Genomic DNA, 62,264 nt, shown 5'->3' on the forward strand with positions numbered 1-62,264 from the left:
ATAAGTTTAATATTAGCACATATATCCAATATTAGTCGATGAATTCCTCTTCAGACTCATGCAGAATATGCAATGATGCTGAATGCAGGAAGATCACAGGCCAGTGGGTGAAAAGGTCTGTGGACCCAATGGCACTGGTCGCATCTCCAGGGCTCTGGCTGCCATTAGTGTGACTCCATGTGGCTTGTCAACAGGAATGTGAAACAGCCAGAGAGCATTCCCAGACTGCTCATGAGAAGGTCACGCCCATATGGAGGAATGACCAGGCTGTGACCTCATTGACAGGCTAGACTCCTGAGATAGTTAAGGTGTATTGTGCCAATCTGGTCGATAAACACATGTGGGATTGACTGAAGGGCAGCGAGATAAATGCCTCAGTGAGCCTCACCTTTCTAGTTCTTGGGTTTCTTGCTTTCTGATGGTCAGATCAGGCTGCAGCTGCCTTAGCCAGTTCCTTGCTTCAGCTGGCAAGGCTCACTTCCTATAAGACATCCCTGAGGAGAAGCCACATGGGCCTACCCTGATGCAGCCCTGGGTGCTGGAGCAGTCGTGTGGAGACCCCTGCCAGCACTGAGATGCTTACACGTTCACTGATTCCGTTTTCCTCCTGCAATCAGTGTCATTCTGTGTGTTTTGTGAGATTGAGGAGGACTTTATAGATTGGTGTCGACATATGGGCTAATGTTGGACTTATGGGATTGGACAGCACTGGGTTGGGATGCTTTCTTAATGTACACTTATGCTTTATATAAAACTCTCTTATACATATAAGTTTCTGTGAATTTGTTTCTCTAATTTACCCAGACTAACACAACTCCTGTCAGAGTAACCAGCCACTGACAATATCGGGGTCCATAGGTGCAATTGTATGGGGATAATATATAAAGATTTTAGTAAAGTCATAGAAAATAGGAGAGATAGAAGAGAAGATTAAAATAAAGGAGTCAGACACATTTTATGGTAGCATGCTCACCTCTGGGATGGCCATGATCTTAGCAGCCAGGTCCACGCAGAGAGCGGGGAAAGAGTGGAGCAGAAAGCATCTTTACTTCTGACCAAGGCCTATATATAATTTGGGGTGTGCCAGCCCTCCCACCCATTACAGGTAACCACATATGTAACAAGAAAGGGTTGTACCATAGGCAATACAACAATGGGAGAGAGATGATCTAGTAGTATACACGCAATGGGAAGAGGAGAGATTAGGGGTACATGTGCCAAGATGGTGGATCCTAGATTCAAGATGGCAGCATAGCCTTAGTTGTCCTTGAATGAGCTTTACCTTTACTCTGGGCTCTCCAGGGAAACCATCACTATCCTTACCAGGAGGGTGTGAGCCCCATCTATGGTGGGATAAACACTAGTGTCTGATTGCTCTGGAGGGCTGATGCCTTCAGGGAGACTATCTCCAAGCATCTGACCTCCCACCAGGTGCTAGCAAGCAGCATCTTAGGCTGGGCATCTACTTGGGGGAGGCAGCCTGGGGATAAGCCTTTTGTATCCCGCAATTCCCCCTTTTGTGTGTTAAATTCAAACGAGCTACAGGGCAAGCAACACGGTTATTTTCTAAACATAGAAAACTGGCTGTCAAGGCATATTTGATGACAAATTTAATGTGGCCAAGCCAAAAATTCAGGGTTATGGCAAGCATTTTGAATCCAGGCTCAGGAAATAAGGCCCCATATGCCCATCTACTATTGGGGTTGGATGCCGCGGAGGGAAGAAATGGAACAAATACGAATGCTGCTTCTGTAGGGAGACAGAGTCAACCATGTGCTCACTTTAAGGCAGCATCGCTGTTAGGGGAGAATCTGTGGAAGTGATGATGAATGCAGGAACATACACTTGGACTTTATCTCTAACTTACCACAGTGGAGGCTTTCCTACCGTAGAATACTAGCTTTACAGATTCCATCTGCATAACTTAGGTAGTATGTCCCAGTCATATTTCCACGAGGGTTAGTTTCCCACACTCCACCCCTTCATTTTCTTATCAGGTTGACATGAAATTGTGTAACAACCACACACTCAGAGTCACCTGCCCTGTGCGAACAGGAAGATGATGGGCTGTTTGCTGACCAACATCCCGAAGCTAATTCCAGCCTCCTAGTGTTCCTGTCCCAGGCCACATCCTTTTATAGTCATATAAGACCCTTCCCTTCTCCATTCAGAGAGGCAGGTAGAGGCCTGCCACAGAGTTTTGTCTTAGCCGTGGCTGCAGGCAGAGGCCGGCCTCCTCAGAATTGACCTTGGGCTCATGGCGAGTCTGGTTCTCTCTCCCCCGTGAGAAATCAGAGGTCAGATGCCACCCCCACGCATTCTTCACAGCCTTTAGTTATCGAGTGCTGACACAACAGAAACACAAGTGGGTGGCTTGAACAGGCAGAAGTTTATTCCCAGAGTTTAGGAGGCTTGAAGCCTGAATTCAGGAGCCAGTTACGGAAGACCCCACCCTCTCTGTTGGCTCTGGGGTAGGTCCCTGTCACTAAGCTCCCCCAGGGTCTAGGAGTCTCTCAGTGCACGACCCGAGTCCAGAGGGTACGCCCCGCTCCCTGCGCCTCCCTCTGCTGTCTGAGGGTCCCTCCACCTTCACTTGCTTCTCTCAGGAGATATGAGGTGGTTCAGGCCACATTCCAGGGAAGCTCCTCACATTGGACCAGAGCTGTGACCTGAGTGAAGAGGTTGTCTCCCAGCCAATCCCCTTACAACAGATTGGCTGATCCTCTCAGATTACATCATGGGAGTGATTACATTATCACATTACTCCCAGGTGACATGACATAAGTGCTAAACCACTGAGAACCAGCTCGGCCAAGATGACACAGATCTGTCGGTCTAGGACACTAGCATCTGATTGTGGTGGTTGGGCTGGGGCATTCCACCCCATCCCAGGGTGAATTCCTTGGGGGACAAGAGGCACTGACAGGGCGAGTTGTTCGTCACAGGAGAGGAGCTGTACACTGTGCCCCACAGGCTACTGGAGGGTGCTGTTGAGGCCAGGAACAAAGCCACGCCCACACTGGTCTGAGGAAGCCATCATCAAAAGCACACATCTTATTTGATGGCTCTTGGGTAGGGAACTGGGACACAGCACTTTGATGGACTTCTGGCTGGCTTAGATTGCAACTTGGAAATAAGATCAACTGGGTGAACTCCCCAGTTTGCTGGTTCCAGAAGTCTTCTTACCTTCTTGTTTAAGGATGAACAAGTTGAAAATTCGGGGACAATTTATGAAAAGGGAGGGGGTACCCAGATTTGAACCGGGGACCTCTTGATCTGCAGTCAAATGCTCTACCCCTGAGCTATACCCCCTTCTGTAGTTAATAGGGCCTAAGTAATATCTTTCACCTGGTAGCCACACCCAACTTCCTATAAACTTTTGTGTTGCCCCATTAGGGTGAACCTCTTGGGTGCTTCCAGACCTGCTTTGTGAAAACCCATCAAACCACCATGACAAGGTTTGCCTCCTCAGAAGTCCTGTACCCTGTGGCCTACTGCTTCCAGGCAGCAGCCTAAAGAAGCATGGACCTTTGCTATCGAGGGGCTGTCAATCACATGCCTGTGTCCATCTTGGTGGGCACAGAAAAACAGACAGCTGAGTGATTGATGTGCCTGCCCAAACACATCTAACGATGGAGCCAGGCCTAGGAATAGAATTCTGAGTTAAGAATGTGTACACACTCCACTCCAACAGATCTCGCCAAACTGTTTTCCCAAGTGGTTATACCAGTTACACAGGCTCTGGCAGGGTTGAGAGTTACTATTGTGCACATGCTCAGTACACCGGTTTTCGCCGTCCTGGGGAGAATACAGTGCTACCTTAGTGTGGTTAGTCTTTAGCGCCCACGATCACTGAGGCCTGAGTGACTTTTCATGTGCTTCTTGGTAGTCTGGATGTCTGTGCTTATGAAGTCCATTCAACTGTCTTGCTCATTCTCCTATTGGATGATCTATTCTTAATTTTTTCACTCAAGGTCTTTATTTAGGTAAGAACTCTTCCTTGAATGTATAGTAGATGCTTGGTTCTGCTCTGGGGGTTGCCCTTTTACTCTCTTAATGATGTCTATTGATGAACAAAAGGTCTTATTTTAGATGTAGGTGATCTGTATTCACCTGGCACAACAGGAGAAGGGGAGTCAAGAAGAACAGGAAGAAATGGAAAGTGTGGCCAATGATCTCCATGAACATCTGCATCCTAAGTCATGAGACCTAAAGAACTAGATGGTGCCCATTACGATTACTGAGCCTTTTGATGAAAGGTTCTATAGAAGAATCCTAATCAAAATGGGGAAAAGTTGTGGACCAGAATTTCAAAATGTTATGGAATCCAGACGATAGCACTAAAAAGGCTGGAGGAATCCATGAAACTAGTGCCCAGAGATAATCTTTAAATCTTAAAGCAAAAGAATCCCCTAAGGTCTCCTTAAACCCAAACAATTGTTTAGCTTAATTAAGAATACCTGCCTGAAACATTATGCTATTTTAAATATGATCTATATGGGATCACTGGATCCCTGGTTGCACAGTAGGTAAAAGAGTCAGCTACTAACAAGAAAACAAATCAGATGTTTGGACCTACTAGCTGAAAAAACGTTGTGGCACTCTGATTCCATGAGGGTGACAGTCTTGGACTTGTCTTCAAATAAGCAGCCACCTGAGTGAGGAATCACTTAGCCCACACAGAACACCAGCTTCTGTGATGCAAGGATCGTACATAATGAAATCCAAATCCAAAGGAGGGAATGATCTCAGAGCTTGCATTGTGATCATCAGTTTGCAGAAGACTGTGGATGACGACAGAATCACAAAATCCATTTTCAGAATCCACACAGGTATTAAACCTCCAGTGAATCCCCTCTGCACGTAGTTGAGGAACGTGAATAACTGCTATCAGAAGCGCACTGTGCATTATGGCAGATGTCGGTACATTAAAACGTCACGTTATCATCTCCCTTTGCAACCATTCTAAAGTTGAAACAACTGAAACAGTTGTTAACATTTCCTGCTCTCTTTTCAGATGAGATTTTCCCAAGTTTTGTCTAGTTGTTGTTTTGGGTTCTTTTCTGATGGTGTTGCTGTGCCCTCCTCCCTCATTTGTGTTTTCTATGATTTTCTGTAAATGAAATCCAGGATAGGCAACTCTAACAGTAACTGGGTTCACAATCGCCTTTAGGTACAGAGGGAGGATAGGGAGGAATGGGGAGCTAACAACCGTGAGTACGAGAAGAAAATGTGTGAAACTGATTTTGGAGATGGTTGCACAGCTCTTCCTGATATGACGGAATCATTTTAATGATAATATGAAGTACATGCTAACAATACTAGTAAAAAAATCAGCCGAACCCAGACTCTGTGCCATTAGTGAGTTGGAAACCCTATGGAGATGTTCTGCCTGTCCTGCAGGGCTGCCCTGAGTCAGAATGGACTTGAAGCAGTGGGGTTTGACCAATTGGGACCCAGATGACAGCAGCAATTAGACAGCTGGGAGGGGAAACATGGGGCCACTTAGTGTCTGTTCATGGGGGAGGCACAGCTCAGAAAGGAGGGGAGAGGGGCTGCACAACCAAGGTCAAGGAGCCTCGGGAATCGTGCTGGGACACTGCTGCTCAGAGGTGGAAGTGGAAGGCCCGGGGGAGCTTTGTTGGCTGTCTTATGGTCTGAACAGTTTGTAGGAAATAGATGAAAAGATGATGGAAATGCCTATGAACTTTCTGAAGTCCCCTCACATGTGAAGACCTGGAGTCGCTCGTCTTCTGGGGACCCGTTGGGCATGCACGTCACAGATGTTCAAACGGTACCCCGGCTTCCTCATGTCCCAACCTCCTTACACCTACTGCTCCACGGTGGGCTCAGCCCTGTTACAACAACCCCAGAGGCCTTGGAAATTCACCTAGCTCATCACTCAGCACACAGCTCTGGACCAAAGCAAGAGCTAGTTCTCCTACTGGGAAGGTGGGGACTGGAGGACGTGGTGTGACAGGAAAGCACTATAGACATAGAGAGAGGTGGGAAGAGCCAGTCACTAGGTAGACTCTGGACAGAGCATGAGTGTCCCATGCTACACTCTGTGAAGGGAAGCTTACAAGCGGGGTGGCTGTCATGGATTGAATGATGACTCCGAGATGGTATGTTACAGTATGTTGGCTTGCGACTGTGAACTTGTTTGGTAATGGGGTCTTGAGCTCCCCAAACATTTATCCTATAGGATAAGTAGGCAGAAACAGATATGAACAGAGGGGAAAGGCAGCGGGACATGGAGGCGGACACCGAGATTGGAAGGAGCCACCGGGAGCCAGCAGAGAGGCACGGAGGATGTTCTCTCAGCTCCCTCAGAAGGAGTCAACATGGTGGACTTGTAGGCACAGCATTGTGAGACACAACCAAGCTCTGTTCTTTAAAGCCATTGCCGTTGAGGTATCTTATTTCAGCAGTCCCCACAAACCACGGGGTGGCCTCTGTGGACTCCGGTATGGCTGGGCAGGTGAGATCCACACTCATAAAAGACACAATCATGTGACTACACTTAAGCATCCATGCAGGCTCTCAAAATGACCCATAAATAAGGGGGCGCCTGGATTTGAACCAGGGACCTCTTGATCTGCAGTCAAATGCTCTACCCCTGAGCTACACCCCCTGGCATTCCAGGGTGGCCTAATTAATGCTCTTGAGTTTCAAGGCAGCACCCAGCTCTGTAATTGTAGCTGGTGCTTCCCTCTGGACTGGCTGACTCATGACTAGAGCCCTTCCCTCAGCTCCCTGACCTTCCAGGTCTCCTTCTGCCTGGACCATCAGCAGAGAGAGAGGAGAGCAGCTTTCTGCAGAGCCTCAGCCATTAGCTCTGCCTTTGTGGTTGAGGCTGAGAGCAGGCCAAGGTCTCTAGAGTGACCCACACTGACCCCTCTGGACCCAGGGCCCAGCCTGGGCCTTTTTCCTTCAGTGAAGACCAGAAGGAGCAGTGTGTGTGGTTCCTGTCTGCCATGACTAAGTGCCACAAAGGGGGTGGCTTCAAGTGAGAGATGCACTCATGTCCCCATTGAGACCGGCTGAGGGTCCAAGCTGAGGGTGCCAGCCATCTGAGACCAGTTGGCCCTCTGAGGACTCTGAGAGACTCTGCTCCTGGCCTCCCTCCTGGGTCTTGGCAGCCCCAGGGCACTTGGCACACAGCTCCAGCTCCATGACGCCCTTCCTCCGTGTCTAGGCTGCTCTCCTCTATATAAGCAAGCGCTCATATGAGATCAGGACAGACAGCACCCATGTCATTGAAGCCATGACATCATTGAGGACATACTTTTCAAACCAGGTCATGCTTATAGGAATCAGGGTTTAAGACTCTTACTTTGAGAGAGCCATTGGGACAAAAATACCTCCCGTGTGTGGCTTCGCAAACATGAATGTATTTTCATATAGCTTAGAAGGTGAGCAGTCTGAATTTAGGGCACCAGATCCCGGGGAAGTGAGTGCCCAGATGTGGGGGCCACATCTGACTTCCTTTGGCTGCATGATGAGGAGAATCCGTTTCCACACCAGCTTGTGGTCAGCTGCCACAAGGCAGAGATCTGACTTATTTGAACAAGGGACCTCTTGATCTGCAGTCAAATGCTCTACCCCTGAGCTACACCCCCTGGCACACCAATCTACCTTTTAGGAATAATCTCTTTGTCTGTTATATCATTACTAAATATCTTTTCCCAGTCTGTGTGCTCTTTTATTACTCTCCCGATGAAGTCTTTCGATGTGCACAATTGTTTTATGCTTAGTAGGTCCCACTCATCTATTTTACCTTCCTCTCGTGTGTCTCCTTCCTTGTTTCCGAAATCCCATGTATTCCCTGCATTAAGGTTCTTAACTTTATTCCATTTTTCTCATTGATGATCCTGATAGTTTTTGGATTTACTTTCTTGGTCCGTGATCCACCTTGAATTTGTTCCTGTGCATTATGTGGTAAGGGTTTTGTTTCATTCTTTTGCAGGCTGATCTCCAGTTTTTCCATTACCATTTGTTGCAAAGGCATCTGCTTCCCATTTGCTATTTTGGGGGCTCTTTTCGAAGATCAGGTATCTATATGCTGCTGTTTTTATTTTTGGATTTTCTGTTCTTATTCATTTCTCAGAGTGTCGATGGTTATACCAGTAGCATGCTGTGTTTACAACGGTGGCTGTATAATAAGTTTAAAGTCAGGTAGTGCAAGCCTGCCCACTTTGTTCTTCTTCTTGAGGAGTTATTTGACAATTCTTGGCTCCATCTCCTTCCTATGAAGTTGATAGTCAGTTTTTTCGTTTCTTTGTAAAATGGGTGCTGGAATTTTTATCAGGATTACATTGAATTTATTTAGTGCTTTAGGCAGGATTGTCATTTTTACAATATTGAATCTTCCAATTCATGAGCATGGGATATTCTTCCAATTGTGTGGGTCCCTTCTGGTTTATTGTAATAATGTTCTGTAGTTTTCCACGTATAGATATATATTTTTTAATTTTTGGTGGTGGGTGGGTGGTGGTGGTCAGGAATATCCCTAGATGTTTCAGTTGGTGCTTGGCTATTGTGAAAAGTAACATCTCCTTGATCTCTTTTTCTGTAATCCCATCAGGGGTATATAGCAATCCAATTAACTTCTGCTAGGTGATCTTATATCCTGCCACTCTACCATCTTCCTCTATCATTTCTGACAATCCTATTGTTGATCTTTTAGTGTTCTCAATATATGAAATCTTATCATCTCTAAAGAGTGATAATTTCATTTCTTCTTTGCCCAGTTGTATACCTTTCATATCCTGCCATTGTCTTATATTATTTGCTAGGATCTTAGGACAATGTGGAATAGGAGTGGGGACAATGGAATACCTTTTACTGTGGGAATGTTTTCACCTTTTCTCCATTGATTGTAACATTGACTGTTCATTTTTCATATATAGCTTTTATTATATTGAGGTAATCTTTTCTAATCCTGTCTTCTTGAATGTTTTAATTATAAATGGGTGTTGACTATTTCCAAATGTTTTATATATATATATGTATATATATATATATGTATATATATATATATGTATATATATATATATAATTTTATCGGGGGCATGTACAGTTCTTATCACAATCCTTACATACATCCATTGTGTCAAGTACATTTGTACATTTGTCGCCATCATCATTTTCAAAAATTGTCCTTTTACTTGAGCCCTTGGTATCAGCTCGTCTTTTTTCCCATCCATCCCCTATACTCTCTCCCTTGTAAACCCTTGATAATTTATAAATTATTATTTTTTCATGTCTTACACTGACCAATGTCTCCCTTCACTCACTTTTCTGTTGTCCATCTCCTGTGGGAAGGGGTTATATATAGATCATTGTGATTGGTTCCCCTTTTCTACCCTCACCTTACCCTTACGCTCCTGGTATTGCTACTCTCATGATTGGTTTTGAAGGGTTTATCGGTCCAGAATTGCCTGTGTTTCCAGCTCTTATCTGTACCCGTGTACATACTCTGGTCTAGCTGGATTTGTAAGGTAGAATTTAGGTCATGATAGTGGGGGGTGGTGCTAAGCTTTAAAGAACTAGAGGAAGGCTACTTGTTTCAATGGTGCTATACTGTACCCTGACTAGCTCATCTCTTCCCTGTGACCATTCTGTAAGGTGATGTCCAGTTGCCTACAGATGGGCTTTGGGACTCCACTCACACTCCTCCTCATTCACATTGATATGCTTTTTGTTTTGGGTCTTTGAAGCCTGATACCTGATCCCATTAATACCTCATGATCACACAGGCTGGTGTGCTTCTTCCATGTGGACTTAGTTGCTTCTAAGGTATATGGCTGCTTGTTTATCATCAAGCCTTTAAGAACTCAGATGCTATATCTTTTGATAGCTGGGAACCATCACCTTTTTTCATCACATTTGCTTATGCACCTGTTTTGTCTTCAGCGATTGTGTCGGGAAGGTGAGCATCACAGAATTCCAGGTTATTACAATAAAGTGTTCTTGTGTTGAGGGTACTTGAGTAGAGGCCCAATGTTCATGTGCTACCTTAATAGTAAACCTATAATTATATGTACATACATCTATTTCCTTATTGTTATATAAAAATATATTTACATATATATATGCCTGTATTTAGACCTCTATAAATGTCCTTTGCCTGCAGTTCTTTCCTCTATTTCATTTTACTTTCCTCTTGTCCCACTGTCATATTTGGCCTTAGGGTTTCAGTAATTCCTCTCAGTTACATTGCCCTAGATCAAACCCTACCAAGCATCCTATGCCTCCTCACCATCAATTTTAGTTCACTTGTTGTTCCCTTGTACCTAGGTTTGTTAACACCCACATCCTTTCCCCAGCTTCTCCCTCCCCAGTGTCCCCCCAGAATCGTCGGTCCCATTGTTTTCTCCTCCAGATTGTTTATTCCACTTATCTTATTTAGATAGACATGCAGAGACAATAATAAGCACAAAAACAAGACAAAGCCAAACAAAACGCAACAAATGAAAACGAGACAACAACAACCCCACCACCAACAAAAAAAAAAACACACACACACAAAAAAGAAAAATCTATAAATAGTTCCAGGTCTGTTTGTTGACTTTCAGGAGTGTTTTTCCACTCAAGTCTGATGGGGTGCCAAGTGCTGGCCCTAAAGTCTGTCTTTGGTACTCCCCAAGGACTTCATTGCTTTGCTCCCTTGCTGCTCCTTTGCACGCCCCTTAGCATTTTGCCCCAGTGTGGTGGGGTCAGATCGGGCACAATTCCCACACTGTGCCACCAGTGTTGTGCCTTGTAGTGCTGTGGGTCAGTAAGTGATGTGTCTCATGGTAGGGCTGGCCCTATAGTCCTCTCAGTGCATTGGCTGCTCTGAGCAGGAATAATGCCCTCGGGGGTTTGGTGGGGTGTCTATTATTATCATATGATTTTTGTCCTTTTTCTTTTTAATGTGTTGGATAATGTTGATGGCTCTTTGGAGGTTGAACCCATCCCTGCATCCCTGGTATGAATCCTGCTTTATCATGATGGATGTAATATATATGTATTTTTGTACTTTGTGTTCTATTGGCCAAGATTTTATTGAGGATTTCTGCATCTGTGTTCATTAGCGATATCAGCCTTAAGTTCACTATTCTTGTGGTTTTCTTGCCTGGCTGTGGCATCAATGTTATACCAGTTTCATAGAATGTGCTGGGAGTTTACTGTCCTTTTCTCTGTTCTGGAAGAGCTTGTGTAGAATTGGGATCAGCTCTTCTCTCAGTGCTTGGTAGCCCGGGCCTTGTTTTAATTGGGAGTTCCTTGATAACCTTACCTATTTCTTCTGGTTATGGGTCTGTTCAACTTCTTGATGCCAATATGAGGTAATTTAGGGAGGGGTTATTTTTCCACGTATTTATCCATTTCTTCCAAGCTGTTGAATCCTTTGGAATAAAGTTCTTCATAGTATTGTGTAATTAGTCTTTTAATTTCATTGGGGTCAGGTCGGTTGTAATTTCCCGTTTCATCCCTCATATCGGATATTGACTTGTGCTCCTTCCTATCTTTTGTTAGGTTTGCTAGTGGTTTGTCGATTCTGTTAGTCCTTTCAAAGAACCAGCTTTTTACGGCATTGAATTTTCCCATTGTCTTTTTGTTTTTACACTCATTTATCTCTTCTCTGATTTTTATAATTTCTTTTGTTTTGCTATTAGAAGGGTTATTCTGTTGACTTTGTTCCAATGCTGAAAGCTGTGTGATAAGGTACTGACCATAAGGCTCTCTTCCTTCTTCATGGGTGCATCTATTGCTATCAAGGGTCCTCTGATAACTGCCATTGTTGTATCCCAGAGGTTTGGGTATGTTAGATTTTCATTGGTTTCTAGGAAGTGCCTAATTTCATTTCTCATTTGAGCTAATACCCAGTCCTTTGAGAAGTAATTTCTTTAGTGCTCATGTGTTTGCCTTTGTTACTTTATTCTTTCTCTTGTTGATTTCCAGTTTTATGGCACAATGGTCAGAAAAGGAAGTCCGTGTGATCTCTATGTTTCATAATCCTCAATCTTGACACTGTATCCGAGCTTGTGTTTTATCGTCAAACATGTACTATGCGCAGTTGAAAAACTGCATATTTTTTGCAGTTGGGTGGAGAGTTTTATCTATCAGAGTTATATCTATCAGATTGAGTTGTGTGTAGCGTTTATGTCTACTACCATTGATTCTGTGATTTCTTTTTTTTATATTTTGAAGGATTTGGTTGACAAATCTGTGGGTCTCTCGTTGGACATGTATATGTTCATTATGCTCACAAGCTCTTTGTCTACTAATTCCTTAAGCATTATGTAGTGTCCATGTTTATCTCTTGTTAGGTCCTGCATCTTCAGATTGATTTTGTCAGAGATTAGAATTACAACTCTAGCTTTTTTTAGGTTGTCATTCGTTTGTTAAACTTTTGGCCACCTTTGACCCTCAACCTATTTTTGTTTGCGAATTTGAGATGTGCCCCTTGCAGACAACAGATTGATGGATTTTGTTTCTTAATCCAGTCTGCTACTCTTTGTCAATCAGTGGGTGAGTTCAGATGACATACAGAGTAATTACATCCATCTGTGGATTGTTTACTATCATCTCATACCCTCTGTAATAGATATTTTCCCACCTCTTTCCTTTATTGTATGTTAAGTATGTGTGGAAGATTCATTGTTGCCTTCGGTTCTCTATTGGGTCAAGGAAGTCTTGGGTGTTACTTTCAGCGCGATGCCTATGCAGTGGTTTCATGTTGTGTTCTGTGGATGTTGATTTGGAAGTGATCTTTTAAGCACTGTTTTGTTTTGTTTTTACATATTCTTTGAAGTTCTCATTATCCAAGAAAACTTTTATTTCACCTTCCATTTTTTATGGAGAATTTGGCAGGATAGAGGATTCTTGGGCTACAATTCTCTTCTCTTCATGGTTTCTTCTAAGACTGAGCAAATGCTTATAAGGTTACCCTTGTAGGTGACTGAAGTTTTTCTCTCGCTGCTCTTATGATTTTTATTTCCTTTTCCTCAAAGTTGGATATTTTCACTACTATATGCCTTAGTTGTTCTTCTTGGGATTCCATCTTATTGGTGTCCTCTCTGCTTCCTGGATGATTGTCTGATACTCCTTTATGATACTTGGTAAAGATTTTCCCCCCAGGAATTCCTTCGCGATTTTAACTGTTGGTTTCTTTGTTACACCTTGCTCCATTATCCCAATTATTCCGATGTTGTTTCTCTTCATAGTATCTCTCATTGTTCTCAGGTTTTTCTTCAGCTTCCTCACTTATCGTGTTTGAGTGTCTTTCACATTTGTTGTGTTCTGCGTGGATATCTTCATAGTCACTGATTTGGTTCTCCACTTCTTCCAACCCATCAGTGAGGTGTTTTACCATTTTCTTCATTTCTACTGCAATATACGTTAACTCTTGTATTTCCCTTCCGTATGTGGGCTTTATCCTCTCCATTTTTTTCATCCTTTTCCTGTACTGATCCCTTCATATCCTGTATGACTCTAAGAAGCATTCTGAGGATTTCTTTTTGTGGTAGCTCAAAGTATGCCTCTTTTATGTATGTTGCTAGGTTTAGGTTCAGACATTGAGATATGTTTCTCTTGCATTCTTTTAGTGACTGTTGATGTGGTTTGCTGAATGCTTGACATTTTGATGGTTCGTTGCATGTGTATGGCTCAGATCCATGTGTGGCAGGAACAGTGCAGCGGTGTGGACTGAGTTGACTGGGTCTGCGGGCAGCAGATTCTTGGGATTCCCACTTGGGAGTGGCAGGGTGGGCCATTTCTGCAAGTTGTTGGATGCACCGGCTATGTGATCAGTTTAGGCTACACTAGCTGGAGGTGTCTTCCATGAACTGTTCAGGTTTCACAGGCAGTGTTGGCAGAGATGTGGGACTAGCCATGGTCATGAGCTCTGGGCGACATCAGTGGCATGGGCTCTTTGGGCCGGGCTGGAAACTTGTCTGCGGGAAACTCAGGCTCAGCAGGCAGCATGGGTGGGGGGTGGCACAAGTATCACAGGTGGCACAGAGTGGGCCTGCTGGATCTGCAGGCCACTCAGGCTCTGCCAGGGGCGCAGGCTGGAGGCAGTCCACAGGCTGCATGGGCTGAACTACCTGCCTCCTCAGACCACTCACGCTTGTAGGCAGTGCAAGCTGGGGAGGTGGAGTACACTAAAGCCGTGCAATGTAGGCCGTGAGAGCAGTGCATGCTGGTGGCCAGGGTATCAGGTGCAACTCGAAGGTGTGCTTGGAGAGGCAGGGCAGACCAGAACCACAAGAAAGGTTGACCCATGGCCAGAGCAGAGTCCTGGAGTGCTGTAAGACCAGACCACATGTCCTAGGATCCCCCTACCCCCCACCCCCAACACACACTCAGCCTCCCAATCCCCAAACCCAGCAGTCACACATGGAGCTCCCAAAGTGATAGCACTTACCTCAGCACCATCTTCCTGGAAGTCCATTGTTGTTGTTTATAGTCACTCACTGTAGTATCTTGATCAGGAGCCCTGAGAACCAGGATGGTGGCCTTGGTGAGCACATGGTTGGGGAGATGAGGAGCACGTGCAGCTGGGACAGTCATTGTGGCTCCCCTTGTGCTCTCAGCCTGGAGCGGGAAGCTCTGTTGGACTTTTTCTTTAAAACCGCATCCTGGGAGGGGGGCAGCCTGTAAACCTTTGCTGAAGGTCCAGGTAGGGAGTATATGATATAACTCTCAAAATGGCACATAAAGAAGGGGGCACCCGGATTTGAACCAGGGACCTCTTGATCTGCAGTCAAATGCTCTACCCCTGAGCTACACCCCCTGGCATACTAATATCGTCTAATAAATGCCTTTCATTTGTGGGTAGCACTCAGTTCTGTGACATTAATTGTTGCTTCCCTCTGGACTGGCTGACTCACGACTAGAAACCTTCTCCCAGCTCTATGGTTTTCCAGGTCCCATGGTCATTTTAACCATCAACAGGGAGGAGGTCAAAGAAACTGCCTGGGAAGCACCAGTCCATTATCCATTACTTTTCCCAGTCTTCCATAACAAAATGAGCCAAAGTCGATGCCTATGAGTGATAGAAATGTATTTTCTGGACTGGAGGCTGATGGTCCAAGATCAGAGTGGCAGACATGTTGGCCATTTGTAAGCTTGAAAGAATGTTTTCTGGGCTTCCCTCTAGGTCTGAAAGCTTCAGCGCTCCTTGGCGGCACCTCGGCCACAGCCACACGTGGTCATATGACGTCCATCCTCTCTATCTGTTGTCTTTTATAAGGAGGGCAGTCAGTCATTTTTTGAACACCCTTATGTGGTATAAGCTCACTGTAATTTAACTGATGACACCTTCAAAACCCCTTTGAACAAAGAAGCACATGGTTAAAGTACCAGGTGTTCAGACTGCAAAGTAGTTATATTATTCTGACTCACCATATATATACACCGTAAGTGTGGTTTTCCAGATAGCAATTTCTCTGTTGCAGTTAAGAAGGCTAGGAAAGGAATTCAAATTCACACAGCTGCTTCTAAGGGAAGAGGTTGTGTTTTTTTTTTAATAAAATATTTTGTGTGTGTCTGCTCTGAGGGAAGGGCCTTGTTTTATTCTAACATATGTGGACCCAGAATTCTTTGGTGCTGTTCATGTGCCTTGGCACTAATGTTCCCTTGGGACTAGGAGGCTGTCACCACGAGGACCCTATGTCCAAAAGTAGCACTCTGGCCCCACACCCTTTTTCTTGTTATTCTCTCCTTCCCTGACCTCTTCTCTTTCTTTTTAGTGTTTGTACAATAAAAGGAGATTTGGGCCCTACCCCAGGGACTCTTCCTTTACTTTGGGTTAAGGCTCTGACCTGATTCAGAGTATGGCCTGCCATGCTGGTCCTATTACAGCTAGTTGATTGCTTGCATCAGATCACATCATGGGAAATGATCACACCATTACATAACTGCCAGTCACTTCATTTTAGCTGTCATGAATGAACTGTGGTCCACCCAAGTTGGCATATAGTTTGGAAGGAGACAGTTCTTCTTTTAAAAAAAAATCTTTTTATTGGGGTCTCTTACAGCTCTTATCACAATCCATCCATTGTGTCAAGAACATTTGTACATATTTTGCAATCATCATTATCAAAACATTTTATTTCTACTTGAGCCCTTGGTATCATCAGCTCATCCCCCACCCCTTCCCTCATGAACCCTCGATGATTTATAAATTATTGGGGTTTTTCCATGTCTTACACCAACCACTGTCTCCCTTCACCGCCTTTTCTGTTGTCTGTCCCCCAGGGAAGGGGTAATATGTAGATCATTGTAATCAGTCCACCCACCCCCACCCCACATTCCCCTTCCCTTCATGGTATCGCTGCTCCCGTGATTAGTCCTGAGGGATTTATCTGTCGTGGATTCCCTGTGCTTCCAACTCTTATCTCTACCAATGTACATGGTCTGGTCTAGCCAGATTTGTAAGGTTGAATTGGGGTCATGATAGTGGGAGGTGGGTATTAAAAACTAGAGCAAAGTTGTATGTTTCATTGGTGCTATACTGCACCCTGGCTGGCTTGTCTCTTCCTTGTGATCCCTTCTTCTGTAAGGGGTTGTCCAATTGCCTACACATGGGATTTGGGTCTCCACTCCACACACACACCCCATTCACATTGGTAGGATTTTTTGATCTGGGTCTTTGATGCCTGATACCTGATCCCATCGGCACCTGATGATCACACAGGGTGGTGTGCTTCTTTATTTGGATTTCGTTGCTTCTGACCTTGATGGCTGCTTGTTTATCTTCAAGCCTTTAAGACCCAAGATGTTATATCTTTTGATAATTGGGCACCATCAGCTTTTTTACACCACATTTGCTTACACACCCATTTTGTTTTTAGTGATAGTATCAGGGAAGGTGAGTATCACAGAATGTCAAGTTATTAGAATAAATTGTTCAAAGTAGTTGAGTAGAGGCCCAATGTCCGTCTGCTGCCTTAATCCTTAACATATAAATATATGTACATAGATCTATTTCCCTATAGTTACATTTAAATGTATTTACATATACACATGCCTCTATTTAGACCCCTATATATGTCCTTTGCCTCCTAGTTCTCTCCTCTATTTCCTTTTATTTCCCTCTTGTCCCACTATCATATTTGGCCTTCATGCGGGTTTCAGTCATTTCTCTTGGCTATATTGCCCTTGATCAAGCCCCACCAGGTATCATACGCCCTCCTTGGAAAGTTCAATTCTTGACACTCTACTCTTAGCCATTCCTAATTCATGCCGTTGCCACATGCAGAACACATTCACTTCTCCACATTATCTCAGAAGTCTTAAGTCCCCTCCAAATTCAGGTTCTTCTTCCCTCAGACTTGGTCTGAGGGAACATTCCCTCAGACTTGGTCTTCATCTTTATCTTTCTGGAATGGTGGGGCCTCCCAGTGCAGTTAGCAATGGAATGTTTTAAGATGGTGTAGAGTGAGTCTTCTTGTCAAGAAAGTGAAGTGTAATGAATTACAGGAATTGATAGGGATGTAGATAGAAGAGGGAAGATGATATGACCTCAGAAGCAGTGATTGGCAGGAGCCCTGAAAAAGGACCTCATGCTAAGTAGAGTGGGGCAGGGCAGTGAAAAAGATGGGCCCCCAACAAGATGGAGACACAGTGCTTGCAACATTGGATTCAAGCACAGGGACAATTGGGAGCTTAGTGAAGGGCTGGGCAGTGTTGCATTCTGTTGTACGTAGGTTCTCTATGGGTTGGAACCAACTGGATGGCACCTAACACCACCAACAACCAGAAGCTATCAAAACTGTGTGGAACAATTTTCTGTCAGAGCCTTCAGAAGGAATCGATAGGGCTGACCCCTTAAATTTAGATTTCTAGGACACAATTCAGTCCATTTTATTCCAGCTCAAGATGTGTGTACTTGCCACATGTAAAACACGTTCACATTTTCATATGATCCCAAAAGTCTTAAGTTAACTCCAGATGCAAATTTCAGCCTGGAGATTAATTCTGCTTCTTCTGTGAGTCTAGAGCACGAGCCATCTGCTGTCAAAAGTACAGTGGTGGACAGGCACATGCAAGCATTTCCATTTCAAACAGGAGGGACTGACTTGTCACCTTACACTCCATGACTACAGCAGGGCCTTTCAGGAGTTTCACATAGCTCTCCAAAACTTGCCTGTCAGTTTGTCATACCGTGGTGTCTTTCATGTTGCTATGATGCTGGAAGTTATGCTACCAGTATTTCAAGTACCAGCAGGGTTACCTATGGTGGACAGATTTAAGCAGAACTTATACACTAAGACAGAAAAAAAAGTGCAATCTACTTCTGTTGATGGATTCTAGGACACCCCGTTGAACAATGCAGGAAGCATCCAAAGAAGATGGAAGGAATACACACCATCACTGTACCAAAAAGAACTGGTCAGCAGTCAACCATTTCAAGAGGCAGCATATGATGAAGAACTGATGGTATTGAAGGGACATGTCCAAGCTGCACTGAAAGTATTAGCAATAAACAAGGCTTTCGGAGTAGATGGAAGACCAATTGAAATATCTCAAATTGATGCAGTACTGGAAGCACTCACTGATCTATGCCAAGAAATTTGGAAGACAACTACTTGGTCAACCAACAGGAATAAATCCACATTTGCACCCGTTACTTTACATTAAAAGGAAACCCAATATAATTCAAACATTATTATTAATATGATATGCAAAAACAATTTTGCTGAGGATAATTTTAAGAATTTTCAGCAGTACCTTGACAGGGAGCTGGCAGAAATTTATATGAGGTTTAGAAGAGGTCCTAGCATGAAGAACATCTTTGCTGACATCAGGTAGATCTTAGGTGAAAGCAGAGAAGGCCAGAAAGATGTTTATTTGTGTTTCATTGACTATGCAATGGTAATTATGGATAGCATTTCAAAGTATGGAATTCTGGAACATTTCCTTGTGCTCATGGAGAATCTGTACATGGACCAAGAGGCAGTCATCCGACCAGAACAAGGGGATCCCGCATGGTTTGAAATCAGGAAAGGTGTGCTTCTCTCGTATCCTTTTGCCATACTAAGTGTGGATGCGTAGCAGATAATATGAAGAAGATTTGTTGACAACTTGTGACATGAAAATGACACAACCTTTCTTCCTGAAAGTCAAGCCAGGAGGAGTGGAAGCACTTACAGCTCAAGATCAAAGAATACAGCCTTCAATGTGGATAACAATTCAATATAAGAAATGCAAAATCCTCACAACCGGACCAATAGACAGCATTATGAAAAATGGGGGAAATATTAAAATTGTCAAAGATTTAGCTTTATTTGTATCTGTAAGCAATGTGCATGGAAGCTGCAGTTAGATAATCAAATGATGTATTGCATTGGGGAAACTGCTGCACACCCTCTTTAAAGTCTTAACAACCAAAGGCATTGGTGAAGAATGTTGACTATACCTTGGACTTCCAGAAGTCCAAGTCTCTGATGAACAAGTCTCTCTTGGAAGAAGTACAGCTGGAATGCTCCTTAGACGTAAAGGTGGTGAGATTTCATCTCATGTCCTTTGGAAATATTATCATGAAGGACAGTCCCTGGGTCAGAGAAAGAGAGGAAGAACCTTAGCAAGAAGAATGACCACAATGGCTGTAACAATTGGCTGAAACACACTACTTATGAGGAGGCCATAGGACTGGGTAGTGTTTTGTTCCCAGTGCTATGAGTCAAAACCAGATGGATGACGCGCAATGACAACAAAACTCGCCTGTCTCCTCTCTTCCTCAAACACCTTAAACTTGGGTTCTTCTTTGCCCAAGCACTGAGCAGGCAGCCTCCTGGCTGAAGACACCAAGGCTGGATGTGAGGCAGAGTTTTGCTATAAGAAGAACGTTGCATCTAGATGAACTCTTCCCCCAGGAGCCCATCTCCCAGCTTCTTCTTCTTCTTTTCTTTCAGGTACGTAACTGGGGTTCACATGACTTAATTCATTGGCTGAAATTCCCATTTAAATTCAATAGAACTGGCAGGTGAATCTGTGGATTCTGACCACAGGCTCAGGGTCTTTCCTTTCTAGCACACCGTGACTCAAGGCCTGAGACCCCACTCTGTCTTGCTTTGCATGAGACCTGCTAACCCTTTAAGGGCAGGCCAGAGCAGTGCTTATGAGGGCAGCTCTTCTTTGGGGCAGACACGCAGGCTTTGTGAGAAGAGTAGAACACTGGTTCACTCAGCTGGGTAATGCATCAGCATCTTTCTTCCTGTGCCTTAGGTGCCACCAGGAGGCAGCCTGTGTAATGTGGCGCATCTGAGACCTGGCAGTAAAGTGACTGCTGGACATGTTTGTGTCTGTTCAGAGCCTGTAAGGAGTCACCACAGGGTCAGTGTGTCCTGGAAGCAGCCTTCTGATCTGGCAGGATTAAGCACACAGGCTTCCTGAATGGTGAGCGGAGTTTATGAGAGAGTTAGCTAGTTAGTGTCACGTGGATGCGTTCAGGAGTAGAGCATCTGACAGCAGAACAAGAAGCCCCTGCTTCAAAAATGTCCCTTGAGGTTGTAAAACGAGTCAGAGTTCAGCAGACTAGTAAGGCCTGTCTGCTCCTTCAAGGCCTGTTTCGATGGTGGTAGATTGACAACAGTAACTGGGAGGGTTCCATGGGAACCTTAGGGGCAGTGATGGGGGAGGAGCAACTCAGACAGGGAGGGTGCGAATGGCAGCAGAACTCAAAGCCTGGACCGGGTCAGTGAACTCGCTGTGTGTGCAGACACTGTTAAACCGGTGCATGTTTTGCGGGGTATGTTCTCAACAGCAATAAGATTTAAAAAAAAATTTTGTTTGGATGCAAATCCTTAAGACCCCAAACTCACTGCCAAAGTCCATTCCAGCTCATCAGGATATGTCTGCAGGTGAGGGTAGAGCTGCCCCTTTGGGTTCCCAAGGTTATAGAGCTTTAGAGGAGCAAAACGCCTCCTCCTTCTCCTGCATGCAAATCCAGAGAGGCAGAAAATGCGACATGGCTGCCTAGGGCCGGGGACTGGGGCAGGGGGAGGGACAGCTCTTGGGAATGGTGCGTCTTGTGAGAGTAACAAAGAAAATTGTGAAGATGTGGTAAATTAAAAAATATATTTAGTGTGTTTTTATACTGTACCATCGAATAGTGGGTAGGGGAAAGGACAATTGGAGCGATGGCAGAGAAATTAAAGCCCTCTGCATTGCTGGTAGAAATGAAAGCTGGGGGACCACTTTGGAAAACAGTTTGACAGTTCCTCAAAGAGCTTCCAAAGGAGCCATAAATCCCACTGCTCTGTAATCAGGATAGATTCCAATACATGTCCACATAACAACACTCACGTAAATGTTTCAGCAGGGTTATTCATGATACTCCAGAAGTGGAAGCAAGCAAATGTCCAGCTGATGACAAGATGGATAAAATGTGGCGTAGCCCCAGAACGAGACACTTGTAAGCCATGAAAAGGAGGAAGTGCTGATGCTCACTACAGCATGATGACCCTCGAAAAACGATGAAACGGAGGAAGTACTGATGCACACTACAGCATGATGACCTTCGAAAAGCGATGAAAAGGAGGAAATACTGATGCACACTTCAGCATGATGATCCTCGAAAAGTGAAGAAAATGAGGAAGTACTGATGCTCACTACAGCATGATGACCCTCGAAAAGCGATGAAAAGGAGGAAGTACTGATGCACACTACAGCATGATGACCTTCGAAAAGCGATGAAACGGAGGAAGTACTGATGCACACTTCAACATGATGACCCTCGAAAAGTGAAGAAAAGGAGGAAGTACTGATGCTCACTACAGCATGATGACCTTCGAAAAACGATGAAACGGAGGAAGTACTGATGCACACTTCAGCATGATGATCCTCAAAAAGTGAAGAAAATGAGGAAGTACTGATGCTCACTACAGCATGATGACCCTCGAAAAACGATGAAAAGGAGGAAGTACTGATGCACACTACAACATGATAACCCTCAAAGAGCGATGAAAAGGAGGAAATACTGATGCACACTACAGCATGATGACCCTTGAAAACGATGAAAAGGAGGAAGTACTGATGCACACTACAACATGATGACCCTCAAAGAGCGATGAAAAGGAAATACTGATGCACACTACAGCATGATGACCCTCGAAAAACGATGAAACGGAGGAAGTACTGATGCTCACTACAGCATGATGACCCTTGAAAACGATGAAAAGGAGGAAGTACTGATGCACACTACAACATGATGACCCTCAAAGAGCGATGAAAAGGAAATACTGATGCACACTACAGCATGATGACCCTCGAAAAACGATGAAAAGGAGGAAGTACTGATGCACACTTCAGCATGATGACCCTCGAAAAGCGATGAAAAGGAGGAAGTACTGATGAACACTACAGCATGATGACCCTTGAAAAGCAATGAAAAGGAGGAAGTATAGTACAGCATGATTACCCTCCAAAAGCGATGAAAAGGCTGTGTACAAAAGCCCACGTCTTGTATGTATGAAATGTTGCGACAAAAGAGACAGAAAGCAGATTAGCACTTGGCAGGAAGTGAGGTGAGGAGGGCCTGGGTCGTGGCACTTGATGGTTCCAGCGTTTCTCTGCAGAGATGAAGGCGGGGCATAGCCATGCTTGTTTGAATGTACTGAGAAAACACTGACTGGTCCACTTCAAGTGGGTGTTTTATAGACTATGTGAATTTTATCTCGATTAAACTGATGTTCCCCTGTGGATTTGTGCTCTTACCCACTACACTTAGTGTTGAAGTTCCACCTTGTCTTCTCTTGCAGGTTTGGGACCCAGTCTCCTCCTGGTGGGAGGCCAGAGAGGACTCAGGTCTGGTTGGGTTTACTAACTTTAGCCCAAGCTCTGGAAGCTACATTCACAAAGGCACACAGTGGGGAGACTTGGCAAATCCCTAAGCCTCACCATTACAAAGGGAGATTAAATCAAAACATCTGGCTGTATCTGATTTAAGCAGTGGCCTCAGGATACACATGGCACTCGAGGGTAGCGATTGGGTTTGGGAGCTGATGCGCTTACATCTCCAGGTGAGATGTGCAAGCCTGTGTGGGTCACAGGTCAGAGGTGGAATGGAAGGAAATTGACTTAGAAGATAGTTTGAAACAATCCCAGGCAGTATAGTGACATCTTTAGAGTGTGGAGGGTGGGGTAGGGTGGGGAATGTCAACCAAAAGTTCTAAATTCATCAAAATTGTCCTTCAAAAGTGAAAGTAAAATAGCAACATTCCCAGATAAATATGAGTCAAAGGAGCTTATTGCTTCATCAAAGTTAAAAGCTTTTGTGTTTGAAGGACAACATCAAGAAACTGAAAAGACATCTCACAGAACAGGAGCAAATGATTTGTAAATCACATACTCACTGCTATTGAGCTGACTGAGACTTCTAGAAACCCGATAGGAAAAGGCAGAACTGTCCCTCTGGGTTTCTGAGACTGTAATTCTCACGGGAGTAGCAAGCCTCATCTTTCTCCTGAACATCATGCTGTATCCAGAACAGAGAGAGAACTCTTACAACTCAATAATAAAAGGATAAACAACCAAATATTAAAATAGGCAATGTGTATGAATACACACTTCTTAAAAGAAGATATATAAATGGCAACAAGCACATGACACGATGCTCAATGTCATTAGTCATTAAGGAATTCTAAATCAAAGCCAAAATGACATATCACGTAACATTCACTAGGATGGATATAATCATCATCATAAAAGGAAAATAGCAAGTGTCGGTGATGATGTGGAGAAACTGGAATGCGTGTATATTGCCAGTTCTGCTGGTATTGAAAAATAATTCCTTACAATAAGTTACATACAGATTACTATATGACCCAGAATTCTACTGGATATTTCCCCGAAGACTTCAAAGTAGGTGTTCAAAGAGATACCTGTACACCAGTGTCCATTGAATTACTATTCATAACCAAAAGATGGAAGCAACCTAAAAATTCAACAAGTGATGAATGGATAAGCTAAATGTGATACAGACACCCAATGGATTATTACTCAACCATAATAAGCAATGAAATGTTGATGAAGCTACAACATGGATGAGCCTTCGAAACATTACACTAAATTTGGGAAACCAGAAGCAAATGGCCCACATTTTTTATTATTCATGTGCATGCGATATCCAGAATAGGAGTGTGTTAGACAGGGTTCTTTGCTAATTCACACCCCAAAGCATGGATGAGTCTGCTACTCCTACTAATCCATGGTGTGAACTAGCAAAGATAATACCTAAAGTAGCACCACCGATAGACGAGGTGCTGGTTGAAGTAGAGGCTCTGAGTGATCGTATGTTTGATATTTTCCAGGAGTTTTGTAAGGATGACAAGTATAGGGAAGCTGGTTAACTGGTCCTTCGTACAATGGAAAGTGTGATTAAGGAGAGGGATGATCGCAGAGTCTCAAAAGCGCACCTCAGGTGCAGACTAACAGGTTAGAAAACTTCCATCTGTGCTACAAAGGAGAGCCCTCTCTCCTCTAGTAAAAGAGCTGACATTGCTGAGAACCAGGTCCAGAATCTCATTATATGAGTGACTGAATTACAATGGCAGGTGAATTGCAAACCTAGAGTAGTGTCTGAAACCAAAGTAAGGGCATTAATTGGGAAAAGTTGGGACCCTGAAACATGGGATGGGAACATATGGGCTGATGATCCAGAAGACTAGGATCTTGAGCCCTTAGAAACACCTGAGCATATTAGCCAAACTATTCAAGTTGATATGCCAGGTGGGGCTGCACCAGTAGCATTGCCTGAGGGAGATACCTTACAAGTTATTGCTGAGAGCGCCCAGGAAACACCCTCACTATCCATTATTTCCGCTAGACCTGTCACTAAAATTAAGTCTCAGAAAGCTCCTAAAGGTGAGGTTGAGATGATTATCATGAAGACCTGCTCAAGTTTTCAAATACGTACAAGCAGAAGCCTGGGGAATATCCCTGGGAATGGTTACTAAGGGTGTTGGATACTGGTGCACGAAATGTGTTAGACAGGGTTCTCTGGAGAGACAAAACCAGATTGCTAGTAATGATATATATGTATATATTTATAAAGATAGATATATAACATAAGAAATGAACTGTTAAATTATATACAGATAGATATATAATACAAGAAATGAACAGTTAAATTACATACAGATAGATAGATATATAATACAAGAAATGAACAGTTAAATTATAAAGCAGTGAGGCACTAGCAGTCCTTTAAGTCTTAAGGGCCGCCAGTTGCTCCTCTGTAGAGAGAACGGGGCTATATATACCCAGGCAGTAAGCAGCAAGGTAGGTCACCAGCTGTCACCAACTGTCGGTCCCCAGCTCCAGAGATGTACTTTCCAATTGTGGGGGCTTAAAAGGACCTCAACTTACAGTGACACAGTCCACAGGCTAGGCATCCCACAGGTAGTGTACCCTTTAAATTGAGGCACAGAACAAGCACGGCAGCCGCACGCTGGTCCAATGATTAAAGAGAGAGAGAGACAAGACAGGTGAGGCTCACCAAGCCATTTATCTCCCCGCCCTTCAATTAATCCCACTTTTGTTTATTGGCCAGGCTGGCACAATAAACTATCGCAAGGAGTGGAGTCAGAAAGGTGGTCAATGATTTCTAGGGCCTGTGGGCAGGGAAGGTGGGTGGGAAGTAAGTGCCTAACCGGAGCCGGGTCGTCTTCTGGTGAGATGAAAACGTTCTGGAATGAGAGAGTTGCCTAGCACTGTGAATGTGCTAAACGTCAATGGTAAGCTTCGTGTTCATTATACATTACCATGATGAAAAAATGAAATTGGCTTTAAGATCATTTAAGGATAAAGTGGGATAAGGTATACAAATTGACTGCTAGATTCAGCAATTTAGGGGTTATTGGTAACCTTGGCAAGAGGCGCTCCAGCAGCGTGAAGTGGGGTAAAGACAGAGGGGGAGGGGAGGAATTAGAGGCTGCCAGGTAGAGATGGCTGCTGCTGTCTCCACAGATGAGACAGAGGAGGGGGGACGTGCAGACCTGTGAGTGTAAAGTGGTGGGGGAGCCTGGGGCTGGGCTCGGAGAAGGACCCGGTGGATGAGTCTGGAGAGGGATGGGTGCTGGTTTTATCAACTCTCTAGGGGAAAAAAAGGTGGAAACTTCCAGTGTGTTGCCGGAATTCCTAGTATAACATTTAGGGTGAAAAGGTGCACATTAGACCTGTATAGAGGAAGGGAGTATAGCCCAGTGACTGCAGATCAAGAGGGCCGTGGTTCAAATCTGGGTGCCCCTTAACATCATGTTGTTTGTGTTTGGTTCCTCCTCATCCAGCTGCCTTTCACGGGTGATGGTTATGGTCCTCCTGAAACTGGAAGCTGAAGGTCAGCAACCACATCCTGGTGGATAACTTCCCCCCTCTTCGCCACACTGGTACCTTGGGTATCTCTTCTCTTGGCATCTGGCCATTTCCCTTGTGTATCTCTTCTCTTCAGTACCCCTGGGACCTTAAAGATGGTGCCACCTGGCTTCATTTGGGCAGACCAGAGAGTTGCACATGTTAGCGCAGACAGTAAGTTAGTGTTGGTTCTCATCCTCACACCCTCCTTCCAAATGAGACAGTCTGGAACCAGGGATGGATGTCAGACCCTCGTGACATCCACTCATTCATTCATTCACACAGTTGCTTCAGCCCTGAAGGCCCACACCCTGGTTTATCTGCTCTAAGAAGGGAAGCAATGATCTTTCATACTTCCCAACTATTAGAACTCAGTCAAGCCATTTGCATTACAACCTGTTATGAATTAAGTATGCCATCCAAGAAAGACATGTTGGAGTCGGCTATGGATTTGATGGTAGCCCCCCCAAAAGATGTGTCAGCTTGGATGGACCATGCGGCTTCACCGCTATACAGTGTTGTACTGGTCAGCCATGTCGTGAGGGAACCCCTCCCATGGTGTGATCTAGTTGATAGGTCAATTAGTTGTAAGGATGAGCGTTGGATGCAAGAGCCTTTAGTCAGGACACAGTCTGCTCCTCTGTAAGGGAGCTGCTTCCCCGAGGTGTGACCTGCGTCACCTTGTACCTTGCAACACACAGAAGGAGGTAGACGTGAGTAGAGAATGAGCGACTTACCAAAAAGGATCCGGAGAGGGATGTACCACATGAAGCCAGCATCCCTACCCAAGGAACCCCTAGACCTAGGGGAAAAGTCATACCAACACCCGTGCACACACGCACCCACACATGCACACATGCCCACGCCTGTGGAAAGGAGACAGGATCTTCCCTTAGAGTCGAGAGAGAGAGACTTCCCCCAGGGCTGGCTTCATAAACGTGAACTCCCAGCATCCTAAACGTGGGAAGAATAGGTTCATGTTTGCTAAGCTACCAGTTTAGGAGCCTTGCTTGTTGAGTGGCTGTGGGTCAGTCTGCTAACAGCAAGGTCAGCAGTTTGAGAGCCTCAGCCATTCCAGGGGAGAAAGACGAGCTTCCTACTTCAGTAGAGTTACCTCTTTGGATTGTCGCAGGGGCAGTTCTACCCTGTCCTGTAGGGTTGCTCACTGGGACTCAGCTCTGGCTCAGTGGCAGTGAGTTGGAGAGAAGTCACCAAGTTATGGCATTGATATCCTCGCGGCATTCAGTAACAAAGACAGAGGCTAAAACCGGGCACCTGTGACCGTAACCTGTTTGCAAGTACTTTTTGATGTTGTCATCAGTTCAGTAAACTCGAGGCCACACAAGCTGGGATGTGTCCTAAGCCCACGTGAGCGTTGTCCTTGTAAAGAGGAGAGCAGCCACAGGCATACCAGCAGCAGTAGAGCGCCACGTGAGGGTCCCCTGTTGCAGCTGCGAGCTAAGGAGCAGGGGGGGAGGGCCTCAGCAGCAGAATCTAGGAGAGCGGCATGGTGCTGACTCCCATTCGTAGCTCCCAGAAGGACCACCATGGCTGACAGTCTGACCTTGGGCTCTCAGGCACTGGACGTACGAAACAAGACATCCGTGCCTCTGAAAGCCACTCACTCTGTGGTAGTTTGGTACGGCAGACCTAGGCAACTAAAAGATACCCTCTTTTCATCTTCACCAAAGGGAGGAAGACCTGGGATTTGGAGACCTTGCCCAGCTCTGGCCTAACCCAAAGGATGGCTAATGGACCAGTGGTCTGCAGGCGGCTCCTTTGCCCTCCTCCCACTGGGGGTCCCAGTGGCCAAGGGTTGTGGAAGGTCACAGAGCTGAGGGAAGGTATTGAGTCATGAGTCAGCCAGTCCCAATGGAAACACCAGTTAATATTAGACAGCTGAGTGCCTCTCACAAATGAAAGGCATTAATTAGGGTATGTTGGCAGGCCAGGGGGTGTAGCTCAGGGGTAGAGCATTTGACTGCAGATCAAGAGGTCCCTGGTTCAAATCCAGGCGCCCCCTAATTTATGTGCCATTTTGAGAGCCAGCCCTCCCACATTCTCCCTGCTTGGACTCTCAGTGAAGGTGTGGCAGTACCACCCGAGGTCACAGCCAGTGCCGCCTCCTCCAAAATACGGAAACCCACAAAAGCTGCCATCTTCGTTGCTCTGATGAGATCCCACAAAGGGGGTGGTCATACAGAATGGAAATGACTGTCTCCCAGGTCTCTGGCTACCAGTCTGAACCCCAGCCATGCTGATCCCTTCAGAGGGCTCTGAGCAAGGAAGCTCTCTGGGGCCAGTGTGCTGGTTCCTGGTAATACGAAGGCTTACCATGTGTCCCCTTGTGTCTGCGTGTCTGAGTTGAGTATGTGTCAACTTGGTTAGGCCCTGATTCTCAGGATTATGTCATTATCCCTCCATCTTGTGATTTATTGAAGTTACCCGCTGTTGCAAGATACGCATAAAGCCGGATTAGAGCTAGCATGAGGTTAGAGTCTCTAGAGCAGGCGTCCTCAAACTACGGCCCGTGGGCCACCTGCGGCCCACCGAGGACATTTATCCAGCCTGCTGGGTGTTTTTGCCACATTTATTTTTGTACTTGAAAATAAGATATGTACAGTGTGCATAGGAATTTGTTCTTAGTTTTTTTAAACTATAATCTGGCCCTCCAACAGGTCTGAGCAACAGTGAACTGGCCCCCTGTTTAAAAAGTTTGAGAACCCCTGCTCTAGAGAATCAAAACCAGGACACTGGGCTATCAAGAGAGAATCTAGCCTGAGGGAAGACAGTGGTATCAGCAGTGTCACCTACGAAGCCATTGAGGCGAACCCAGTACAGCCCACTCTGTGGGTCAAATGCCGGGCCAAAGGTCCATGCTCCCATGCAGTTGCTAGGCAAACGAGCAAGAAGCAGGCAGCAGACGATGAGGCCTGGCAGTGGCTGTGGCGGCTGTGGCTGTAGCAGCAGCTCTTGTGGTGATGGCAGCAGTGACTCTGGTGGCAGCAGCTGTGGCAGGCCACAGGCAGGAGTAGGTGGTAGAGGAAGTCCTAGCAATGACAGATGCCAGGACCACACTAGCAGGAAGAAAACGCTGGCATGCCTCACAACATTCACTTAAGCCACATCAAGTCTGCCATTCCGCCAAGAAGGCATCATTCAGCTGAGACACTGCACCAGGTCTCGTGGGGACCTGGGAAGGGAGACCCCGCTACCAAGCTACAGCACCACGCCAAGTGAACACTCACCGATCACACACAGTCCGCCCCTTGTCAACTTGGCACCTGCACACATTTCCTTGACCATACGCAAGCTCCACACAAAGCTCGCATCTAACAGGATCCCGCTAACATCCACACAACTGAAAATGCACCAGCCCTATTTACAGTTTATATTTTATAAATGAACAAGACAAAATATTTGGTGCATGTGTACTAGAAGAAATACTAACAATTTCAATCCTGGTCTCTGCAACTGCTCACTTGGCCACAGCCGGTGCTTAGACCTACCTTTCTCCACCCCCCATTCTGTATTCCCTCCAACCTTAGCCGGTGTCTCTACTGGTCATGGGCCTTTCCTTGGTGGGATGGCACAAACCTGCATTCCTGAAGGGTCAGGATCATTAGCAGTTACTTCAGAATTGGGGGGCTATACCTTACCATTTGCTTTAATCACAGGACATGGTGGGACTGAAAGACAACCTAAAACATCCCTTGGATTCCAGATATATTCTTATTTCCCTCCATTATGTAATTTCCTCTGGATGATTAGGCTCACTCACCACTCAGCGCAGTGACACCCTGCTTTACCTGCTGCTCCAGAGGCCATAGAAGCGCAGAATGGCAGGAGACATTCGAACCGCCAGGCCAATGGAATTAGCGCTGCAGCTCCAGGTGGGGGATTCTGCCCTTTGGAACTAGGACATGCAGACCTGAAGAGCATAGGTGTATCACCACAGGAAACAAAAACTTACAAATAGATCAGTAGGAATACTAGAGGGACCACCCCCATTTCCAACCCTGGGCTCCTGGACTCGAGGATCCTGGCTAGGGAGTGTGTAATGATGCATAAAAAGGGGCACCTGGATTTGAACCAGGGACCTCTTGATCTGCAATCAAATGCTCTACCCCTGAGTTACACCCCCCCACCGCCCCCGGCATGCTAATATAATGTAATTAATGCCTTTCATTTGTGAGGTAGCTCCCAGCTCTGTAGTAGTGACTGGTGGTTCCTTTTGAGACTGGTTGACTCATGCTGGACACCTTCCCTCAGCTCTGTGATCTTGCAGGCCTCAGACCCATGGGATTGTCCCTGAGGAGGAGGGCACAGAAGTGGCCTCACAACACTAGTCCATTATCCATTACTGTTTTGACTGAGGCTGAGAGCAGACCAAGGTCTTCCAAACAATTGGCACATGTCTTTACCCAGCCCCAAACCCGGGCCTTCTTCCTTTCAGTGAAGACAGGACTGGGCTGTGCCTGTGTTTCCTGGGTCTTCCATGACCAAATGTTCCCATGTGGGTGGTGCGGGTGTCTCACAATCCTGGAGGCCGAGAGTTCAAGGTCTGCATGGCAGCCATGTTGATCCTCCTGAGAGCTCTGAGACAGCGTCTGCCCCATGTCTCAGAAAGAGTTTGCAGGTAGCATGGTGGTTCATGTACTGAGTTGCTAACCACAAGGACAGCAATTTGGACTGACTAGGGCTATTGACTTTTTGGGGGTCCATGACCCCTCCTTTTCCTCTGATATCTCCCATTTGCATTCAGAATATTTTCTTTGTACCCGACCAGCCATTGTACTTTGGAAGTGCCATCATGGAGCTTGGGGAAAAGATAAGGTTAGTTATAGTCAGGCTTTGTGTCAACTTGGCTGGGCCGCAACTCTCAGTGGTCTGGCAGTTGAAGCCTACTAATGCCCCAGGATGTGACCGAACATACTGGACTCAACCTGATAGTGGGCGCCGCTGTGAGCAGCTAAGCAGTTGTAAAGAGTAGGAGGTGGTGCAGCCACTTAACTCAGGTCACAGCCCAGATGCAATTGAAGTAAGTTCCCCAGGGGGGTGGGTGTCTACTTGTTATATACGTGGACACTATGGGAAAGGGCATTGCTGTATTTAATGGTGTTTAGTTCTGTTGTACATAAGGTTGCTATGAGTCGGAACTGACTCAACAGCATCTAACAACAACAATGAGAAAGGTTATTTGCTTCTCTCTGAGCTTGGATTCTCCATCTGGTTTATTGACTTCTGTTTTATGGACTTGACCCAATGGTCTGCCATATTGCTTGCCATATTGTCTTTGTTGGCCTCTGACCTTAGGTTCATTTGCCTGTGCCGTCATCAGTCTGGCCATGAGTTCATCCATCCCCCCAACCCAGGTCTTCAGCCTAACATACCACCCATGAACTTGGGACCTGCCTGGGTTTGGACTTGACTAGTTCCTCAACCATGTGAGCCATTGTATTGCTATCCATTCCTTTGTATCTATACATATAGAAGTGAAAATGGTTTTTCTTCTCTAGGGAATCACATGTATTCTTGATTCACAGACAAAAGGGAAATCTTCAACAGGGTAGAATTTGAACTTGGAGCCAATGTAGGACTTTTAGGATGAAACGGAGGCATGAATGTGTTTTACATGGGGCAAAGAAATAAATTTGGAGTGGTTGAAAAGAAGGATGCCTTGAATTCAATTACATCTCCCCAAACTAGTGTCAGCTTGGCTGAGCCATGATTCTCGGGTTTGGCAGTTTTGTAATGATGCGATATCTCCCATGATGTCATCTGATGCCACATCCACAATCAGGTGACGGCCCTGTTTCACTATAAGGAGCATTTCCCTAAGGTGCAGCCTAACTCATCTCTTCTCCTACAAGACGTTAAAAGGAAGAGAAGCGGGCACAGAAAAAGAGAGCTCAGTGTACCAAGAATGAAAAGTCAGTGGTGGAACGGACCTTTGTATAGAGTGTCCCTGCACTGAGAATCTCCTACACCCAGGGGAAGACGAATGCCAAGACACGTGCTTGTCTCCAAGGAACATCAGGACAGCAGATGTTGAGACAAAGAGCTTCCTGCAGAGCTGACAGAGAGAGACAGTCTTCCAAAGAGCTGGAACCCTAAATTTGGATTTCTAACCTCCAAACTGTGAGAGAATGCGTTTCTGTTTTCCCAGAGCCCTGGTGGGAGGCCTGGTGTTGCAGTCGTTACCGCGAGGTCACTGGGAGTTGGAATCCACTCGATGGCAGTGGGCTGAGTCTGGGGGTTGACTACAATGGGAGCCATCGTATTGCTATCCATTCCTCTGTATCTATACGTATAGAAGTGAAATGGTTTTTCTCTCTAGGAAGAGCGTTGGTGGTGGAGTGGTTTTGCGCTGGACTGCTTAAGTAGAAAGTCATTGGTTTGAAACCACCAGCCATTCTGCAGAAGGAAGAGGAGGCGTTCTACTCATGTGAAGCATTACAGTCTCAGAAACTCACAAAGGCTGCTCTGCCCTGTCTGTCCTGTATGGCCACTATGAGTTGGAAAGGAGTTTCCCATTCACAGTATTTCTGCCATGGCAGTATGATATAGTCCCTACTCTGGAGGTTAAACATATCATTCTGTTTGACTTGTGTCAAGGACACAGATTTGGGGGAACCCTACAAGGTTGAATGTTATGGATTGAATTGTGCCCTCCTCCCCAGAACTATGTGTCCGGTGGACTGGGTCATGATTCTCAGACTTAGGTATTTAATGCTCATCTTGTGTTCTGGGTTTTAGATACTGCTTTACAATGTGTTCATGCGGCAGGACCAGAGATTGTTTGATTACTGAGGAAGGATACAGTCTCCAAGATTATTCCTTATCTTGAGTCCATTTCTTTTGTGATGTCAAGGAGGATAAACAAATGGTCAGGGATCAGAGGAATCTCATTACCAAGGGAGTAAAATCAGGACCAGAGTGTGTCCTTGAGTCCAGGGTCTCTGCACAGAGAACCTCCCAGGCCCGAGGAAGATGGATCCCGAGACACACGGAGCTCTCCCAGGAGCCCGGGCCCACACTGTGGGAAGGAGTCGAGGATACTTTGCTGCGGCATCAGAGAGAGGAATCCTCGCCCTAGAGCTGACACCCTACCTTCCAGCGTCCTAACCTGTAAGTCAATACATGCCTGTTTCTTAACGTGATCCACTTGTGTTACTTCTGTTACAGCAGTACTAAATAACTGAAGTAGAATTTGGCACCCGGAGTGGGTCCTGCACTCACACAGGCCTGAAGTGTGGAAGTGGTTTTGGAACGGGGTAAGCGGGGAAGGCTGGGAGAGTGTGCAGGTGGGTTATGGGATACGCATTGGGTAGCTAACCATGGGGTCAGCAGCTGGAGCGCCCTAACTGCTCTGAGAGAAAGATGCTGCTGTTTATTCCTGGAAAAATTTCTAGTCTCACATGGAGATGAGAACTTATGCATGATTCATAGAGGAAGGAGGGGGTGAGGGTTGGAAGGTGGGGAGGGTGTGGGGGTTGGGGGAGCAAACACACACTATGGTGATTGAATGGGGGGAGTGGAATCTGGTCTAAATTGACTGTGGTAATGATTGTACAATGCTTCTTGATGTGATTGAACCATTGAATTGTGCGATATGTGGATCACGTGCCAGTAAAACTTGAAACAAAGAAAGAAAAAAGATGTATAGCCTCAGAATCCCAAGGGGGCCGTCTGCACCACCCTATAGGGTGGCTCTGAATTGGAACCAACTCAGTGGCAGTGGGTTTGGCTTTGGGTTTGGGAAGGGCGAAACCTGGCGTGTCTGGAAGGAAGAGCCTGCTGGCCGGAGTACGGACGTCAGAGACAGAGGTGGGGAGTGCGTGGCATCGCCACAACACCGAGGGCGAGAGACCGTGAGAGAGAGGTGGTGAAAGAGGCAGGAGGTGGGCAAGACAATCCAGGAGCTGACTTCCAGAGAGACGGTGTATGCACTTGACCAGGAGGCTTCCTGAGGAGTGAAGTGCCTCCCACCACTTGTCGTGAGAGCTAAGCGTGCCAATCCTTGAGGCAAGCAAGCTCAACGGCTGGAGACTGAGGCCTACTGGGAGAGCCGGGTGCTCCAGGCACTTCACAGTAGACCTGAAGGACGCTGTAACGGTTGTCTGAGCGAGAGAGAGGCCAGTGTAGCCCAAGCAGCCTGCGGGGCTGAGGAACCAAGACGTGCCGTGAAGCTGCAGAGAGAAGGTTCATGAAAAGCAGAGCCGTTTCAGGCTGAAAGGTTGGAGCCATGGACTCGTGAGGATCAAGGGTGGGATCATCACCTACTGGATCTCAAAGGTTGGCCTGTGGTCTTCTAGGCTTCAGAGTTGGAGCCTCACTGCTTCATTGCCGGAGCGTGGGGGACAGAAGAAGGGGGCCTGCCGGGGTCAATGGTTGGAGCACTCCTCAGTTGTACTAGGAGAATGGGACCACCCAAGCCATGGAGGAGCTTTGCAGTCCTAATAGGCGTGGAAAGTGAGGCTGACGTGCCAGGTTAAGAGACCACCGTCATGTGTTCAGGGGCTGGAGGACAGGACCACTGCCCACATGGTCCCAGAGCACATGCCTTGAGAGCTTCTGTAAATTGTTCTGCTGGACTTTGGGTTTGTTTAGTGTGCATCGTCCCTTCTTCTTCTTCTCTAATTCTCCCATTTGTACTGGAATTGTCTCCCTCTTCCCTGTTCCACCATGGAGGGTTGGAGGCAGATAACCTAGGAATCCAAGATTCACAGACAAATAGGGATTTTACCCCGGGGTGGAATTTGAATGGGGAGTCAGTGTAAGACATTGGGATGATATGAAGGATCAATGTAAAGAAAAACAACAATAATAACTTCAGAACTGGACCAATAGGTAACATCATGATAAATGGAGAAAAGATGGAAGTCATCAAAGACTTTATGTTGCCAGGATCTACAATCAAAGCTCATAGAAGCAGCAGTCAAAAAATTAACGACACATTGCATTGGGTGAATCTATTGCATAAGACCTCTTTAAAAGTGTTGAAGAGCACGGATTTTACTTTGAAGATTAAGATGTGCTTGATTCAAGCCATGGTATTTTCAATTGCCTCATAGGCATGTGAAAGTTGGACACTGAAAGGAAGACAGAAGAATGATGCTTTTTAATTATGGTGCTGGTGAAGAATATTAAAAGTATTGTGAAATGCCAAAAGAACATACAAATTTGTCTTGGAAGAAGTACAGCCAGAATCCTCCTTAGAAGCAGGGGGGAAGAGACTTCATCTCACATTTTTGGTCATGTTATCAGGAGAGGCCTGTCCCTGAGAAGGACATCATGCTTGGGAAGATATCGTGGATGGGGAGTAGGAAGGAGTAGGATGCTTGACAAGATGGATGAACACAGTAGCTGCTACAGGGGGCTCAAGCTTAACAACCGTTGTGAGGAGGGTACAGGACTGGGTGCTGTTTCATTCTGTTGGATATAGGGTGGCTCTGAGTTCAGAATCGAGGGCATTGACAACAACAAGGACATGTCGGGGTGAATGAGCTTGGCATGTGGCAAAGACCTTGATTTTGGTGAGTCAAAAGAGCAATGTCAGATTTAAATGCATCCTCAAAAACTAAGTGTCAACTTGGCTGGGCATGAGTCTTAGGGGTTTGGCAGTTATGTAACGATGAGTTAGTCTCACATGATGTCGTCTGATGCCAGAGCCTTATATCAAGTTACAGCCTGTGTTTATTGTAAGGGGATTTTCCAAGGTGCACCAACATCACACCTTTTGTTTGACAAGAGAAAAAAAGGAAACAGAAATGGGCAAAAAGAGAAAACTGAATAGTGTTGTGTTAGACCAGGTTGACTAGAGAAACAAATTCATAGACACTCATGTGTGTATAAGAAAGAGCTTTATATACAAGAGCAATTGAATATTGAGAAAACATCCCCACCCAGTCAATATCAAGTTGATAAGTCCGATAGTAGCCCATATATCTGATACCAGTCTATAAAGTCCTCTTCAGACTCACAAAACACATGTAATGATGCTAAATGCAGGACTATCAAAGGCCAGTGGGTGGAAAGTCTTGTGGATCCAGTGGCGTTGCTAGCATCTCGGCACTGGCAGGAGTCTCCACGTGGCTCCTCCAGCTCCCAGGGCATGGGTTCAATCAGCACAGCGCCATGTGTCTTGTCAGAGCATCTCTTAGGGAGTGAGCAGAGAGTCTCCCACCTCCAAGGAGGAAATTATGGAGTTCCCAGAATCCTCCGGAGAAGGCCATGCCCACACAGAGGCCTCACTGGCTATGACCTGATTGATAGGCTAGACTCCACCCTTTTGCTATTAATCCTCTCAAATTGACAAACAATTATACAACTACCACAGACTCCTAAAAGGAAACGCCAGTGGTGGATGGGCCTTTGTATGTGGTTAGCTGTACTGAGAATCTCCTAGGCCCTAGTAGAAGACTAATGGCAAGACATGGGGTCATTTCCAAGGAGCATTGAGCCCAAAGATGTTGAAAGGCAACAAGGCCCTTCCTGCAGAGCTGACAAAACGAGAAAACCTTCCAAAGAAGCTGGTACACTAAATTTGAATTTCTAGCCTCGCAAACTGTGAGAGAATACATTTGTTTCCTCAGCAACCCATTTTTGGCATTTCTGCCATAGCAGCATGCTATAAGAGTCCTAATCCCTGTCATTGTCACTCTGTCTAGATGTAGAGTCCTTGAAGATACCTATAATTCTATAACTTGTGGTCATACCCAAGCAGGATGGGTCCTCATCCAGTCTGACTGCTGTCCTCATAGAGGTGGAGAGCAGAGAGAGGGACAGGCAGACAGAGGACGCGGCCGTTTGTGCCGTGGCTGCAGCCAAGGGACTCAAGGAACTTGGGGAGCTGCTGGAGCTCGGGAGGAACATGGAACAGAGCTCTCTCAGAGCTCTCCGGAGGGTCAACGTGGCTCCCACCCTGATCCTGGACTCTCAGTGTCCAATATTGTGAGACAATATGTTTGTGTCACTTAAAACCACTTTGTAAACACCTCTTGTCAAACAGAAGGTGATTTTGGCAGCACCTTAGGAAAATGGCCCTGAGAATGAGTATGGGCTGTAGCCTGATTAAGCATTTTGTTTTAGAAGATCCTAAACACACATACACAGCCCAGCTTTGTCTTTGCTGAAAAGAGAAAGGCTCAGGCCTGGGGGCCGGAGTAAGGGCTGTGTGGGGTTCTTTCGAAGACATTGCCTGCTCTTGACGGAAACCAAGAGGACCATGGGTCACGGGCTTGTGTTGTGCAGGCAGCCTCTTTGCCCTCCTCCCCACTGAAGGATCCAGGGGCCATGGGCCCTGGAAGGCCACAGAGCTGAGGGAAGGTGTCTAGCCCTGAGTCAGTCAGTCCCAGAGGGAAGCACCAGTTAATATTACAGAGCCGTGTACTATCTCACAAATGAAAGGCATTAGTTGGGTTATATTGGCATCCAGCAGGTGTAGCTCAGGGGTTGGGGGGGAGGGGTATTTGATAGCAGATCAAGAGTCTCTGATACCCAATGTACCATAAGTGGAACCATATGAATATCTCTTTTCTGCCCTATTATTTTTATTTTTGTTATTATTTTAAAGTTTTATTGACACATAATTCATATAGTATACAATTCAATAGTTCAATCATATTAAGAAGAGTTGTACAATCATTGCTACAATCAATTTCTGTGTTAGTCTCGGTTGACTAGAGAAACAAATTCATAGACACTCATGTGTGTATAAGAAAGAGCTTTATATACAAGAGCAATTGTATATTGAGAAAACATCCCAGCCCAGTCCAGATCAAGTCCATAAGTCTGATATTAGCCCATATGTCTGATACTAGTCCATAAATTCCTCTTTAGACTCATTCAACGTATGCAATGCCAAATGCAGGAAGATCAAAGGCCGTGGGTAGAAGATCTTGTAGATCCAGTGGCAGTGGAAGCATCTCAATGCTGGCGTGGGTCTCCACATGTCTCCTTCAGCTTTCTGAGTGTCTCAATGGCAGGAAAGGGAAGGCAAAGAGAGTGGGTCTGGCCTCCAGTGAGTTATTTATCACCATTGCACCTCCAAATGAGGTCATCAAGTTGATTGACAGACTACGCAGGACTTTATAGATTGGCATCAGACATATGGGCTAATATCGGACTTATGGACTTGATCTGGACTGGGATGGGATGTTTTCTCAATATTCAATTGCTCTTGTATATAAACCTCTTTCTTATACACATATGAGTGTCTATGAATTTGTTTCTCTAGTCTACCCAGACTAACACAGCCTGAATCATTAAGGGCTGGATAGGAACTAGGTCATTAAGACTGGAGTACCAGGCATATTCTCCCCTTGGGTTCTATATAAATCTTGCTAAGCACTTTTTCCCTGTGGGAGGTTGCTCCTCCCCATTTACCCACCAATAGAAACGGAATCGCCTTCCTCCATCTGGACTTGAATGTCCAGTGAGGTTTGTTTGCACTCTAGCAGGAATGTCTGTTGATTTGGGGTAACTTTAGCACAATTTAAGATGGCAGCAACTAGATGGTCTTTCCCCTCCCCCTGCATCGTGAAAGGCTGGCCCCAGCCGAGGGAAGGCCTCTTCTGTTGAAATGGTTTTTAAGAGGTACGTATAATGGGAGAGAGATATGGTTCGTGGAGACTAGCGGACCCTCTACCTTGCTGCTTGGGAGACTGGATCAGAAGATTACATGCCCTGGGAGCAGAAGCCTGTCTTCATCTTGATATTTATCTTATGGTAGTGGACTCATACAATATTTGTCCCTTTGTGATTGAATAACTTCACTCAGGGTGATGGGTAGCAGGTCCCTCCATGCCATGAAGTGTTTCATCACTTTTTCAGGGATGCATTGTGTTCCTTTGTGTGTGTGTACCAGACTTTCTTTATCCATTTTTCTACTGATGGGCGTGTGGACTGTTTCCAGCTTCTTGCTATTGTGACTTGAGCTGCAATAGACATGGGAGAGCATGTTCATATTCTGTCTCTTACTTCTTTGGGGTTTGTGCCCAGCTAAGGTATTTCTCGGGTGGATGGTATTTCTATTGCCAGCTGTTTTGGGCATCACCATATCATTTTCCACAAGGGTTGTCATATTTACAAGCCCAACAGCAGTGTGTAAGAGCTCCAATCGCTCTGCGGCCTCTGCAGCATTTGTGGTTCTTTGTTTTGTTTTAACTGGGTTATCATCTAGAACAGCGGTTCTCCACTTGTGGGTCGTGACCCCTTTGGGGGTCCAATGACCCTTTCACAGGTCATTATGAATTGCCCGATTCATAACAGTAACAAAATTATAGTTATGAAGTAGCAACAAAAATAATTTTATGGTTGGGAGGTCACCACAACAGGAGGAACTGTATGAAAGGGTCATGCATTAGGAAGGTCGAGAACCGCTGATCTAGAATATCTCTTTTATATGTGTTCTTCTCATGTCCTCAACCACATTGTAATCAGAGACCACCATCTTCATTTCCTAGGGTTATTCCAACAAGATACCACAAAAGAATAGAAATCCTGTGCTCTATGAGTCTACATTCAAGAACTCAGCCATACGGATTCACTCTGAGGGCTCAGAGAGAAACTCTTCCGTTGCTGTCTGCTGGTGTCTTCCGACAGTCCCTGGTGCCTGCTCCTGTTGTACATCGCTTTCCTCCTCTGTCTACATCTGTATCTGTTCCCTTTGTAAGACATCACTTGAATGCCAGGAAGTCCCCTCCCTATTGGGTGTTTAGAACTCCCTCTTATCACACAGTTCTCACAGTCCTCATGGGCCTTAAAGATGGAACTGAAGCCCAGGGCTGAGGGTCCTCTACATCGAGAGCAGCACCCAGAATCTGGAGAGAGGCCCTTGCCCAGATGTTGCTTGTTGTTTTTTCAGGCTTTATCGAGCCCCACCCATCCCCCCAGCAGAACGAGACATGCCTGCTCCCGTGCCAGCCTCACCATGTTTGTTATGTTTGCGCCTTTTGTTACAGTCACTGTGTCAGTAAGGTTTCCAGTGGCCCGTTCTTCACAAATAGACAGTCTATTCCAGCTTTGGGCAATAGATCTGACGATATTCCACTGCTAGTTATAAGGTTTTGGTGACTAATCTCGCTCAGAAGTGCACAGCCTATTCCTTCTTCAGAGTCTGCTCTAAATCTGGAAGCCCCACTGAAACCTGTTCACCTTGGGTGACCCTGCTGGGATTTAAAGTTGCTTCCGACATACAAGTCACCACAGAGGGACCAACTGACTGACAAGTGGTGCCTTGTCAAATGTGGTGAAGAAAGCTAATAGTACAAGCCTGGATGGCCTTGAAGAGACTGCGGGTGGAATTATGGGCATCAAAAACAATTCTGGTGAGGGCCTAAAGGAAATGGATATTTGTAGCACTGAATATCGCAGAGACACAGCAGCAGGGAGCAATGTTGGCAGAACTAGGAGAGTTGCACGAGAGAACATGGGAGCTGAGCCCATAGTGACTAGGCCAAGTTCCTTAGGGCAGGGAAATGTCTAGCAAAGTGTAGTGCCTCCAAGCATGTGTGAGTAGAGCTAGGTTAGGTGACCTGTGGAGTAAGAGAGCTGAGCTCCTGCAGGCTGAGGCTTACTGTTGCAGTGTGGTGTCTGTGTACTTCCTGTTGCAGGGTGGTGTCTCTGTGTACTTACTGTTGCAGTGTGGTGTCTCTGTGCACTTCCTGTTGCAGTGTGGTGTCCCTGTGTACTTCCTGTTGCAGTGTGGTGTCTCTGTGTACTTCCTGTTGCAGGGTGGTGTCTCTGTGTACTTCCTGTTGCAGGGTGGTGTCTCTGTGTACTTCCTGGTGCAGTGTAGTGTGTCTGTACTTCCTGGTGCAGTGTGGTGTCTCTGTGCACTTCCTGTTGCAGTGTGGTGTCCCTGTGTACTTCCTGTTGCAGTGTGGTGTCTCTGTGTACTTCTTGTTGCAGTGTGGTGTCTCTGTGTACTTACTTGTGCAGGATGGTGTCTCTGTGTAATTCCTGGTGCAGCGTGGTGTCTGTGTACTTAATGGTGCAGGGTGGTATCTCTGTGTACTTACTGGTGTAGTGTGGTGTCTGTGTACTTACTACTGCAGTGTGGTGTCTCTGTACTTACTGGTGTAGTGTGGTGTCTCTGTGTACTTCCTGGTGCAGTGTGGTGTCTCTGTGTACTTCCTGTTGCAGGGTGGTGTCTCTGTGTACTTACTGGTGTAGTGTGGTGATCTGTGTAATTACTGGTGCAGTGTGGTGTCTCCGTGTACTTCCTGGTGCAGTGTGGTGTCTCTGTGTACTTCCTGTTGCAGTGTGGTGTCTCTGTGTACTTACTAGTGCAGGGTGGTGTCTCTGTGTACTTCCTGTTTCAGGGTGGTGTCTCTGTGTACTTCCTGTTGCAGGGTGGTGTCTCTGTGTACTTCCTGTTGCAGGGTGATGTCTCTGTGTACTTCCTGTTGCAGGGTGGTGTCTCTGTGTGTTACTTGTGCAGTGTAGTGATCTGTGCACTTCCTGGCAGAGCTACACAGTTCTGTAACTCATGCCCAAGCAGACAAGAAGCCAGAAAACCAAGAGGCCCATGAGGCTTAGAGGCCAAGTGATGAGGAAGCAGAAGTGGAAGAAAAAGGAACCTAGGTAGGAAATCTGTCTACATTTCAGTGGACGGGGCCACATGTGTACATTGTAGAATGGTGGAACAACAACTTGCTGGATCTCAAGTGGTAGGGGCACAGCCCCCTAGGATTTGAGTCAGATTTTCATAACAGCATTCTGTAACTCAGAGATCTTGTTTGGAAATAGGATCTTTGAAGGTGTCATCAGTTAAATCAGTATGAGGTCATACTAGGTCATCTGGGTCCTAATTCCATCTGACTCCTGTCCTTCTGAAGAGAAAAGCAGACACAGAGAGATAGACAAAGGAGGGAGGCCATGTGTCCAAGGACCTCAAGGTCCCAAACACTCCAAAGATACCAGGAGCCAGCCGGACACTGGAGACAGAACATGGTCAAGTCTCCATCATCACTCTCAGGGGATCCGGGCGATGGACACTCGGAGGCAGGACTGCCAGCCGCCAGGACTGGGAGAAGGTTCATTTCTGAGTTCTAAGGGCACACACATTGGGGAGCTGCAGGTAAGTGATTCTCAGTCCGTGTTTATCTTCAGTGAGGAAAGGAAGGCACTTGTCTGGGAGCCCAGGTAAAGACTGTGGGGCTGCTTGGGGGATCCTGGCTAACCCTTTCCCTGGACCAAAAGTCAAGGGCTTCTCTCATTTCCTCCTCACAAATGGCCCAGAGGGGTGAGACCTGGGGGCCTTAGAGGTGAGGGACTGTGTCTGGTGGCATGTGAGCGAGTCCTAAGAGGAAGCACCAGTTGTGATTACAGAGCTGAGTGCTACCTCACAAGTAAAGGACATTAATGAAGCCACATTGTCATGCCAGGGAATGTAGCTCAGGGGTAGAGCATTTGACTGCAGATCAAGAGGCCCCTGGTTTAAATCCAGGCACTCCCTGTTTTATGTGCCATTTTGATAACTAATTCTACTATGTACTCCGTACCTGGGCCCTCAGTGAAGGGTTAGCAGTGTCCACCGCCACCCTCCCTGTGGTGGGTGTTTTAAAGAACATGCCCAGAGAGCTTCCCTCTCCAGGCTGAGTGCATAAAGGAGAGTGCCCAGTAAATACCTCTCCTGAGTGTGCCTCTCGTCTCCACCAGGTCCTCATCCACATCTTAGTTTCTCAGGGCTGCTGAGAACAAAATACCATCAAGTGGATGACTTTACAGTACAGAAATTGAGTGTCTCCCTGGTCTGTGCCTACCAGTCTGAATTCCAGGGCTCAGCCATGCTGACTCCCTCTGATGCCCCGTGCCGTTCCAGTGTCGTGTACGTGCTGCTCACGTGAGCACCTGAGGCCTCTGAGAGAGATGCACCCGTGATTCTCTGCTACCGTCTGGTGGCTGCTGGAAATCCTGGGGGTCTGCCTCGGGAGTGGCACTGCCTTCCGCTTTTGTCTGTATCTGACCCTCTACCTCTACCTTCTCTGACCCTGTGCACAATAGCACAAAACTTGCCTAGGCCTCCACCTCGTCATACTTGTTCTGTCGGTGAGCCCACGCTGGCAGCCACTGTGTCTTTCCACCTCACTGAAAGTCTTCCTCTTCTACCACCGGCTTTTTGACCAAGCATGAGGTCCCACCCGACGACCCACCCTGCTCCATCTTAAATGACCCTGTTGTCAAGTACAGTTTTCCACCCCAACAGTCCTCGGAGATGGAGCTGAAGTTCAGGCCCAAGGGGCTTCCACTCAGAATCTATAGATCAAGTTCAGTCACACCCAGAATCGTTTTTAAGATGGTGTCCAAGATACTGTTCTTCGGGGTTTTGTACTTCCTGGTGCCCGTTACTTCTCCCACTGGTGACAGTAGCATCTGCCCTTGGACATCAGAAACAGATAGCTTGTATTGTAGATTGCACAGTTCACAGAAGAAGAGAAATTTTGCCCATGGACATTTCAGATATGGAGTTGATTTAAGGCTTTGGATTGATATGATAGAGTGACTGAATTTTACATGTGGCAAGAGCATGATTGTAGGGGCGCCTTGGAATGGAATGTTATGGATTGAATTGTATCATTCCACAGTATATATGAATGTGGCTAGGTCATGATTCTCAATGTAATTATCTTCCATGTTGTGATCAAATATAATTATATTATGTGTCATAAATACTGACCTCTATGATATCGGGGAAGCAGAAATACAGGCACTTATGTTACTAATCAGAATACAATCTCTTTTGTTCATACCTTGAATCAGTATCTTTTGAGAGAGACAAGAGATTACTCCAGGAAGCCAAGATCAGCGGGACCTCAGCTCCGGCAAGAAAGGAGGGCAGGAGCAGAGCTTGTTCTTTGGATTTGGGTCCTTGTGCTGAGAACCTCCAAGGGTTGGGATGAGATTGATGCCAAGACACATGCACATCTCCAGAGAACCCTCCAGGCAGAGATGTTGAAAGAATCAGGGGTCTTCCAACAGGGTCCCCGAGCGAGAGAGGCTTCAACTAGAGCTGGCACCTGAACTGAGACATCAGACAACTTCACCTGTGATGGAAGACATGCATGTTTGTTAAAGGCATGCCTGCGGGTGACATTTCTGGTGGAGGAGCACTACATAACTAAGACACAGTGAGGGGCTGGGTGTGACGCGTTACTCTAATGCATATTAAAAATATACAAGTAGTGTTGGCATGGAGTAATAATAGGTCGAGGCTGGAAGAGCTTTAATGGGCGAGTAGTCTGACTGTAGATTGCCTTGAAAGAACTGTCGGTGGAAGTGTGGACACCCAAGACAGTTCTGATGAGGGCTGCAAGAAAGTGAAGAGCGAGATACAGCGCAGGTGGTGGGAATCCGCACCAGAGACGCGGACCAGGTGGCTTGGAAGCTGACTCATGGAGTGAGAGAGGTGAGACCCTTTGGGACCAGGCTTACTGATGGAGTTGGGTGCCTAAAGTCACCATCTGGCCCAAGATATCCAATAAGGCATGGGGCAAAGAGACCAATAAACCAGAAATCAGAAGCTGAAGAGAAAAGCAGCGTGGGAAGCAGAAATCTCAGTCTCCAAGGGAGATGTCCCAGAGGGGAACTCCAGGCCACTGGGCCTCCAAGGGAGGAGTCATATCCTCCCAGGGGTCAAGCAGGTATACCTTGACTAACTCAGATCCGGAGTGAGGGGCCGTCATTCTCAAGTGCCAGGGGATGGGGCTGGATCCACTGCTTAGAACAGAGATGAGGTTGCCATGCCAAAGGGGGAGGAAAACAGGTGGGGAGCTATCTAGTAATAAACCAGCCAATCCCAAAGGAGATCATCAGTTAATATGATAGAACTGAGAGCTACCTCACAAGTGAAAGATCCTAATTATGTTATGTTAGCATGCCAGGGGGTGTAGCTCAGGGGTAGAGCATTTGACTGCAGATCAAGAGGTCCCTGGTTCAAATCCGGGCGCCCCCTTCTTTATGTGCCATTTTGAGAGCTACCAATACCACATACTCTCTATTTGGGTCCCCATAGAGGTTTAGAAGCACCCCCTCCCAGGTTGGGGTTTTAAAGAACAAGCCCAACAGAGCCTCCCGCTCCAGGCTGAGAGCACAAGGGGAGCCACGATGACTATCCCTGCTGTGTGTGTTTCTCATCTCCCCAACATGTGCTCACCTCCTCCACAAAGGCCACATCCGGGTTCTCAGGGCGCCTGATCAAGATACTATAGTGACTGATCTAAACAATGGAAGTGACCATCTCTCAGGTCTGTGGCTACAAGTCTGAATTCCAGGGCTCAGCCATGCTGATTCCTTCTGAGGGCTCTGAGGGAGAAGCTCTTCCAGGCAAGTCTGCTGGCTTCTGGCAATCCCTGGGGTCAGCATCTGTTGTCACCCTGCCTTCCCTCCTCTGCTTATGGCAGTGTCTGCTCTCCTCTCTCTTAAGACATCACGTGGGTGAGTCTAGAACCAACCCTCTCCTCCATCTTAAAATGCAGGAAACAATCTCCAAGAATGATCCTAATCTAAAATCATATCATTGTGTGCTCACCTCCCTGAAAGATCGCTGAAGAAATATGGGTGCATAATCAAATGTGGTGAAGAAAGGTGATGGTGCCCAAGTATCAAAAGATATAGTGTCTGGGATCTTAAAGGTAGTAATCAAGTGGCCATCTAGCTCAGAAGCAACAAAACCCACATGGAAGAAGCACACCAACCTGTGCGATCATGAGGTGTCAAAGAGATCAGGTATCAGGCATCATCAGAACAAAAAATCGTATCATTGTGAATGAGGGGGAGTGCGGAGTGGAGACCCAAAATCCATCTGTAGGCAACTGGACATCCCCTTACGGAAGGGTCGCAGGGAGGAGACAAGCCAGTCAGGGTGCTATGTAGCAAGGATGAAGCATACAGCTTTCCTCTAGTTCCTAAATGCTTCCTCTCCTTCCCCCACTATCATGATTCCAATTCTACTTTAAAAAATCTGGCTAGACCAGAGGATATACACTGGGACAGATAGGAACTGGCAACACAGGAAATCCAGGACAGATGATCCTTCAGGACCAGTGATGAGAGTAGTGATACCAGGAGGGTGGAGGGAGGGTGGGGTGGAAAGGGGGAACTGATCACAAAGATGTACATATAACCTCCTCCCCCCTGGGGGATGGACAACAGAAACGTGGGTGAAGGGAGACGTTGGACAGGGCAAGATATGACAAAATAATAATTTATATATTATCAAGGGTTCATGAGGAAGGGGGGGGAATGATGAGCTGATACCAGGGGCTTAAGTGGAGAGCAAATATTTTGAGAATGATGAGGGCAATGAATGTACAAATATGCTTTACACAATTGATGTATGTATGGATTGTGATAATAGTTGTATGAACCCCTAAAATGATTTTTTTAAAGAATAATCCTTATCTTTAGTCAATTTACTTTGAGATGTAAAAGATGTTAAATGATCAGAGATCATGGGAAATTCATTAACATCAAGAGAGAAGAGTATTTCTCTGGATCCAGGTTTCCTGTATAGAGAACTGCCTGGACCAAGGGGATGACTGATACCAAGACACTTGGAGCTTTCCGAGGAGCTCTGGCCTCACAGATGTGGAACGAATCCAGGGAATTTTCCTAAAGCATCGGGGAGGGAGAGCCTCATCCTAGAGCAGACATCCTCACTTCTAGCTCTTAGCCTGTGGGTCACACGGGGGAGAATGTGGCACAAGGATTGGAGGAAGGCTGAACAACCTGCGATATGCAGAGGACACAAGGAGCTTGCGGAATGTGAGGAGGACTTGAATGAAGTACTTGCTGATAAAGATGAAGGAGAGTAGCTTTCAACTCGATGTAAAGAAGACCAACATTCTCACAACAGGCACAATAGATAGCGCCACATAAATGGATGCCAACTGAAGTTGTCCTGCTAGGATGCACAATGAATGCTCACGGAAGTAGCAGACACGGGAACAAAAGACTAGGTGTATTAGGTAAATCTGCTACACAAGACCTATTTGAGTATTGAAACGTAGGAATTTTACTTTGAGGACTAGCCCCTGACTCAAGCTATGGCATTTTCAGTGGTCTCGTGTGCATGTGAAAATTGGACATTGAATAAAGAACAACAGAGAAGAACTGATATTGGAAGTACCATGGACGGCTGAAAGGACACAAGGACGTGTCTTGGAAGAATATAGCTAGAGCACTCCTTAGAGACTAGGAAAGCAAGACCTGGTCTTACACACTTTGGTCATACGGCCAGTAGAGACCAGTCCCCGGAGAAGGACATCATGCTTGCGACAGTGGAGGGGAAGGAAAAGGAGGAAGTCCCTCAAGGAGATGGACGGACAATGGGCTCGAGTATAGGAACAACGTGAGCGTGGCTCAGGACCAGGCCGTCTTGCACTCTGCTGTGCATAAGGTCACTATGGGTCGGAACCGACTCTGTGGCACCTAACAAGAGCAACAACTATGCCACTCACATGAAGAATTTCTGTTAAATAAGCACCAGGTAACGAGGCAGGAGTTGAGATCAGGAGTGGGGTGCTCCTCTCACACAGACCTAAAATATGGAGGGCGTTGTGCAATTGGGTAGAGGTGGAGGCTACAATTAAAGTCTAAGTTGCATTGAAGAGCCTGTTGGAGGAAGTACGGACATCAAAGACAATGCTGGTGAGGGCTGAAAAGAGAGAGGAGAGCTGGGACACGGGAGACAGCACAGAGGGTGGGAAGCATTGGCAGAGCGCTGTGGCAGAAGCGGCAGAAGGGTGGGGCAGACCGATCAGGAGCTTACCCATGGAGACAGAACTGAGTGCGTTTGACTAGGAGGCCGAGGCACCTCCAGGCGTTTGACTGGGGGAGCCACACTAGGCAATCCAAGGAGTACGAGAGTTGGGCCTCTTGGGAAGAGGTTTCCTGACAGAAAGGGCTGCTTTGGGCACTTATCAGTATAGCTGGCAAGCTCTGTACCACTTGCCCATTCGGGGCAGAGGCTGGGCTGGCCTAAGAAAAGTGCGTGGGTGATAGCCGAGAGGAACTGGGAAACAAAGGGTGGAATGATGCCCTCTGGGATGTCCAAGGGTGGAAGCCTGACATCTTGGGTTTCATCAGCGGTCTAGAGTCAAAGGGTTTGGCCATAGTCTCCTAGGTTTCAGACAGGCAGGGCCTCACCCACTTGCATCTAGAGTACGGGCTCCCATTCAGGAGCGCCAGGCATGGAGCCAGATCTGCTGCCCAGATCTGAGCGATGGGGCAGACTATCTGGGCCTGCCAGGGCCAATGGGGCGGGTTCACCACTCAGTTGCACTCGGAGGAAAGGGCCACCTTAACCAGGAGGAGACTTGCCACCGGGGATCTGGAAGGAGGAGCTGAAGTCCAAAGTGGAGGGACTAACTTCAGGGGTCCAGAGTCTGGAGACAGGGCCACTGCCTAGGGTTGAAGAGAAGAGAGACTTGTTCTCAAGTTGAGAGTGACTGTCCATTGTTCTGCTGGCTTCCGACTTGTTCAGAGCTCGTGAGCCTTCTTTCCTTTCAATTGATCACATTAGAGATAGAACAACAGGAAAGAGAGCAGCCCTTGAAAGAGGGAGGTCAGCAGCTCCAGGGATGAAAGGATGGAGTGCAGTGGGACTTCTGTGGCCGACAGCCCTGCAGGGAGCACCTCTGCGGCCTCGAGGAAGACTGGAGCCAAGATGCTGACGACCAGGGAACGTCAGGCCGGCAGATGTTGAAAGCAGTTACGGACCACCCTTCAGAGGAGACAAACAGAGAAAACCTCCTACAGGCACTGGTCCCCTCTCGGGATGTCTAACCTTCCAAACTGTAAAGGAATCCACTTCTCCCTCGTCAGCCCCCAGTTTGTGGCATCTCTGCTATAGCAGCACGGCATCACCAAGATGGAATCTTACACCCTAGTACCTGTCGCCTTCACTTTGCGTAGATTCAGGCTCTTTGATGAGGTCATCAGGTCCACAAACTCGAGGTCACAACACGTAGGGTGGGTCCATCCCCATCTGACTGCCGTCCTGCAAGAAGAAGAGAGCAGACACACAGAGACAGGCAGAGAAAGGAGGCCCTCTGACCATGTGATGCTCTAGCTGCCAGCCAAGGAACCCCAGGCCATTCCTGCCTCCCAGAAGCCTGGAGCGCGGCATGGGGCAGAATTCCCAGCAGTGACAACATGGCTGCCACACCGCTGGGACCCTCAGCCTCCAGAATTGGGGGAAAATACATGTCTGTCCCCATGTTCGTGTACTTTTTCACGGTGACACAGGAAGTACATATCGGCGAGTTTTGTCTTCAATCAAAGAGAGAAAGGCGCAGGTCTGGGGTCCAGGTGGGCCTGTTGGGCTGATTTGAAGACATTGGCTACATTGGGCCCAAACCATAAAGGCAGCAGCCAATGGGATGGGTTGTGTTGTGCAGGCAGCTTCTTTGATGTCCTCTCAACTAATGGTGCCAGTGGCCATGGGCCCTGGAAGGCCACAGAGCTGAGGGAAGGTGTCCAGTCCTGAGTCAGCCAGTCCCAAAGGAGAGCATCAGTTAATATGATAGAGCTGAGAGCTACCTCACAAGTGAAAGATCCTAATTATGTTATGTTAGCATGCCAGGGGGTGTAGCTCAGGGGTAGAGCATTTGACTGCAGATCAAGAGGTCCCTGGTTCAAATCCAGGTGCCCCCTTATTTATGTGCCAAGTGAAGAGAAAGCCATACCATCTACTCCCTACCTGGGCCCCAGCAAAGTGTTAGCAGTCCCCTGTGCTTAGAGTTTGAAAGAACAAGCTCATCGAGCTTCCCTCTGCAGGTTGAGTGCATAAGGTGAGTCTCCTCGAAGGCCCACCGTCTGGTTTTCTTAGGGCTGCTCAGGATTCCATAAAGTAAGTGACTTTAAAGAATGGAAATGATTGTCTCCCAGGTCTGTGGCTACAAGTCTGAATTCCAGGGCTCAGCCATGCTGATTCCTTTGAGGGCTCTGAGAGAGAAGCTCTTCCAGGTCAGTCTGCTGACTTCTGACAAGCCCTGGAGTCTGCTTCTGTGGTAGTTATATAATATAGTTTGCCAATTTGACAGGATTAAGAATGAAAGGGTGGAGTCTAGCCTGTCAATCAGGTGATAACTCATGAGGTCTCTGTGTGGACATGGCCTTCTCCTGAGGATTCTGGGAACTCCTGTATTCCTCCTTGGATGTGAGACACACACACACTCTCTCTCTCTGCTCACTCCCAGGGAGCCATTGCCGCTGACAAGATACATGGAACTATTCACTGGTGTCCTGAGCTGGAGTGGAGACCCCTGCCAGTGCTGAGATGCGTCTTGCCACCGGATCCACAAGATTATCCCCCCACTGGCCTGTGATCATCCTGCATTTGGCATCATTTCATGTGTTTTGTGAGTCTGAAGAAGAATTTATGAGTTGGTATTGGACATATGGACTAACATTGAACTTATAGACTTGATCTGGACTGGGCTGGGGTGTTTACTCAATATTCAATTGCTCTTGTAGATAAAGCTCTTTCTCATACACAGATGAGTCTCCCTGATTTGTTTCTCCTCTCCACCTAGACTAACACACACATCCACCCAGAATCTGAGTGTGACCAGCATCCATAATCCAGAGGGCAGTGCCTTTGCTCTGACAGTCGTAGGTAATTTAATATGCGCAATTTGGGACTTGCCTGGTGCCTTTATTCCCCCATTTGTAATGGGTATGTCTCCTCCCACCAGCTTCCCCACTGTCCTTTGGGGATAGCTGATCTTCCACATTTCACAGGTTTCAGATGATGAGGAATTTTGCCCCAGGAGATTTGAGACTGGCTGTTGATTTTCTAATTGGGTGATATTATGGGGTGTGTTTTACATGTGGCAAGGACATTAACCATGGGAGCACTAGGGGCTGAATGTTATAGATTGAAGTGTGACCCACAAGCGACGTGCCCTCTGGCTGGACCATGATACTCAGGATTATTTATTTAACTTCCATCTTGAGCTTTGATGTGATAACCCCCCACGTTGTTACATGTGGAAAGGTTAGAGGCAGTCATGTTAATGAGGTAGGATACAATCTCCAAGTTGAATCCTTACCTTGAGTCCGTTTCCTCTGTGAGGTAAAACAAAAAGCAGAGATCAGAGGAATCTCCTTACCATCAATAGAATAAAGCCAGGACCAGAGTGTGTCTTGAATCCAGGGTCTCTGCACAGAGAACCTCCCAGACCCAGGGGAACATGGATCCCGAGACATACGGAGCTCTCCCAGGAGCCCGGGCCCACACTGTGGGAAGGAGTCGAGGATACTTTGCTGCGGCATCAGAGAGAGGAAGCCTCGCCCTAGAGCTGACACCCTACCTTCCAGCATCCTAACATTTCTGTTCCTTAATGCCACTCGTCTGGGGTACTTCTGTTACTGCTGCAATGCTGCTCCCGCACATTCCTAAAATGTGGAGGAGGGTAGAGGTGGAGGCTGGAGGGCTTGCCAGGTACCTAAGCATTACAGCCTAGATTGCATAGAAGAGACTGTTGGTGAGGAGTTTAGACATCAGAGACGATGCGGGTGAGGGCTAAAAAGAGACGGAGAGTTGGGACCAAAGGACAGCAGAGGTGGTGAAAAGTATCGGCAGAGCAATGTGGCAGAAGAAGCAAGCAAGTGGGACCAGAAAAAGCAGGAGCTGACCCGCGGAGAGAGAGCTGAGTGCATTTGAGTAAGAGGCTCCCTGGGGAGCTGAGTGCCTGCAGGCATCTGTCAGAGCAGTTAGACTTGCTAGCCTCTTGAGCCATAGCTCAGCTGAGGCTCTGGGCGGCCAAAGCTTCCTGGCAGAGTGGCCTGCCTTTGAGCACCTATTGGTAGCACTAAATAGCTCTGTAACACTTAGTTAATAGGGCAGATCCCAGGCTAGCCCAAGAAGCATGATGAGCCAAGGAAGCAGAATGCAGAAACTGAAGAGGCAAGTGTTATGGGACGGAGAACTACCTGAATCTCAGAGGCTAGACCGTGATCTTTAGAATGCCAAAGGGTGGGACCCCCACTGTTGTCACTAAGTGACATCGAGTCAGCTCCAACCCAGAGTGACCCTGCGCACAACAGAACAAAACACTGCACAGTCCTGCACCATCCTCACAATTGTTCCTGTGCCCGAGCCACTGAGTCAGCCACTGTGTCCGTCCATCTCCTTGAGAGGAAAGCTTTCCTCTTTCTCACAGCTTCTCCACTTTACCAAACACGATGTCTCCAGGGACTAATCTCTCTTGGCAATCTGTCCAAAGGGTGAAAGACAAAGTCTTGCCATCCTTGCCTCTAAAGAACACTCTGGCGCCTTACTTCTTCCAGACAGTTTGTCCTTTTAGCCGTCTGTAGTACTTTTTTTTTCTTCTGTAGTCCTTTCAATATTCTTCTCTAACACCACAGCTCAGCTGCATTGATTCTTCTACAGTGGCATCCTTTCCATAAACGAGGTTGTAACAGTTGGGGTGGGTTTCATCCATCGGACTGCTGTCCTCATGAAAGAGGAGAACAGAGACAGGGAAACAGACAGAGACAGGGCAGTATCTGACCATCCGTGCTGTCGCTGAAAGCCAAGGAACCCCAAGGAGCACCTGGAGCTACTGGCATCTAGGAGGGGAGCATGGAAGGGAGTCTCTCTCAGAGCTCTCAGAGGGATCCACATGCCTGCCACTCTGACCTTGGACTCCCAGGATTGTGAGACAACACATTTGTGTCACTAAAGGTACCCACGTGGGGGCATTTTGTTATGGAAGACCGAGGGAACACATACACAGCCTCTTTTTGTCTTGCTTGAAGGGAGAAAGGCCCAGGTCTCAGAGAAGGGCTGTTTTAGGGACCTGGGCCCGTTCTTGGCCTAAAGCCAAAAGTGAATGGGTTATTAGTCCTCCTCTCTGTGGAGAGTCCCTGTGGCCATGGGACCTGAAAGATCATAGAGCTGAGGGAAAACGCCTGCCTAGTCATGAGTCACACTAGTCCCAGAGGAAACAGCAGTTAATATTACAGAGCTGAGTGCGACCTCACAAATGAAAGGCAATACTTAGGTTATATTAGCATGCCAGGGGGTGTAGCTCAGGGGTAGAGCATTTGACTGCAGATCAAGAGGTCCCTGGTTCAAATCCGGGTGCCCCCTTCTTTATGTGCCATTTTGAGAGCTACCACTACCACATACTCTCTATTTGGGTCCCCATGGAGGTTTAGAAGCACCCCCTCCCAGGTTGGGGTTTTAAAGAACAAGCCCAACAGAGCCTCCCACTCCAGGCTGAGAGCACAAGGGGAGCCACAATGACTCCCTGCTGTGTGTGCTTCTCATCTCCCCAACATGTGCTCACCTCCTCCACAAAGGCCACCATCCGGGTTCTCAGGGCGCCTGATCAAGATACCACAGTGACTGATCTAAACAATGGAAGTGACTGTCTCCCAAACCTGTGGCTACAAGTCTGTCTTAGGCAGTGTTCTCTAGAGAAACAAAACCAGGACACTTATTATTAGATAGATGATAGATATAGATAGATAGATAGATAGATAGATAGATAGATAGATAGATAGATAGACTTATGCAGCACCAAGGAATAGAACAGCTAATTAGTCCACACAGCAGTATAGAGGGCTCAGTTCGACTCACTTCCGTAGAACAGTTAATATACTGGAAGTCCTCCAACTCACAAGGACTGCCAGATCCAAAGTCAAGGAAACAGACAGTGAGTCTTCCCTTGGGCAAGGCTGACAGAGTCCGCCCACAGGCACCAAACAGCAGGGCAGGTCACCAACAATCAGCAGCTCAGGAGCTTAGTAAAGCAGGCCCAGATGAGATATCGACCTCAAGCAAAGCAAGATGACAGGATCCACTAGCCTCGAGCTCAAGCTATGTACACACCAACAGGGTGTCAAAGCAGTTCTCAAAGGAACCTCAAGCTCTAGCAACTTCTTATCCATGGGTTGGCTGTCCCACAGGTAGTGAAACTTACAAGTTGAGGCAGAGAACTAGCTAAATCTGCCACACGCTGGTACAATCACCAGAAAGCAAGAGAGGGGTTGGCCTTGCTGAGCCATTTATCTCTTTGCCCTCCAATCAAACTGCCACCTGATTAATCCCACATTCTCTTATCAGTCAGGTTGGCACAATAAACCTACCTATCACAAAGTCTGAATCCCAGGGCTCAGCCATGCTGATTCCTTCTGAGGGCTCTGAGAGAAGTTTTTCAATGCCAGTCTGCTCGCTTCTGGAAATCCCTAGGGTCTGCCTCTGTTGTCACCCTGCCTCCTCTGTTTATGTCAGTGTCTGCTCTCCTCTTTCATAAGATACCACATGGCTAAGATAACAACCCACCCTCCTCCATCTTCAAGACCCAACTGTCAAACAAGGTCTGTTGTCCCAGGGGGTCTGGAAGGTGGAACCTAAGGTCATGACTGAAGCACATCTACCCAGAATTCTGAGAGCATGGTCAGCATCCATAATCCAGGGCACCTTTGTCCAGAAGGTCTCAGATAAATTTTTCTGTGCAGTTTTGGACTTACCTGGTGCCTTTATTTCTCCCACTTGCAATGGGTATGTCTGCCTCCTACCAGCTTCACCACTGTCCTTTGGAAACAGACAACTTGAACTTTACATTTCACAAGCTTATGGATGAAGAAGGATTTTGCCTCAAGAAATTTGGGACTAGTTGTTGATTTGATATTTTGGGGTGGTGATCCTATCGGGTCTCTACAACATGCCTATCAATTTGTGGTAATTTGGTGGCCAAACTACCAAAATTGAAAAAGCTTGAACTCAGTGACAATAGAATCTTCGGTGGTCTGGACATGTTAGCTGAGAAACTTCCAAACCTCACACATCTAAACTTAAGTGGGAATAAGCTGAAAGACATCAGCACCTTGGAACCTTTGAAAAGATTGGAATGTCTGAAAAGTCTGGATCTGTTTAACTGTGAGGTCACCAACCTGAATGATTACCGAGAGAGCGTCTTTAAGCTCTTGCCCCAGCTGACTTACCTGGATGGCTATGACCCCGAAGATCAGGAAGCCCCTGACTCTGATGCTGAGGTGGACGGTATAGATGAGGAGGAGGAGGAGGAAGAAGGAGAAGATGAGGAAGATGAGGATGGTGAGGAGTATTTTGATGAAGAAAAGGATGAAGACGAAGATGAAGATGTAGAAGGGGAAGATGATGAAGACGAAGTCAGTGGGGAGGAAGAAGAGTTTGGCCAAGATGGAGAAGTTGATGAAGATGAAGAAGATGAGGAGGAAGAGGAAGAGGAGGAGGAAGAGGAAGAGGAGGAGGACAGCGGGAAAGGTGAAAAGCGGAAGAGAGAAACAGATGACGAAGGAGAAGACGATTAAGACCCCAACTAGCCTGCAGAAAAAGAACTGTTCCGGATAGTTCCTGAGACATTCCACCTTCCTCTCTAGTCCCGCTTGGAACTCCACCACCAAGCCTGGGGACCTCACCCACCACAATTGTAAACGTTGTTAGGTGTCCGTGTGAGACTCCGCTGTAGCCCGGGCAGCTGTGACCAGTGAGTCTGAACCACTCATGGCTGCCAGTTACACTGAGATTGTACCCACATTTTTACTTTCTGTACAACAAAGAAGCTTTGTAAATAAAATCTTAACATTTTGGGACTGTTTTTCATGCTTTCCTTTGTGTGCTTTCTTTTTTTTAACATCAGACATTTTATGTGACGACTGCCAAAAAAAGTATTTTTACGAATTTACGTGAAATAAATACGTTCCTCTTTGCCATAAAATGAGCCCCTTCGGTTGGAAGGCACTCAAAATATGACTGAGGAAGAACTGACTTCTCAAAGTAGAGTTGACCATAATAACACAGATGAAAAAAAAAGAAAAAAAGAAAGAAAAAAAAAATAACACAGATGAAGTAAAGTCTTAGGGAATAAAATCTCCCAGATCACCATTAGCTGATGGGGCATGACTCAAAATGAGAAGAAACAGCTGAAAACATCTACTAATAATTGGAACTTGGAATGTTGGAAGTATGAATATGGGAAATTTGGAAGTTGTAGAAAATGAAGTGGAGTGCATAAATATCTACATTCTAAGATTTAATGAACTGAAATAAACTCGCATTGGCCATTTTGAATCAGAAAATCATATGGCTTCCTATGTATTCTGGGGAAGACAAATCCAAGAGGAATGATGTTACATTCATCATCAAAAGGGACATTTCAAAAACCATCTTAAAGTACAATGCTGTCTGTGATAGAATAATAACTATTTCCATATAAGGACATTCAGTCAATACAATCGTTATGCAAATTTATGCACCAATCACTAAAGCTAGTGCTGAAGAATGCTAGCAACATTTTCCGTCTGAAAGTGATCCAATATACATCCAGATGCATTGCTAATTCTTGGTAATTGAAATGCAAAAGTTGTAAACAAAACGGAAGGCCTAGTACTTGGGAAATATGGTCTTGGCAATAGAAATGAAGCTGGAGATCCCATGACAGAATTCACAAGACAATACCATCTTCATTGTTAATGCCTTTTTCCAACAACACGAAAATTGATTTTACACATGGACTTCTCAAATTGACTCCATTCGTGGGAAGAGAGTGTGCAGAACTCAATAGCAGCAGCTAGAACCAGGCCAGGAATCGACTGTGGAACAGACGGCCACTGCTCCTATGAAGTTCAGGTCGATGCTGAAGAAAATTAAAACAATGTTCTGCTTCCACCACTAGTCTGTCAGTGTTTAAGTTGTGGTGTCCTGTGTGTTGCTGCGATGCTGGAAGCTATGCCACTCACTGGTATTTCAAATGCCAGCAGGGTTCCCAAAGTGGACAGGTTTGGCGGAGCTTCCAGACTAAGAACAGAAAAGAGGGGCTTGGCTGCCCACTTCATAGGCAGTTTGCAAGCCATGTATAAGGATTTGAGAGGAAGTAGTTGTTGAAAACCTTACACATATCTTTGAAATATTGCCAGGTACTGAAGAGAATACTGCATAAAATCAGGAGAGGTGTGCAACAGGGTTGTGCCCTGTCACCATATTTATTCATTCTGTACACTGAGAAAATAATCTGAGAAGCTGGAGTATATGAAGAAGAGTGTGGTGTCAGGATTGGAGGAAGTCTTATTAACCACCTGCAGTATGCAGATGACACCACCTTGCTCGCTGAAAGAGAGGAGGACTTGAAGCCCTTGCTGCTGAAGATCAAGGACGGCAGCCTTCAGTGTGGATTACAACACAATGTAAGGAACACCAATAGGTAACATCATGGTCAATGGAGACAAGGTGGAGCTGTCAAGGATTTGTCCTGCTTGGATCCACCATCAGTGCTCATGGAAGCAGCAGTCAAGAGATCAAATGATCCATTACATTGGGTCAGTCTACTGCACCAAACCCTGCCATGGAGTCAGTTGTGATTTACGCCCGTCCCATAGGGCGGGGTAGAATGGCCTATGGGTTTCTGAAACGAACTCTTTACAGGAGTAGAAAGGCTCATCTTTTCCAGCAAAGTGGCTAGTGATTTTCAACTGCTGACCCTGCAATTAGCAGGCCAACAGATAGAACTTTTAAAATGTTAGAAAAGAAGAATGCTACTTTGAGGACCAAGGTGCACCTGACCCAAACCATGATATTTTCAATCTCCTCATACACATGTGACAGTTGGACATGGAATAAGGAAGATGGAAGCATTGATGTACTTGGATTATAGTGCTGGACAAGATTATTGCAAGTACCACCGACTGCCACCTTAGTCCTCACAGTGCCATCTCTGTTCTTCCGCGCGTTAACGAGCTCGTGTGCAGTGAGTTTAACTGATGCCAGTGGCCGCCTGACTGCTGCTTCCATGGCATTGATGATGGATCCGAGCAACATAAAACCTTTGACAACTTCAATCTTTTCCCCATTTATCATGATGTTACCTACTGGTCCAGTTGTAAGGATTTTGGCCTTCTTTACCTTGAGTTGTGATCCATCCTGAAGACTGACTGCAGTCCTTGATCTTTATCAGCAAGTGCTTCAAGACTCTTCGCTCAGCAAGCAAAGTTGTTTCAGCTACATTTCAGGTGTTCAGTAAGCCTTCCTCCAATCCTGATGCCATGCTCTTCTTCATACTAGCCAGCTTCTCTGATGATTTGCTCAGTGTACAGATTGAACAAGTATGGTGAGAGGATAAATTATATTTTTCTTTATTGCAAAAATCTTAGGTCAAAATGTTTATTAGTATTTTACTGTGAAGTGTGATGAGCATCCTGGGTCACTAGGTGAGGGCTTCCTTTTGTGCCCACAAAGAACTTTCTTCCTCTGCACAACGTGTACTCCGCCTCCCCTGGTGTCATGCGTTGAGCAGCAATGCGGCCCGTGGGGTCACAGACCAGATGGAAATTCTCTGCAGTCTTGTCAGGGCTGAAGACCCCCAGAAAACCAGCAGAAGGTTCTATCAGTCTGGGCCTTGCCATCAATCTGAATGAACCACTGCACGCACATCTTCTTAACTTCATCTCCTGTCAGAGCACACTTGAGTCTATTTCTTAAGAAAATGATCAGAGGGAGACATTCTCTCGCTTGTAGGGACCAGTGGGCAGACAAGGAGCGAACACACCAGTCAGTTTGCCCAGCATCCAATGCTTTGGAGCAGCGAGGCGCTTCAGATGCTTCTTGGGATCCCGAGCCATGGCTGCACTGAGTACAGAAGGAGCAGCTGTTGGCCATTCAGACACGTCTTTGTGAGACTGAAGAAGTGTCTCTCCATGTGCACTTCACTGAGAGCTTTCTCATGAGGTGGCGTTGCATCTTGTCAGATGGTTTTCCTGGCTCTATTGAGATGATCAGGAGCCCTGGTGCCATCATGGGGAAGTGCTCAGCTGACCCACCCAATTGTTCCTCAGGAGGACGAGCTGACCATCTGTTTCTATAAGGCCTCTGGTACAGTTGAGTCACCATGAATTAACACCAGCAGGCAGTGACAATTGAGATCATTATATACTTTTCTTTGGTCTGATAATGTGACAGATTATGTTATTGCTTTCTGAATATCACCCTGACCTTGCTTTCCTAGGATTAACCTGGTCCGGTCATTATTCATTTCCTATAGTTTTGGTCTCTTTATTAAGACACAATTTTCTTTTCATGTTTATTACTTGTTCTGATATGCATATTGTTGATCCTATCAAACAAATTGAAAATGTTTCCTCTCTTTTCTGAAAGAATATATGTAAAATTGGAAGTTTTTCCTTTTCAAATATTTGATAGAATTTATGTGTGAGATTATATGAATATGGGGTTTGCTTTGTAAGGTTTTTAAATTTTGAATTCAAATTTTTAAAAATGGATTTCTTTTGGATACTCGTGTTATTTTAGTAAATGGGTCTCTCAAAGAATCTGCTGATTCTATTTATGATTTGGAATTTATGGGTGTGTAATTAGTCATATCCCTTGTGATTCTTTTCATGTGTGTAAGATCTCTAGTACTTTCCCTCCTTTTATTCCATATTTACAAACCTTATGGATCTTTTAAACATTACCTTATGATTTCATTGATTTTCTGTTTGTCCATTTTTTATTTCATTGATCTCTGATTTTTATTATTACATTCATGCTATTTATTTTTTATTTAATTTGCTTTCTTTTGGTAGCCCCTTGAAGTAGGACTGTAGATAATTCATTTTAATTTTTCTTTTTGTCTAATACAAGCTTTGAAGCCAATTGAAGGACTACTTTAGTATATACCACAACTTTTGTTCTGTGTTATATTTACCAATAAGTTTGGGACTGGACAGTGCTTCCTTCTGCCTCACATAGGGTCTCTATAAGTGAGAACCAATTCGATGGCTGAAATGCAAAATTCTCCCGATTTCTTCTTTGACTCGTGTATTAATTACAAGTGTGCATCATTGACAAAAATAGGGGATTTTCTGGAGCCTTGCTAGCCCAGTGGGTTAAGCACTGGTTTTGCTAACCGCAACGTTGGCTCACTCACCAGCTGCTCCAGGAGAGAAAAAGGAGGCTGTCTGCTGCCATAAAGACGCACAGTCTTTCAAGCTCTGTGGGGCATTCCGCACTAGCCTCTTGAGTCGCTATGAGTGGAATCAACTTGACAGTAGTGAGCTTTTAAATATATTATCATTAATATGCAATTTAATGTGGGGAGTGAACATACCCCATACAACTTAACTTAATTCAAACTTTATGGCCCAGCATATGGACTATTATGGAGAATACTCCATTTGCACTTGAAAATGTGCATTGTGCAGTTGTTGGGCGTTCCATTATATAGCCATAAATGTGATTTGCTTAAGTTGGTTCAAGAGTGAAGGTTCAGGTCACTCAGCCCAAAGGGCAAAGAACCATGACCGGCTGGAGTGCTTGCTGAAGGCAGAGACTCTGAAAATGCCCAGAGTCCTTTCCCTTGGCGACTCCTCTCTCCTCTGGTCCTCATTGCTGCAGACTGTAGTCCTCTTTGTCTCCCAGCTGTGGGCGCTCTGCCCCTGGCCACAGCCGAGAAACTCTATGTGGTCTTCATAGGGTGCAAATGTTTGTCAACCAGTTCTCAAGGAACTCTGTATAATGTTCCAGAAATCATTGATGAATAAAATTGATAAATTCTTTGCCTGACTGCTAAAGAAAAAGAGAGAGAGAAATAAAGCACAAATTACCAACATATGGAGTAGAAAGGGGGAAATTACTACCGATCCTACAGGCATTAAAAAATCACAAAGGGATATTACGAATAACTGTAAGCCCATAAATTCTAAATCTTACACAAAATTGGAAAATTCCTTGAGAGACACAATTTCCAAAGCTAGCACAAGAAAATTCAAGAGATCCACATTTAAAATTTCAATTTTAAATAAACGCCTTCCCACTAATCAAACTCTATATTCATATGATTTCACAGATAAATTCCATCAAACATTTTAAAAGGAAATAATGCCTATCTTAAGTAACTTTATTTTGTCTTTTCATTGTTTATTACAGCTAGGAGGAGAAATAAGTCAGTGTGATCTTGGTCATAAATGAAGCCCAGTCTTTGGTTTCCTTTTATGTTACACCTGTGGGTCCTACTGGCTTATGCCCGACTTGGAAGTCCCACCAGCCCTTCAAACTCCACATGGCCAACAACAAATGGTACCACATTACCCCAGTATCTTCTCCTTCTACCCTTGGAGTCTTTGCTTCAGTAAAATGACATCACCATCCATCCAGTTGCCTAAATCAGAGTCACGATCCCCTCCAATCCAGTGGCATCGCTAGGGTTGGCACCATCCAGTGTGGTAACTCGTGGTGTCACACACATACGGGAATCCATAGGCAGAGCAGTCCCGACCCACCAGGACCCAGCACTTATAGGTCCAACGACGAAGGGCCCTGTTCCTACTGCTCCCTGTAGCTCTTCCCCTCTCCCACTGGCCAGAGAAAAGACCCCCTCTCGTCTCCACACAGTCTGTTGGGTGATGAGGGGAGAACAGTGTAAGGAAGAGAAGTGGGGAAGGTTGACAGGTTACCGCACTAGTGACAGACGATATCAGTCCCCGAGATCGCTGTCTTAGCAGCCCCTCCTCTTGCAAATCCCGTCTGCCATTGCCCTGTGGACCTTAGGGTCATTTTGACAGTGTCACCTCTCTGACAGTGAAAAACTGGGGGACTGAGGCTCAATCTTAAAATCGAGTAAACAAATCTGACCAATTCTAGCTTATGTCACACTAATAGTTCCCTTTCCACTACATCAGCGGTTCTCAACCTTTCACAGGGGTCTCCTGATTCGTAACAGTAGCAAAATTACAGTTATGAAGTAGCAACGAAAATAATGTTATGGTTGGGTGGTCACCACCACATGAGGAACTATATTAAAGGGCCGCGACATTAGGAAAGTTGAGAACCACTGCACCACATCTAGATTCATGTCTCATGTGGCAGGTTGTATGGTGTTAACTTGAGATTGGTAAAACTCCACTCCCAGAATCCCTTCCTT

At 46.1% G+C, this 62,264-nt stretch overlaps 9 non-coding genes across 9 annotated transcripts; 5 read left to right on the top strand and 4 right to left on the bottom strand.

Annotated features, from left to right (window-relative positions):
• Nucleotides 1-3,240: 3,240 nt before the first annotated feature.
• TRNAC-GCA (transfer RNA cysteine (anticodon GCA)) lies at nucleotides 3,241-3,312 on the bottom strand. Its single transcript has one exon. It is a non-coding gene; the product is annotated as a tRNA-Cys (tRNA).
• A 3,250-nt stretch (nucleotides 3,313-6,562) lies between these two features.
• TRNAC-GCA (transfer RNA cysteine (anticodon GCA)) lies at nucleotides 6,563-6,634 on the bottom strand. The gene has a single exon. It is a non-coding gene; the product is annotated as a tRNA-Cys (tRNA).
• An 8,079-nt stretch (nucleotides 6,635-14,713) lies between these two features.
• Nucleotides 14,714-14,785, bottom strand: TRNAC-GCA (transfer RNA cysteine (anticodon GCA)). The gene has a single exon. It is a non-coding gene; the product is annotated as a tRNA-Cys (tRNA).
• Nucleotides 14,786-28,300: 13,515 nt separating this feature from the next.
• Nucleotides 28,301-28,372, top strand: TRNAC-GCA (transfer RNA cysteine (anticodon GCA)). Its single transcript has one exon. It is a non-coding gene; the product is annotated as a tRNA-Cys (tRNA).
• Nucleotides 28,373-30,421: 2,049 nt separating this feature from the next.
• Nucleotides 30,422-30,493, bottom strand: TRNAC-GCA (transfer RNA cysteine (anticodon GCA)). The gene has a single exon. It is a non-coding gene; the product is annotated as a tRNA-Cys (tRNA).
• Nucleotides 30,494-42,742: 12,249 nt separating this feature from the next.
• On the top strand, nucleotides 42,743-42,814 carry TRNAC-GCA (transfer RNA cysteine (anticodon GCA)). Its single transcript has one exon. It is a non-coding gene; the product is annotated as a tRNA-Cys (tRNA).
• A 2,424-nt stretch (nucleotides 42,815-45,238) lies between these two features.
• Nucleotides 45,239-45,310, top strand: TRNAC-GCA (transfer RNA cysteine (anticodon GCA)). The gene has a single exon. It is a non-coding gene; the product is annotated as a tRNA-Cys (tRNA).
• A 4,631-nt stretch (nucleotides 45,311-49,941) lies between these two features.
• On the top strand, nucleotides 49,942-50,013 carry TRNAC-GCA (transfer RNA cysteine (anticodon GCA)). The gene has a single exon. It is a non-coding gene; the product is annotated as a tRNA-Cys (tRNA).
• Nucleotides 50,014-53,386: 3,373 nt separating this feature from the next.
• Nucleotides 53,387-53,458, top strand: TRNAC-GCA (transfer RNA cysteine (anticodon GCA)). The gene has a single exon. It is a non-coding gene; the product is annotated as a tRNA-Cys (tRNA).
• The last annotated feature ends 8,806 nt before the right edge of the window (nucleotides 53,459-62,264 follow it).

This window comes from Tenrec ecaudatus, chromosome 9, assembly GCF_050624435.1.
Source record: "Tenrec ecaudatus isolate mTenEca1 chromosome 9, mTenEca1.hap1, whole genome shotgun sequence".
NCBI lineage: Eukaryota > Metazoa > Chordata > Mammalia > Afrosoricida > Tenrecidae > Tenrec > Tenrec ecaudatus.